General features: G+C 43.2%; 2 protein-coding genes across 3 annotated transcripts; both read right to left on the bottom strand.

Moving 5' to 3' along the window:
* Positions 36,757 to 42,821, bottom strand: LOC8075662 (ATP-dependent Clp protease adapter protein CLPS1, chloroplastic). Of its 2 annotated transcripts, none has more exons than XM_021465111.1 (3): positions 42,606 to 42,821; positions 41,393 to 41,537; positions 36,757 to 37,126 (listed from the first exon to the last, which is right to left on the bottom strand). In XM_021465111.1, the coding sequence occupies exons 1-3, from the start codon at positions 42,676 to 42,678 to the stop codon at positions 36,934 to 36,936; spliced, it is 411 nt and encodes a 136-aa protein (XP_021320786.1). In that variant the 5' UTR covers positions 42,679 to 42,821; the 3' UTR covers positions 36,757 to 36,933. The 2 variants fall into 2 exon arrangements, with proteins under 2 accessions (XP_021320786.1, XP_002445542.1); XM_002445497.2 differs by lacking the exon at positions 36,757 to 37,126 and adding an exon at positions 38,510 to 38,987 and having other exon boundaries at positions 42,606 to 42,805.
* LOC8075663 (transcription factor AIG1) lies at positions 49,836 to 53,237 on the bottom strand. Its single transcript, XM_002445498.2, has 2 exons — positions 52,253 to 53,237; positions 49,836 to 50,879 (listed from the first exon to the last, which is right to left on the bottom strand). The coding sequence occupies exons 1-2, from the start codon at positions 52,835 to 52,837 to the stop codon at positions 50,286 to 50,288; spliced, it is 1,179 nt and encodes a 392-aa protein (XP_002445543.1). The 5' UTR covers positions 52,838 to 53,237; the 3' UTR covers positions 49,836 to 50,285.

Genomic DNA, 72,089 nt, shown 5'->3' on the forward strand with positions numbered 1-72,089 from the left:
AGAGCCGTTGGCTCTTTCACTGGGCGAAATACGGGGTCACCGGACGCTCTTAAAGGGGCACCGGACGCTCAACACCAGCGTCCGGTGCTCCAACGTCAGCCACGTGTCACGCTCGTGTCAGAATCTAACGGTCACCTGCAGTGCACCGGACGCTGAGCAAGTGAGCACCGGACGGTCCGGTGCACACCGGACTCATGCGCAGAGAGCTCCGCAAACTTGCATGTTCACCGGACGCGAGCCACCGGACGCACCCTCAGCGTCCGGTGCTCACCGGACCCATGCGCAGAGAGGGTCGCAAAACGCCCGCACACCGGACGCTAACCACCGGACGCTCAAGTCAGCGTCCGGTGCCTATCGTCCGGTGCCTAACCCTAACCGAGTCAGGCAGCCTGCACACCGGACGCTCAGACACAGCGTCCGGTGCCTCTGAGCCAGCGTCCGGTGAGTGTTTTCTCAGCGAGAAACACTCCCGCGACTTCTCCAAATTTCCCACCGGCGCAATAGAAAATATGCACTTCATTTTCTCGAAAAGCGCCGAATCCCGCCTCGCAAGCTCGGCGGGAGGGAGAGAGGAACCCATCCCCTCTCTACTCTTGAAACTCCACCTCCTTATCACAGTGTGCCAACACCACAACGTGTGTACCAAACGAGCGTGCACGTGTGTTAGCATTTTCACAATCATTTTCTTTGAAGGAGTTAAGTTAGCTCACTAGGTTCTAAATGCATGCACATGAACAATGACACCTAGTGGCACTTGATAACCGCTTAGCCAAAGAATTCCCCTCTTTATAGTACGGCTATCTATCCTAAATGTGATCACACCCTCTATGGTGTCTTGATCACCAAAACCAAAACCCTAAGCAATACCTTTGCCTTGATCTCCAAAGGGTTTTGTTTTTCTCTTTCTTCTTTTCCAAGTTGAGCACTTGATCATCTTGTGGTCATCACCATCATCACCATGATCATTACTTGCTCCATCACTTGGCATGTACCAACCTCATTAAGTCTACACACACTTAGTATAGAGGTTAGTACTAGGGTTTCATCAATTATCCAAAACCAAACTAGGGCTTTCACCAACTAGTACCATACTGCAGAGCACAAGCTCTAAGCATATCCTCCAAGATCTGATTAACTCTTTCTGTCTGCCCATCAGTTTGGGGATGATAAGCAGAACTAAAGTTCAGCTTAGTTCCCAAGGATCTATGTACTTTATGCCAAAAGTGCGATGTAAACTGAGTTCCTCGGTCGGACACGATCTTCTTTGGAACTCCGTGTAAGCACACAATCCTTTCCATGTACAGCTCGGCTAACCTTGCCCCCTTGTAGTTGGTTTTGACTGGTAAGAAATGTGCAACCTTAGTGAGTCGGTCTACTATTACCCAAATCGAGTCATACCCACGTTGAGTACGTGGCAACCCGGTAATAAAGTCCATACCGACTTCTTCCCATTTCCATTCAGGTATCTGCATTGGTTGCAACAACCCTGCAGGTCGTTGGTGCTCAGCTTTCACCCTCTGACAGGTGTCACACAAAGCAACATATTCTGCTACATCCCTTTTCAATCCATACCACCAATATCACTCCTTTAGGTCCAAATACATCTTGGTACTCCCAAGGTGTATTGAATAAGCAGAGTCATGCGCCTCACGCAGAATTGTGTCTCGGATAGCCTTCACTTCAGGCACACATATCCTTTTCCCAAACCATAGGGTACCATTCTCATCTATCCTGAAGCCTGGTGCCTTTCCAAGCACTACATTATCTGCTATCTCTTTTAATTTCTCATCCTCCAACTGACTCTTACGTATCTCTTGTTCCAATGTTGGCTCTATCTCTAGACCCATGGTATGATTCACAAAGCCTATGTTGAGGTGTTCTATTTTGGCTCGTAACTCAACTAGAATCAATGTCAGCTGAAGTCTGTTGACATAGCTTTTCCTACTAAGTGCATCTGCAACTACATTTGCTTTTCTAGGGTGATAATGCACTTCCAGGTCGTAATCCTTGATCAGCTCTAACCAACGACGTTGCCTCAGATTCAGGTCTGACTGGGTGAAGATATACTTTAGGCTCTTATGGTCTGTGTAAATATCACACTTATGACCAATCAAGTAATGCCTCCAGATTTTTAAGGCATGGACCACTGCGGCTAGCTCTAGATCATGAGTAGGGTAATTCAACTCATGTTTCCTCAACTGTCTAGATGCATAGGCCACTACTCTTCCTTCTTGCATGAGCACACAACCTAAACCTAAGCGAGAAGCATCACAATAGATGGAGAAGCTCTTGCTTAAGTCAGGTAAGGTCAACACTGGAGCTGTGGTCAACCTCTTCTTTAACTCCTCAAAGTTAGCCTGGCATTTGTCTGACCAAACAAACTTAGCACTCTTCTCTAATAAGGCCGTCATGGGCTTAGCAAGTTTAGAGAATCCTTCAATGAATCTCCTATAATATCCGGCCAATCCCAGAAAGCTGCGGATTTCACTCACATTGGTCGGGGGTTTCCAATTCAACACATTTTGCACCTTGCTGGGGTCCATGGCTATCCCTCCATTGGAGACCACGTGTCCCAGAAAGGAGACCTCCTTTAGCCAAAACTCACACTTGCTTCTTTTGGCATATAGCTTATGTTCTCTAAGCTTTTGTAAGACTAGCCTCGGATGCTCTGCATGTTCCTCTTTAGTTTTGGAGAAGATGAGTATGTCATCAATGAATACCACCACAAACTTATCCAAGAACTCCATGAACACCTTGTTCATGAGGTACATGAAATATGCGGGCGCATTGGTCAGCCCAAAAGACATAACTGTGTACTCATACAGGCCATACCTAGTAGTGAAGGCTGTCTTAGGTACATCCGAGGCACGGATTTTCAGTTGGTGATAACCAGATCGAAGGTCTATTTTTGAGAACACACAAGCACCTTTTAACTGATCAAACAGGTCATCAATTCTAGGCAAAGGGTACTTATTTTTTATGGTTACTTCATTTAGTGACCGGTAATCCACACACATTCTCCTGGTACCATCTTTCTTATCGACAAAGATAACGGGTGCTCCCCAAGGTGATGAACTAGGATGAATAAAACCCTTCTCTAGCAACTCCTTAATTTGTTTCTTAAGTTCCTCCAGTTCATTCACTCCCATTCTATGAGGTCTTTTAGCTATAGGTGCAGTTCCAGGTAAAAGTTCAATAAGGAATTCGATGTCTCGGTCAGGTGGCATACCTAGCAATTCATCAGGGAACACATCAGGGAAGTCATCCACCACTTGGTTCTCCTCATTGACCTCGTCAGTCAACTGGTTCACGGTAGCAGTTGGAGGTGCTTGCACTACCACTTCTACACAAATTCTATCCCCTTTAGGTGATGTTACTACCACAGACTTCTCCTGGCACTGAATCACTGCCCGATGTTGCTTCATCCAATCCATCCCAAGGATAAGGTCAATACCAGAAGTTCTTAGCACAATGGGGTTTACTTTGAACTCTACCCCCCTTAGAGAAACACTAGTGGAGGGACTCCAATAGTTAGCTGGCATAGTACCTCCCGGTGAATTCACTAGCATTGAGTTTTTCATGGCACATAAAGCTATGCTATGTACTCTAACAAAAGCTTGCGAGATGAAAGAATGCGAAGCTCCGAAATCAAAAAGTACAGTAGCAGGGATGGAGTTGATACGGAACGTACCCAGCATGACCTCGGGTGCCTCCTGAGCTGATTCAGTAGACACATGGTTCACCCTTCCAGTGTGGGGTGGTCGAGCACTGGGCCTCTGATTGTTGTTCTGATTCTGTGGGGCTGAGGGGTTCTGCTTCTTCGGGCACTGATGGGCATAGTGACCCACTTCACCACAACGGTAGCAAGCGTTGGGGTTGTTTGCCACTGTTGTCTTCACCGGAGCATTGTTGGACACACCCGGACGTGGTGCCTAGGGGTTAGCTTGCTGCTGAGGGCGTTGATTACCAAACTGCTGCTGGTACTGGGGACGTTGCTGGTTTTGGTTTTGGTTGCGCGGAGGGTAATGGCCCTGATTCCACTGACTAGGGGGCCTCTGGTTCCTGGGAGGAAAGCCCTGCTGAGGAAACACACGCGGACGAGTGTTGCTGCTAGATGCCTGCCCCTGAATCTTCCTCTTCTTAGCATCCATCTCTTTGCACTTATTGTCAATCACAATAGCGCGGTTCACAAGTTCCTGGAAGCTGGGGTAAACATTGGATATCAACTGCAGTTGCAGGCCATCATACAGTCCTTGCAGGAAGCGATGTTGCTTGTCAGAATCCCTGGCTACTTCACCCGGAGCGTAATGTGACAATTGAGCGAACTTGTCACGGTACTCAGCAACAGTCATGGAGCCTTGCTTGAGAGCACGAAACTCCTCTTGTTTGAGCTCGATGAGCCCCTCTGGAATGTGGTAAGACCGGAAACTCTCGGTGAATTCCCTCCAAGTGACAGGTGGTGCATTGTTTGGGCGTCCATATTGGTAGGACTCCCACCACTCCTGTGCAGCCCCTTGTAGTTGTCCGGAGGCATACAACACCTTCTCCATCTCATTGCACTGAGCAATGTTCAGCTGCTTCTCCACAGCTCTTAACCAATCATCAGCTTCTAAAGGGTCACTAGCATGTGTAAAAATAGGAGGACGTCCATTCATGAACTCTCCCCTCTTATCGCGAACCTGGACTGGTGGTGGTACGACGGCGGGCTGATGATCCAGGCGATCCATCATAGTTTGCATCAATTGAGCTTGCATCAGCATGAGCTGCTCCACTGTCACAGGCTGTGGTGGTGGCGGTGGGTCCACCGGTGCGCCACGGCCACGTCCACGGCCACGGCCTCGATCTCGACCATGGCCTCTTCCTCCTTCATCAGCCATCTGTTTCCAACAAAGGAATAAGCTTTTAGAGGTCTTTCCATAATTATAAACTGATTATAATATCAAATAAGCTTTGCTGATATTTTTCTGGACAAGATGCAAAATCAGCAGTGCAGTATTTAACTCATAACTTCGAGTTTCTGAGATCCAACAGAGGCGTGCCATACATGTTTGGAAAGCTTATGAAATTTGTTACAACTTTTGTTCAGACCACTTTTACAGATTCTGACATTATCTTGATCAAAAACAGGGGTAAAGCGAATCTGTTCTGTGTTCTAGTCTGCGCAATAGTCCCAGATTGTAACAAGGATATCTCCCAGATCCGAGCAGGTTTTGACGTGGTTCCAGTTGCAAATGATAGATATATCAGTCTAGTTTCCTGCACAAAAATTTCAGAGTTTTTGGACGTACCAATTCAGAGATAAAAGTTAAACATCACAGGCTGCTCCAGAAAAACAGCACAGCAACAGCAGAATATAAAAACTCAACTAAGCATTCGATAATTAAACTTAAGATAACAGAAGTTTGTAGATAAATCCACAACCTTCCAGCAGTCATTACAAAGATTCGAATCATGCAAATACATAAACAAATTCGACGGACACATCAATTGTTCACAAACACTCCAAACTCAACTGACACAACGGGACTGCGAAATAAAACAACTATGGCATCCTAGGCCTATGGTGCATCGCCGGAGATGCTAGGAGGTGCGGTCTTCTTCTTGTAGAGCGGTGGCAACTCAAGCTGCTCTCTTAGGCTGTCAACCATCTCCTGGAAGCGATCTAGGGAATCCTGCTGGTCACGTAGCTCCTCCTGCAGATCATCATTGGCCATCTGTAGGACATGCATATGCCTAACAGTTGCATCCAATGGCGTGTCAACCTCCTGCGGGTTCTCGATGGACCAAGTACCAATAGTAGAGTCATGGCGAGGGAGGAACTTGTACTGGTCTGCTCTCATGGCCTCATAGCGAAGGCCATGGTAGTGAGTGTAAGCCATCTGGGCGGCGTCCTCCATGCTGTCCTGTGCCTCAGCTCGTCTAGCAATGTGACCATGAATGCTCTCTACCATATAGCTGTCATGTGTCTCATTCCCCACTGTGATGGTAAGATCCGACCTCCAGTATGTGGCCTCATAGGGATATGTGTACTCTGCACAGCAGTACCTGATGCCAATCTCCTTATCAGCATAGTAAGTATCCAACATCTCCCTAAGCAAGTTGTGGAAGTAGGATGTCAGTGAAGGATACTTGTAGTGGATGGTGGTAGTCCATCCTGGGTCTTCTTCCTCAGGACCATCTGGAGACACCACCTCTGGTACAGCAGGGGCAGCAGGTGCAACTGGTGGAGCTGGTGGTGTAGGTGCAATAGGTGCCACTGGAACAGCTGGTGGAGTGGGTGCAGTGGGTGGAACAGGTGCAGCTGCTACAGGAGAGTCCATCCAGTTTTCATCATCATCATCCACCTCTGTCATCATCACTGGGTCCTCTTCCTCCATAGGGACGGTCTCGTCATCGGAGATGTCCACCACTGGCTAGGACGACTAGGGCATGAACCGAGAGATGTAGCTCCTGGTGCTGGCACGGCGAGACCTCGTGACTGGCGGCATGTATAAATTTTATTTTAAGATTAGATCAACATTTTGCAAATAGAATAAGTGATATAAGCATAATAAATTTTATAAAATAACAAAAAGTAAGGTAGAAAACATTAAATAAATAAAACAAAGATACTATATCGACCATTGCTACCTAGGCTTGCGTCCTACAGTCAACACGGCTTTGATACCAATTTGTCACACCCAATTTCAAGGAAGAAATTGAATGCATAAACTTATGTGCGCCAGAGATCAATCACACACATAAGTCACAAATTAAATACCATCATCGCAGTGTTTACAACAAATGTAGTTATTACATCACAAAATCTGGTACAACAGCGGAAATATAAATATGATAGTCTAAGATAACTATCTCATGGCCCTCACACAGGGAATGTCGACTGGTGAAGCACAAGCCTAATAGTCCTCCGGGTAGTCCTCATAGCTACCACCATCTGTTACCCATCCGGGATTTTTATCCAAAGAAAAGAAATATACAAGCGTGAGTACGTCTCGTACTCCACAAGCATAGCATGAGGATTTATGAGGCTCAAACAGGCTAATCTAGGTTTATAGCGTCAGCTTTTTAGTAGGTCAGCATTTTATCATTAATTATCATTAGGTTATGCTTAAGCTCCCAAGTATCCCATATGATCAGTTATCAGAACCATAGTAAGTCATTAAGTCACATTAAAGCATAATTATACATCATCATGTACCATATAGCCATCAGTAACCAGTTATTCTGTGAGTTTTCCGGGCCGCTCGTGACCGTGAGCACGGCTGTTATAACAGTTATACACTCTGCAGAGGTTGTGCACTTTCACTGTGAGTGGTGTTGCCCATATGCCCGGGGTCCGTCGACCCCCAAACACTACCAAGGTGAGCGGGCAGGGTACACTATGAAGCCTTCCATATGCCTATTCTAACCAGTTAGGGCCGCGAGGTTTCCTCGGCAGGCAGATGTAGAAAACCCCCCTTTTCTATGGCACATTTCCATCGCGGCTATACTCATTGAAACAGGGGCAGCACTACACCCAAAGTGGCAAGCCCCTCTTGCGCCCTTTCGGGTAACCTCTAACGAGTTAGAAAAGATCCTATTACTGAGCTAAAGTCAGAGCCATGTGACTCTCCCGGTTGCACTGTAAGTCCCAGATTTGGCCGACAGATAAGTCCTTACGGAGGGTCTAGGACAACATGACCAACGGTCATTTGTACCATAGCCCTATGTTCCATTTATCATAATCATGTTTAATCAATTAACCATGGTTCCATCACTGATTTCAGATCATATATAATTGGAGTTAGAGCACTAGCAATTCTGCCCATATGCAATAAAAACCCTCGGAAATAAGGTAATTGTCATCAACAGCTAGGATGTCCTTATAGTTTGCAATATTATACACATGCAGGGTGAACTGCTTAAAAATGAGTAGGATAACAAGGTAGGCCCATGCTATACTTGCCTTGGTTCACGTACTTCTGCTGGTCTTGCTGGTCCTGCTGGTCCCCAAAGAGCTCCGGACTCCCGAAATACTCCTCACCGTCTGGGCTCGATCAATACATCACAATCATCACGCATACCAAGACAAACATGCAAGAGAACAATTCCTAAAGTTAGAACAGTACACCAGCAGTAAATAAATTAAATAAAAGTTTTCCAAAATCGTCTACGTGCTGCTACGATCACGTCAACGCGAAATTCACGAAAAAGGGACTTACGACGCGAAAGTTACGCTTTTAACGGGATTTCAACAGCAATCTACGGACTTGTAAATAATTAGGAAATCTAACAGTGGTAAATTTAAACAACAGTGGTACCAACATGAAGCTTACAAAATTACGAAACTAACGCAACTTGAACGGATCGATTCGGAGTTCAAACGACGATTTTATAGCTAAAACAATGCGGTGGCAATTCTGTAAATAAAGCAGAGTTTAAACGAATTTAAATAAATTCAGAAATTCTGTAATTTCCCTGGCCGAGGACTGCGCGCGCGAAAATGGGATTCCTAGGGGGCTCTTCAACAAAATCGCCCCCGAAGGGGTATGGGCCCTTCCCGGCCGTCGGATTAGAGATCCACGGCTCGGATTTAATCTGGGGGGAGAGAGAGAAGATGGGCGGCGCTCCTGGCCGGAGCTGCAGCAGGAGGCGGCGGGCGCCATTGCTCGCCGGCGCACCTCCAACGGAGGCTACGGCGGGTGGTTTTCCAAACCGAGACCACCGTGAGAGAGAGGAGGGCAAGGGGATCACGCTCCCGGCCTCGGAGCGACCCGGGAAACGTCCGAGCTGCCGCGCCATGGCCGGCGGCGGAAAGCTTCTCCGGCGAGCGCGGCCGGAGTGATAGGAGACCCCGTTTTGCTCGGGAATTGGATGGGGAGAGAGCGGGAAGGGAGAGGAAGCTCACCACGGTGCTAAATCGGAGCGAAAACGGCTCAGGACGGAGGCTTCGCGCAGCGGTCGCGGCGTCCCGGCGGCGGTTCTTCTGCAACTTCACAGAACTCACGCGAGATGAGAGAGAGCGAGGAGGAGAAAATGAGAGGGGGGGAGCGGCTTCGGCGCGGGCGCTCTCCACTACATAGCCAAGACGCGAGGAGAGGAGAACGTGGGCGCGGGGGGCGGCTTCGGCAGTTTAGCAGAGAGAGGGAGATTCGGGGCGACGGTTTGGGGGAGGGGATGAACCTGACGGGTGGGCCCCACCCGTCAGCCGCCAGAGGGGGAGAGGGGGAAGGGGGAAAATCGGCTGGGCCAGGCCCAAGGAGGAGAAGGGGGCGCGCGGGGTGGTTGCTGGGCCACAAGGCCGCAAGGAGGAAGGGGGAAAAGAAATTCCATTTCCTTTTATGTTTTTTTATACCAAATTTCCAATTGAAATTTTGAGCAGAAAAAGAAAATAAATAAAACATTTTGTTTTCCAACCAATCATCACAAAAAAAATGCTCCAGCATGAATGCAACAAAAATTATTATTCTAATCTTATATTAAATTTTGGTTTCCAAATTTATTTATTTTCCTATATTGAAAATGCTCACAAAATAAATTCATTTAAATTCAATTCATCTATTTTAAATAAATAAAATTTTTGGGTGTTACAACAATCTATAATGGCATTGATTCAAAGGTGTTTGAACAAGTCAAAGATCTTGAGAAGGCTAGTGAAGTATGGACAAGGCTACAAGAAACATATGAGGGCACTACAATGGTAAAAAGTGCCAAGTTGTACATGCTCAAGGACAAGCTATCCAACTTCAAGAGGAAGGATGATGAGTCCATACCGAAGATGTTCTATAGGCTCCAAGTCATCATCAATGATCTCAAGGGCCTTAGTGAGAAAGTGAAAGATGAGGACTTCATTCACAAGTTCTTGATGTGCTTGCCCAAGAGGTTCAAGACATTGAGAACAATCATCTTTAGAGGTGGATTGACGGGTGTATCTCCCAATGAGGTACTTGGAGATGTCATGACCGAAAATCAATACAATGACAATGATGATGATGAGGTCATGAAGAAGGATGATGATGATAAGAAGAAGAAGAGTGTAGCATTCAAATCTAGCTCTTCATCTAAGAGCAAGAACAAGGGCAAGGCCAAGAAGGAAGAATCGAGTGATGAGGAGATAGTGATGATGAAGCACTAGCACTCTTTGTCCGCAAGTTTGGCAAGATGATGAAGAAGAAGGGCTACCATACAAGAAAGAGAAGGGACAACTCCAAGAACAAAGAATATGTGAGGCTATGCTACAAGTGCAAGAGCCCCGATCATATTGTGGCGGATTGTCCATACAATAGTGATCATGATGAGCATGACAAGAAGAACAAGAAGGAGAAGAAAGAAAAGAAGGACAAGAAGATGATCTTCAAGAAGAAGAAGAAGGGTGGATCCTATGTTGTGACATGGGATAGTGATGCTTCTTCGGATGATGATTCTAGTGATGATGACAAGGCATCCAAGAAGAAGGCACTTGCAAGCATTGCTATCAACAAGTCATCACTCTTTGACACTCCTTCATGCTTCATGGCCAAGGGCCACAAGGTACAATATGATGAGAGTGAAAGTGAAAATGAACATGATAGTGATAGTGATGATGAAAATGAATTCACTAATGAACAACTCATGGACATGCTAGAACAAGCTGATTCACTTATTCAATCTAAAAACAAGAAGTGCAAAGAATTGGCCAAGAAGTTAAAAGCTCTTGAGCAATCCTTTGATGAGCTCAATGCTACTCATGAGAGGCTAGTGGATGCCCATGAGAAGCTTGGCAAACCTCACACCATGCTTGAGAAAGCTCACTCCTTGTTGTTGGAAGAGAACAAGGAAAAGGTTGTTGTATCATGTGATGTGGGCACAACATGTGACTTAATCAAAGAATCACCAAACCAACCTATTGTTGTTGCCACTAACTCTTCTTGTAGGTCTTCATCCACCACCACCAACTCTACCTCTACTTCTAGTGTTAGTGTCACTTGTGATGCTTCACTAAAGGTTGAGAATGAGACTATCAAAAGAGAGGTGGATGTGCTCACTCACGCCCTAGGCAAGGCCTATGGTGGTGAGGCCCGCTTGCTAAAGTGCTTGGGTAGCCAAAGGTTTTCTCTCAACAAAGAGGGATTAGGCTATACCCCCAAGAAAGGCAAGGCGGCCTTTGCAACTCACAAGCCTAGCTTTGTGAAGAGCAATGGTCGATTTTGCAACAAATGCAAGCAAGTTGGGCACCTAGAGCTTAATTGCAATAAAATGAACAAGAACAAGAAAAATGCTAATGTATCTTACATTCCTTTTGATTCTTGTTATGTGCTTACCAAGGGTGAGAAGGGTGTGCATGCTAAGTTTGTTGGTACACCAATTGTGGGTCCAAAGAAGAAGGCCATTTGGGTACCAAAAAGCTTAGTCACTAACCTCCAAGGACCCAAACATGTATGGGTACCTAAGAAACATTGAATTGTTTTGTAGGTAAACTATAAAGCCGGAGGAAGGCATTAGGTGCTTGATAGTGGGTGCACACAACACATAACCGGTGATTCAAGAATGTTCAACTCAATCAATCCAAATGATGACAATGGTGTTGATAGTATCACATTTGGTGACAATGGCAAAGGCAAGGTCAAAGGGCTTGGTAAAATTGCTATATCGAGCATTTCTAATGTGCTACTAGTAGAGAGCTTGAACTTCAACTTGCTATCCGTAGCTCAACTTTGTGATCTTGGTTTTAAATGCATATTTAGAGTTGATGATGTAGAGATCATAAGTGTAGATGGCTCTAACTTGATATTCAAAGGTTTTAGATATGAGAATCTATACTTGGTTGATTTCAATGCTAGTGAAGCTCAATTATCAACATGCTTGCTCACTAAATCTAGCATGAGTTGGTTATGGCACAAAAGGCTTGGAAGATCTTGTCAAGCATGATCTTGTGAGAGGCTTGAAAGATGTCACATTTGAGAAAGACAAGCTTTGTAGTGCATGTCAAGCCGGAAAACAAATTGGCAACACTCATCCAAAGAAAAGCATCATGAGTACATGCAAGGCATTTGAGTTGTTGCACATGGATCTATTTGGACCAACCACATAAACAAGTATTGGTGGAAATAAATATGGATTTGTGATAGTGGATGATTTCACAAGATACACATGGGTATTCTTTCTTAGTGACAAGAGTGATGCTTTTGCAACCTTCAAATCATTTGTCATGAGAATACACAATGAGTTTGAAACAACCATCAAGAAAGTGAGAAGTGACAATGGAAGTGAATTCAAGAATACTAGAGTTGATGAGCTTTGTGATGAATTTGGCATTAGGCATCAATTCTCGGCCAAGTACACTCCACAATCAAATGGTCTTGTTGAGAGGAAGAATAGAACCTTGATTGTCATGGCAAGATCAATGTTGAGTGAATACAATGTGAGTCATTCCTTTTAGGCCGAAGCAATCAACACGGCTTGCTACTATAGCAACCGACTCTATTGTCACCCAATGATGTAGAAGACTCCATATGAGCTCTTGAATGGAAGAAAGCCCAACATTGCATATTTTTGGGTTTTTGGTTGCAAATGCTACATATTGAAGAAAGGCACTAGATTGAGTAAATTTAAAAAGAAATGTGATGAAGGTTTCTTGCTAGGTTACTCCACTACTAGCAAGGTTTATATAGTTTGGAATTTGGCTAGTGGTACTCTTGAGGAAGTGCATGATGTTGAGTTTAATGAAACCAATGGCTCTCAAGAGGAAATGTGAGAGGCACTCAATTGGCCGATGCAATGAAGAATATGGATATTGGTGATTTAAGGCCTAGAGAGGTGATTGATGTTGAAGATGACAAAGATCAAGTGCTTCCTACCTCTAATGTGCAAGCTAGTAGTTCTCATGATCATTATCAAGCTAGTACAAGTGGTACTCAAGTACAAGATCAACAAGCTAATACATCATCTCATGATCAACCAAGTGCAAGCAATCAAGTGCAAATACTCTAAACAAAAAATATTGCAAGGGATCATCCATTGGATTATATCATAGGTGATATTCAAAGAGGAGTGCAAACTAGATCAAGATTAGCATCATTTTGTGAGCATTTCTCCTTTGTGTCTCACATTGAGCCAAAGAAGATTGATGAAGCATTTAGAGATGTTGATTGGGTTAATGCTATGCATGAAGAGCTTAACAATTTCAAGAGAAATCAAGTATGGGAATTAGTTGAGAGGCCTAGTGATCATAATGTCATTGGTACTAGATGGGTCTTTTGCAACAAGCAAGATCAAGATGGGATAGTTGTAAGAAACAAAGCAAGATTGGTAGCACAAGGCTATACTCAAGTTGAAGGTCTTGACTTTGGTGAAACATATGCCCCGGTTGCAAGATTGGAAGCAATTGCTCATAATATCAAGCTATATCAAATGGATGTGAAAAGTGCATTTCTCAATGGCTACATCAATGAAGAAGTATATGTTGAGCAACCACCTGGTTTTGAAGATGACAAGAAACCTAACCATGTTTACAAGCTAAGAAAGGCATTGTATGGTTTGAAGCAAGCACCAAGAGCATGGTATGAGAGATTGAAAGATTTCTTACTCTCTAAAGGTTTAAAGATGGGCAAGGTTGACACCACTCTCTTCACCAAGAAGATTGGCAAGGACTTATTTGTGTTGCAAATCTATGTTGATGATATCATATTTGGATCAACCAATCAAGAATTTTGTGAGGAGGTTGGCAACATGATGGCTAATGAGTTTGAGATGTCAATGATTGGAGAGCTTAGTTACTTCCTTGGTCTTCAAATCAAGCAATTGAAGAATGACACTTTTGTGAGTCAAGGCAAGTACATCAAAGACATGCTCAAGAAATTTGGTATGGATAATGCAAAATCAATTAGCACTCCAATGGGAACAAATGGAAGCTTAGATAATGACACAAGTGGAAATATGGTGGATCCAAAGTTGTATCGGTCTATGATTGGAAGCCTACTCTATGTGACCACATCGAGACCGGATGTCATGTTTATTGTATGCATGTGTGCAAGATTCCAAGCCTCACCAAGAGAAAGTCATTTGAAGGCAACAAAGAGAATATTGAGGTACTTGAAGCATACACAAAATGTTGGTTTGTGCTATCCCAAAGGTGCAAAGTTTGAACTTATTGGATATTCCGATTCGGACTATGCGGGATGCAAAGTTGAGAGAAGAAGCACATCGGGCACATGTCAATTATTGGGTAGATCACTCGTCTCATGGTCATCCAAGAAGCAAAATAGTGTTGCACTATCAACCGCTGAAGCGGAGTACATTGCGGCCGATAGTTGTTGTGCACAAATCCTATGGATGAAGGCAACATTGAAGGATTTTGGAATCAATTTCAAAGAAGTGTCATTGCTATGTGACAATGAAAGTGCCGTGAAGCTCACCAACAATCTGGTTCAACACTCAAGAACAAAGCATGTAGATGTCCGCCGTCATTTCATAAGAGATCATCAACAAAAAGGGGACATTTGCATTGAGAGTATAGGCACCGATGATCAACTTGCCGATATATTCACCAAGCCACTTGATGAGAGGAGGTTTTGCAAGCTAAAGAATGAATTGAACATACTTGACTTCTCAAATATGTGTTGATGCACCCCCACTTTATGACATGCCTCTCCTTCGAGCAAAGCAAGGTAAAATTGTGTGACATGTCATTCATCCTATGCTAAGGACTTGTTTAGTGCATCTAGTCATTCCTTACATGTATTAGGATCATTCATGAAGATCAAATGAATTTGATGTTTGTATGGTACCACTATTGCTTCTATGTTTGACTTGATCTAGTGGTAGCATATGACATGTTTGTGGGCTTGCAATCCTAGTGTTTGATCTAGAATATGAGCTATAAGTGTTTAACTCAACATGGTACAAGATAACCCTTATTTGGAGGTGTGAAGAAGCTTGTCCTTGGTTCAAACCGAGTTAAATATCTTAGGCAAATAATCTAGAATGGACCAATTTGGGAAAATGATCTCACTTCACATGGTTTCACACTAACCTATCTAAAATTCGAGCTCACCTTTTGTGGTCTTTGATGACAAAGGGGAGAAAATTTCCCAAAGATTTGCTTAAGGGGGAGAGAAATTACAAAAGAAGTACAAAGATAGGGGAGTAACATGACAAGGGGATCAATTAAAATTTTGAAGCACACAAGTAGGGAGAGCAAGCTCATAAACTTGTACGTTACATTTGAATGTGCATCACATATGTTTGCTTGCATTGGCATTAGCTTTAAAAGTTTTCTCTCCAATACCTTGCTTGTGTGGTGTATGCTAGTTATAGGTTTGATTGATGAAATGAAGAACTAGCATGCATAGGTAGTATAACTAGACTTTTAGTTATTTCACAAGTGGTACTAGAACCATGTCTATATTGTTGATCTCACGGGGTGTTCTAGTTTTGTGAATGTCTAGTTACTAATGGTGCTAAGGATGGTATACATTGGCAACTCCGATTGGTATCACGCTTCAAAGGTCCATCCTTTACACCTTAGCATCATATGGTAGAAATTGTCTCCTATATTTCCTATTCAAGCATATGTGCAAGCTTTGAAATCCAAACTCTTAGCACATATGTAGGGGGAGCAATAGCTACCAATTTAGGTTAATGAAACTTGTCCATAACCTTTGCACATGGTAAAATGCTTGGGAAAGCAACATGAATCCAAGAAAATTTTATTGAAAATCTTTGTAAAAAGGGTTGTCATCAATTACCAAAAAGGGGGAGATGGAAAGCCCTAGTTTGGTTTTGGATAATTGATGAAACCCTAGTACTAACCTCTATACCAAGTGTGTGTAGACATAATGAGGTTGGTACATGCCAAGTGATGGAGCAAGTGATGATCATGGTGATGATTATGATGACCATAGGTTAATATTTTCCATAGATGTTAGAGTCCGTTTTGTATACAAATTCTGTTCAATTTGGAATTAGAGTCCTAGTCGTGTCTGGTTGTAATTCTTTTGGACAGGGTATAAATGTAGACCCCGTGGCTATGTAAGGATTATTACACAATCAATCAAATACAAGTCTTTACATCTATTCCAGCATCTACTTTTCGACGACTTCGTCAACTCGCATATTTTTCTTTTTACTTACGAGTTCTTAGGGATTCATAGAGTCAATCTCGACGAATTCTCATGTTCTGCGTGAATACCTCTTGGCCGTGGCATCTGGGCGCATCGCTGTTGTCGGGACCAAAGTATTCGAGTTATTACCTTTGTCGATTGTAAGGTCAAATCGGCTGGCACGCCTTAATATCAAATCGGGTATTAGCCCTTTGTGTTTGTAGATCTACTTTTGCATCAACACATCTTTTGGCACGCCCGGTGAGACAGATTTAGATTCAATGTCAAGATCAACATGTCAAATACTGATTTCGATATGGATAACATTATCCCCGTGGCAGAAGCCAATCTCAGAGATGAGTAGAAGCAAGCTATGGCAAAAGCTATGGAGGAGTACAAGTAGTTATGTTTAAGTCCCTCAGTCTCAACAGGAGTGGTGAGGTGATCCAAAAAGAAGCATTGCTGATGCCTCGGCAAATCACTTTTGAGGCCAATCCTGGTAAAGTACAAGAGATGGTTGACAATGCTATTAATCGCGCTCTAATCAATCAATCTAGTGTGCTGTCCAATACAGTTTTCAATGCTATGGCTAGAACTTTTAAAGAAGGATATATACCACCATCTTATGTGGGCCCGGCCTATCATCAGCCAGGATCATCATCGGTTACGGCTCCATCGGCAATCTATACTGATGACGACTAATCCAGCAACATCAGAGGGACAAATCCAACTTGCTACAGATCAATTGGCATCGGCAATGTCAGGGTCTGTGTTTAAAAATTGTCAAGTTCCTCCCAACTGGTGGGGATATGGTATGCCCCTGGACTTTAGTGCAAATAGTTCTGGGACATCTCAAGTGGCTGACACGACAGGCAAGGCTCCTATGACATCGGCACCCCCAGTGTCGCCGATGACTCAGAATCCTCAGTATTCTACAACTACCACTGCAAGACCCTTTACTTGGAATTCTCAGATGCCAACGTTCCAAATGCCTAACACATCGGAAGATCCACTGCCAATACATCAAAGGTTTATGACACAGCCAGAGTATGTCAATTCAATGATGGTACCTAATTATCAGCCATCGGCAGGACCTACGCCGATGAATATTAACAATGGATGGACAGGGCAGTTTGTCTTTCCACAAATGCCTCAGCAGAATCATCAGGCTATGGGATTTTAGCAGGGACCAATGCAACCTGGGTTTCAGAATCAAGGACTGGTCAATCAGCCGATGAATCTTGCTCAGCAAGTTGGTGGCCAATAGGCGGTAGCTAATGCTATGTTCCCTGGAGATCGTGCACCGCAGAGACACGTGGAAGCTTATCAGCAGGTGCCAGATCCACAACCCGCTCATCGGCAAGATGCCGATGCCTATTGGGCCGATAAGATAGCTGAGGTGATGAGAGATCAGTTTGGGATAAAACCCAAAGTCAACACTTATTCTTTTCGGACACCGTATCCTCCTGTATATGACTTAATTCTGCTTCCAAATCGGTACAAGGTGCTGGATTTCACCAAATTCTTTGGACAGGATGACACATCAACTATGGAACATGTTAACAGGTTCATCATCGAGTGTGGGGAGGCGGCTAACAGAGATGAGTTAAGAGTTCATTTGTTCTCATCATCTTTATCCCGATCAGCTTTCACGTGGTTTATTTTATTGCCTCCAAACTCAGTGATTACTTGGGCCGATCTAGAAAAACAGTTCCACAAATACTTGTTTTCTGGTGTTCATGAGAAGAAGATTACCGATTTAGTCAGGTTGAGGCAACGCAATGATGAATCGGTTGAAAGTTTTGTGCAAAGGTTGCGAGATGTCAAGAATAAATGTTATAGTCTGGTTCTAGATGATCGGCAGCTAGCCGATTTGGCTTTCTAGGGATTATTGCCACATATCAAAGACAAGTACGTTTCTCAAGAGTTTGAAAGTCTGAGTCATTTAGTGTAGAGGATTTCTGACCAAGATATCAAAGCTTTTGAACCTAAGAGAGCATGGAACAAAAAAGTATCATTTGTCGACGAGGTGACAAGCTCAGATTCTGATGAAGAACCAGTCATCGGCTTGGCAGAGTGGGTGAAAAACAAAAAGCTGATGTCTTATCCTTTTGGCCATAAACAGCCAGAGAAGTTTGCTTTTGACATTACTAAAGCCGATAGGATATTTGACTTTCTACTTCAAGAGGGGCAAATTAAGTTGTCACCCAACCATGTGATTCCATCGGCGGAAGAATTGAAGAAGATCAAGTATTGCAAGTGGCATAATGCAACGTCTCATAGTACAAATGAGTGCAAAGTGTTCAGACAATAGTTGCAATCGGCTATAGAGTCTGGGAGGATTAAATTTGATAGTTCCAAAGCCCAGAAGCCGGTGCAGATTGATCAACATCCTTTCCCCACAAACATGCTGGATGCCAAGGGAAAGACCAAAGTTTTGACATTGGAAGCAGCTGAGAGAAGCGCATCGGTAGACCCCCAGCATCAAATCACTGTCAATGACGCTAAAGGTAAAGGGTTAATCCAGGAAGGCACCAGTTCTGGAAGACCTCCTCGGTCCGGCATTGTGATCACTCATAGGCGGCATCGAGAAACGTGACAGCAACGTGAAGATCGGTATCGTCGCCAACAGGAAGATCATCGCCGAGAAGAAGAAAGACGCCGACAGAAGTGGAATCGGCATAAAGATTATTGGAATTGCCTGTTCTTCATCCACTGTTGGGAACAAAATATCAAGTTGCCAACTGTTAGAGACTGCCCTGAGTGCAATGGTTATAATCAGTATGATAGACCAAATCGGCAGTATCAGGACAATAATCGGCGTTTTGGTGGGCCGATTAGAGGAAGGACATCAGTTCACGATCGGTTGGGGGGCAGACTCAGTGTACATGATAGGCTTGGTGATCGTGTCAGTTATTTTTCTAGAGACCAAGAGGAACTTGAGGAGATGGCGGATGCACGAGTTCCCGATGAGTTCATATTTTGCAGGGATGCTAATACTTATCGGGTGGAATCAAGGAAAAACATCACCAATCGGCGATGCAACCACAACTTCCCCCGTGGTGTCTAGAAGGGTTGACAAGGACGCAGAAAAGGAGGCTGCAGCGAGAACGACAAGAAGAGCTGAGTAGGGGAGAGAATTCTGCTAAGTCTAGAGATCTGTAGCAGTCACCCAAGGGAAAAGGCCCATCGGCAGATATCAATATGGTGTTTATGTTGCCGATGCAATTCCTTGCACCTTTCGGTGATAATGAGAAGATGGATTTCCCTGATCAGATAGCTCAGTTAGCTCCTGACCCTATGATAGCTATATTTGAAAAGCCTGCTGATGATGAGAGACAACACCTTAAGGCTTTATTTGTCAAAGGTAGGGTTGATGGGCAACCGATGACCAAGATAATCGTTGATGGAGGAGCTGCTATTAATATCATGCTGTATACAGTCTATCGGAAACTTGGCAAAGGGGATCAAGATTTGACCAAGACCGATATGATGTTAAAAGATTTTGAAGGAAATGTGTCTCCAGTCAAGGGAGACATATGCGTTGAATTGACCATCGGCAGCAAAACTTTGCCGACAACTTTCTTTGTCATCAGTGGAAAGGGTGCTTACAATTTGCTGTTGGGGAGAGATTGGATTCATGCCAATTGTTGTATTCCTTCTACAATGCACCAATGCTTGGTTCAGTGGGTAGGTGACAAGATTAAAATTGTCCCGGGAGATTCATCATATGTCATCGCATCGGCAGAGGCAGATACTTATGAAAGGACCAGATGCATTTCAGGAAAAGTTTGGGAGAAAGATTTTCTCAAAGTTGCTGATTATGAAATTCCACCGATCCAAGCAGTCGGTTCTGATGAAGGGTTCTAATGTCGATGATGGAAAACTAGGCCAGGGGTTTACATCGGCTGATGATTTAGTAGAGGTAGATAGAGGTAATGGTGATAAGCCAAGACCTACTTTTATTAGTGCTAAGTTAAATTCTGAGTGTAAGCAGCAGTTAATTGATTTGATAAAGGAATATAAAGATTGCTTTGCTTGGGATTATACCGAGATGCCTGGTTTAGACTGATCGATTGTTGAACATCGGTTACCTATCAAGTCTGGATTTCAGCCATATCAGCAGCCAGCACGCCGATGCAATTCTAATTTTCTTCCTGATATCAAGGCCAAAATAACTAAACTTATTGAAGCCAAATTTATTTGGCAATGTCGGTATGCCGAGTGGATTTCCAATGTTGTTCCTGTTTACAAGAAGAATGAGAAACTTCGTGTCTGCATTGATTTTAGGAATCTTAACAAGGTTACGCCGATGGATGGTTATCCAATGTCGGTTGCCGATTTGCTGGTTGACGCTGCAGCTGGACATAGGATCATTAGCTTTATGGATGGCAATGCAGGATATAATCAAATATTCATGGCTGAAGAAGATGTTCCCAAGACTGCATTTAGATGTCCTGGTCATGTCGGATTGTTCGAATGGATAGTCATGACTTTTGGCTTGAAGAATGCTGGTGCTACTTATCAGAGGGCTATGAATTTTATCGTTCATGAGTTCATCGGCAAGTTGGTGGAAATCTATTTTGATGATGTGGTGGTTAAGTCTGGAGATTTCACAAAACATCTTGCCGATCTGCGAAAAGTGCTGGAGTGCACAAGGAAGCATGGTTTGAAGATGAACCCTAATAAGTGTGCATTTGGTGTATCGGCGGGACAATTTCTTGGTTTTATGGTGCATCAGAGTGTAACACCCAAAAATTTGCTTTCGAATTAATAGGATTCAATTTGAAATATTTAAGTATTTTTGTGAGCATTTAAATTAGTAAATAAGTAAATTTTGTTGAAATTAAAATTTATCATAAATTTAGTAAACTTGATTGTGCATTCATGCCGAAACATATTTTATTTTGTGTTGATTGCTTTTGGTTTGCATTTAATTGTCCTCAAAATCCTTTGTGAAAAAGGCTTTGGAAAAAAACAAAACAGAAAAGAAATTAGAAAAAAAGGGAGAAAGCCCCGTGGAAACCAGTCCATCCCCATTTCCCCGCGGCCCAGCTCGCCCCCGCGTGCGCCTCTCCCTCTCTCTGGCTGGCGGGCGGGCCCCACGCGTCAGCTCTCCCTCATCTCCTTTCCTTCTTCTCTGCGCGCCGTGGCCGAGCCGGACTCCGGTTTGTTTCTCCCTGCGCCGAAGGCAACAAAATCCGTTCCTTAAGGGATTTCGCGGATTGAGAGCCCCTATAAAGCCCTAATCTCGCCCCGCGGTCACGTTTCCTCATCCGAGCACTTTTTCTAAGCCCTAGCCATCGAGTTCATCAAACTTTGGATCTTGCCGAAGCAAGCTCTACTTCCCCGGCGCGAAACTAAGATCTGCTTGCTTCTCGGCCCAAGCAAAAGTCACTAGGTGAGCCGCGACGTCTTTCTCCTCCGTCCCGTGTGCTTGGTCTCAAATTTGGCAATCAGAATCGGGGAATCAAGGGCGCCGGCGAGCTTCGCGGCGGTGCCAATGGCGCACCACCGCGCCGGAGCTGGGAGCCGGCCGATCCGCCGCCCGCTGCCCCCTGGAAGAGACCTGGATCGTTGGATGATGGATCGATGGCCCAGAACAGAAGATACCCCTTCGGGGGGGTATTTTGTTAAAGAGTCCTCGAAGTTTTCTAAAATAGATCCCGCGGTCCTTGGCGTCATCCGGGAAAGACGTATCACTGTTTTCAAAGCGTATTTTCGTTCAGGTTAACACTAAATACGTTTTCTGATATTTACAGTTTTGCCACTGATTTTAAAATGCTTGTCAAATGCTCGTTTTAATTCCGTTTTTATCCATTCAAATTTCGTTAGATTCGTATTTATGAGCTCTACATGATATAAGTATTATTCCACTGTTTTGAAACTTTTTATTTTCGCAGTAGCATTTAATTATTTATTTATCTATAGGAAATCTTAGAAAATTCATAACTTCACCATTTCAACTCTGATTTTCGTGATCTTTACGTCTATGAAATCGTAGCGACGCGTAGAATATTTTTATAAACTTTTCATACTGTTTTTGCATGTTTAGTGTACTGTTCTAATTGTAGCCTTGTTTGCTTCGTGTATGTTGTCTCCGATTGTTTGTGTGTTGTTGATTGATGTTTGGGAATAGACGGTGAGCCGTACGTTGGTGAGCAAGATCAAGCCTTTGAAGACAAGCAGGCTCAGGAGAGCTTTCATCAAGGTAAGTATAACTTGGGACTATCCTTGTTACCTATACACAATTAATACAATATTTATCATATGCATGTGTCCACCTTGATGACCTTAGCAAAATCATAGATGATTGTTATCCTGAATTCCTTGTTACCTATTTGGATATGCATTTGGGTAGTTCTTGCTAGTGCTTGATTATAATCCATGATCTTGTAACATGAATGTTTGGATATACAATAAACAATAAAATAAGCTTTCTGGCAACTTGAACATAAAGGGTGGAAAGAACTCTGGCTTTTGACAGATTGATCTTGACCCTCCATAAGGACTTATCCCTTGGCAAAAGCTGGGACAACTCGTACAACCATGAGGGCTATATGGCTCTGGCTTTAGCTCAGTATGAAGACCTTTTCAAGCTTGTTAGAGGTTACCCGAAAGGGCGGAGGGGCTGAACCGTTTTGGGTATAGTGCGAGCCCCTGTCCTTATGTGTATAGGCTGCGCGTCATTGTGCCATTTGGAAGGGGAGTATCTATATCTACGCGCAAAGGAAACCTTGCGGCCCTAACATGTTTGATGACCTTTTGAAAGGCTTCATAGTGATCCCTGCCGACCTCCCTAGGAAGGGGGTTAAGAGACTAGCTACCTCGGGCGAAAGGGTAAATCATGACTCATGGGTAAAGATGTACAACCTCTGCAGAGTGTTAAATCTGGTATACTAGCCGTGCCCACGGATACGGGCGGCCCGGAAAACTGACAGAATAGATGGACACTGATGAACATGATTAATGATGATAAATGATGGTTTATTATGTTGTTTATATGTGATATTCTTAATTCTTGTATACATTGATCATGTGATTATGGGATTTTATATGCTACCTTGATATTTGCTATCCAATAATTAAATATGTTATCTACATATAAAAGCTAAATGCAGTCAAACCAGTGTCAGCTAATTGAGCCTCATGAACCTCTGGTTATACTTGTTGAGTACGATATGTGCTCACTCTTGCAATTTCCCCCACACCTCGGGAGAAGTTTTGGGCTTGTGATCAACCAGTCAGTTGGATCCTGTAGAGAAGTTAATACCCGAAGTTGGAGTTATCTATCCGCTGTTTGTTACTTAAGGTTATCTCTTTTATACTAAGTACGTTATATATTTATGCATTGTCTTTTGATATTACCCCTTATTTGTAGCTATATGTGAGATTTGACTTCTAAGACTCACATATGGTGCATATCTGGTTTGTCCTTAAAATCGGGTATTACATAGAGAGGGATTGAAATTAGTAGGAGATCTATTGATGCTATTAACAAGATAGTTGCCCCTACCAATAAGACTGAACTTCAGTATCTGATCGGCAAGATAAATTTCATCAGACAATTTATATCTAATTTGTTTGGTAAGATTTGTGCTTTTAGTCCTTTGCTTAAGTTAAAAGCCAATCAAGAATTTGTATGGGGGGAAGAACAACAGTTAGCATTGGATGAAATCAAGAATTATTTGATAAATCCTCCAGTTCTGATTCCACCTCATGGGATGGTCATCGGTTCGGCTCTAATTCAAGAATTTGAAGTGAAGGAGCGTGTGATTTATTATCTAAGTAGAAGACTAGTGGATGCTGAGACAAGGTATTCGGCAATTGAAAAACTATGCTTATGCTTATACTTTTCGTGTATCAAGTTGAGACATTATTTGTTATCGGCCGAATGCACTGTTATATGCAAAGATGATGTAGTCTGATACATGTTGTCAATGCCGATTATGAGTGGTAGAATCGGCAAATGGATTTTGGCATTATCTGAGTTTGATCTACGTTATGAATCGGCTAAAGTAGTTAAAGGGCAGATTATGGCCGATTTTGTAACCCAGCATTGCGGTATGGTGGACACTTTGGAAATCGTTCCTTGGACGCTCTTCTTTGATGGATCCACGTGTGACCGGGGTACAGGAATCGGCATAGTGCTAATTTCTCCTCGAGGAAAGAAATATAAATTTTCTTTGCCGATTGTTGCCACGTCGATGAATAATCAAGCTAAGTATCAAGCTCTGGTCAAAGGGTTGGAATTATTAAAGGAGGTTCAAGCCGATGCTGTTGAGATCTTCGGTGATTCTATGCTTGTTATAAATCAATTGGCTGGAATTTATGAATGCCAAAGTGAAATTTTGATAACCTAATATGAAAGGTGTGTACAACTGTTAAAGGAATTCAAGGATTTCCGGTTAGAGCATATTCCTCGGTTGCATAATGAAGAAGCTAACCGATTGGCTCAGCATGCTTGGGATATCAACGCATCCTGGGTGTATTATCGGCAACCAGTGCCGATGATTGGAGAAAGAAAATTATTGATTATTTAAAAGATCCATCCAAGAAGGTTGAGAGACGTGTTAGGTTTCAAGCTGCCAAATATGTACTCCTTGAAGAAAAGTTATATTATCGAATGATAGATGGAGTTTTGCTCAAGTGTTTGGGTGATGATGAAGCTAAAAGCTTGATGGGTGAGATCCATGAAGGAGTGTGTGGAGCACATCAATCGGCTTTTAAGATGAAATAGATGATTAGAAGGAATGGATATTATTGGCCAACTATACTTGAAGATTGCTTCAAATACTTCAAAGGGTGTCAAGGATGTCAGAAGTTTGACAATGTTCAAAGGGCACCCGCATCGGTCATGAATCATATTATTAAGCCTTGGCCGTTCCGGGGATGGGCTATTGATCTCATCGGCTAGATTTATCCGCCATCAAGCAAGGGGCATAAGTTCATTTTAGTTGCCACTGATTATTTTACTAAATGGGTTGAAGCTATTCCTTTGAAGAAAGTAACATCGGCTAACATGATTGATTTTGTGAAAGAGCACATTATTTACCGATTTGGTATTCCTCAAACAATTACTACCGATCAGGGTACTATGTTCACATCGGGAGAGTTTGATGAACTTGCAATCGGTATGGGGATCAAAGTGTTGAATTCTTCCCCTTATTATGCTCAAGCTAATGGGCAAGCCGAAGCTTCTAACAAAGGGATCATTAAGCTCATCAAGCGAAAAATTGAAGAAAATCTTAGAAGATGGCATATATTGTTAAATGAAGCTTTGTGGTCATATCGGATGGCGTGCCATAGATCAACCAAAGTTTCGCCTTATCAGTTGGTGTATGGGCATGACGCGGTGTTACCGTGGGAAATTAAAAACTGGATCTAGGCGGGTATCTTTTCAAGATCAGCTGGCTGCCGATGACTATGTTGTTTTGATGAAAGATGAGTTGGATGATTTGGCAAAGCATCGGTTGAGGGCTTTGATGAGTATAGAAGAAAATAAAAAGAGAGTTGCTAAATGGTATGATAAAAAGGTAAAAGCTAAGGAGTTTGCCGATGGAGATTTGGTATGGAAATTAATTCTACCGATTGGGACTAAAAGTTCAAAATTTGGAAAATGGACCCCTAATTGGGAAGGTCCTTATCGGATAAATTGGTCTGCTCCTGGTAATGCTTATATTTTAGAAACTCTCGAAGGAGTTGAATTTCCCAGAGCGTTGAATGGAAAATATTTAAAGAAGTATTACCTGAGTATCTGGGTTGATGCATAGAAATTTAAATGTCGATAACACTCCTATCGGCTGGATGAAATGTATCTAGGATCATGCACGATGTTTTAAAGTGCCGATAACAGTCCTAGCGACTAGACTAGAATGATCAGAAGTTTCTAAGGGCAGAATGGAGCGAATTGCCGATGAAGAGTTCACGGGCTCAGTAAACCTTGGATAGTCGATATGGCACGTAGTCGGATCTAGTTGGCCTCTTCTATCTCCCGGATATCCTCATCGGCAGAACCCTCTACTGGCTTCAGCTTCTTCTTCATCTGTAATGCTTTGCGGGCTTGGAGGTTTCGTTCTTGTTGGAGAATCTTGAGCATCTCAGGCAGCTGGTTTTCTTCTTGCTGAGCTTGGGTCACGGCCTCTTCTACTTGTTTAAGCTTAGCCAATAGGGCTTCCCTTCTTGCCAATAGGTCGGAAATTTTCTGCTTCAGTTGATCCCCTGATGACTGCAGGATGCCGATGCTCTTATTTTTTTCATCGGCAATGCGCTTTATTTGCATTATTTCCTCTGTGAGTTGGGCGTGAGCGGCTCTATCGGCAAGGCGTTGAGTAGCTTTCTGGTATTGGAGCTGGCGGCTCTCTAAATGTGCAGCCTGGAAAAGGGCTTCTTCTGCATCGATTGGGATCTGACCGTGAAGAGCCTTGAATAAAGCTTTGGATGGGTCAGAATCGTCTACCAGCTGGGCTGTATCTTGATGGAGCAGAACCAACAAATCTTCCAGCTTAGCCTTGATCTCTGCCGATGAGATTCCTACTGCCTGAGAAGAGCTAGCTTCTTCACCTTCGTCATCGGAAATGTCGATGGCAAAAGAGAATAGGCTGTCTGGAGAATCTTGTTCCTAAAAGGGGAATGAAGATAAGTTATCCGATGGTCAAATATTAATAATATAAAGAGTAAGATCAGATAACTTACTTGTTTCAGGGCAATTTCGCGCCTCTGACGTGGGGACGCAGCTGGTACTATAGGTTGATCGGCTGAAGTTGCCGATGGAATTATGTCAACTAAAAAATTACAAGGATGATTATAATTTGCAAAAATAAAATTCATCGGTGACAATGCTATGATCAATACTTTACCTTGAGGGGGTGTAGTACTTGTTTGTCCTAGAGGAACAACCGATGACATGCTCAGATCAGGTGAATCGGTAATCTGCTCAGGCACATCAGCTGGTGCTTCTTGTGGCTGGGGCGCTGGTTGAGGAGGAGACGATACTTGCTGTGTCTGGATTTTTGGTGAAGAAGGGGATGATTCCACATGGATCAGCAACACTGGACGAGGAGGAGAAGATGGTGCTATCTTCTGGCGCTTTGGTTGCGACTTGGTGGTCTTGGAGCCTTTTCTCTTGATTTGGCTAGGCTAGGGGGCATCGGCACTTGTTTGGGCACTTCTGGTCTTCGCCGATTTGCCAGTTTGCTGTTGCAATAACCAAGATTTCATGAGTAAAAGCATAAAAGAGTATTGATGAAATTTTGTTGAAAATGAGAATTACCGATGAAGTTCCCGTGGTAGCCAATGTGCCCTGAAAAGGTTATATGAGTATGAGACAAAATCGGTATAAGCAAAGGGAATTGAGAGTTTACCTTGAAAGCTTGCGCCAGAGTGGCAGCGACAACCGATGGGGACGTCTTCGACCGCTTGGTGGTCGTCTTCTTGAAACGCACATTGCGGGCCAGAGCCGCCACACTTGGTGCGTGATGGCCGATCAAAGAAATCGGGCCCGATTGAAGAAGATTAATCGGCTTCCCACTCTTGCTGACTGTTGGTGCTGGATTATCGACCTGTTGAAAATAAACAGAAAGCAAATAAGTTACCGATAGGATCAGAAATAATGGAAGGGTTAAAGTATCGGTAGAAGACTTACGATATCGTCGGAACTTTGTAGTTGGGGTCGATCATGCCGCGGTATGTCAGAGCCGATGTGCCGAACAAGTGTTCCTTCCATTCTTCCCACCATTGTTTGTATATATGAGTAATGAAGAGGGCTGGGATCCAAGCCGATAAATCGATGTCTGTCGTATCGGCATTTGGTTGAAACTGGACTATCCTTATCCACTCAAGTCCACTAGTTATAGTCTCCCTTGGCTTCACCACATCGGCGTAACAAAGTCTGATCGGCAGTTGGCCAAAAGCCAGTTGACAGGCTAGTGCTGATGGATTATAAAATTCATAAGTGGGGTTGGAGTTATTCCCACTGCCGAAAGTATTTACTAGGATGGCCCTTGGAGTTATGATTGCCATCATCAAATCATTATCTTTGTGGAGAGCATCGTCAAAAGGGTGGAAGGTCAGCGGGAATCTGGTTTCTGGATCTTCATAAGGCATCCATGCCTGCTATCTTTGGGAAGACCATCATACAGAGTCTGGAAGAATTGGCTGACCTGGTCTTCATTACCACCAGTGCCGGGTAGGACTGCAGCAGCCTCACCATAATTCAGGGGTGGGCGAGTTTCCGATTCTCTAATTCATAATCTTCGGTGATGTCTCTAGGAAACCGCTGTGCAAAGAGATCGAACCGAAGGCGTTTGTGCATCTGAACATTAAGCCACATGTTGATAAACCACCAAGGGCCTCCCAGGTTGCCGATGGGTTCACCTAACAGGAGCTTCTCAGCCACTTGATGGAGGAGGTGATAAGCAGAACCTTGCAGGTATCGACCAAGAGGAAATCGGCCGCCATCGGCTAGCCTTTCTGCTGCCGATAAGTAAACAGAGGTTGGTCCTACCGATCGGCCACAGAAGACGAACTTATCCAGCCACATGTTCAGGAAAATGGCATGTTCCCTCTGCCCAACTGGTCCTATCTTCTGATACTTCTAAATGTATCCCGACCAACCGCCGATGTTGCGAGTTTCTACTTTGCATTCGGGTTTACGATCGTAGAGATGGCTATCATCGGCAGATGCAATATCCAAACCAGTAAGCATGAGCACATCGGCAAGGGTGGGGGAAGCAGGACCGTGACCAACCAAAAAAGCATTGAGAGTATCCGACCAGAAGTATGAAGCAGCTATCAATAGTGATTCATTCCTATTCATATCGGCAATGGATAGCCTGATGCATTGATCTAGTTTGTGTTCACCCCATTGGACTTTGTTTGAGTTACTAACTCTCAAGAACCAGTCCTTCCATCCCTTTGTGGAACTGGGCCAAGATCGGAAGGTGTCTTTCCACAGATTTAGGGAGAAGTTCTCAGCTCTAAAGGGGATCCTATTTGTTTCCGCATTGATCAGATCGGTAGGATCCGGATTGCCCAACGGCCCGAGACATTGAAAGTGGGGTTGTTCGGTGGGAATCACGATTTTCTCAGTCAGTTCCTAAAGGTTTGAAGGTTGGAAGAACGGAAAAGGAAAAGAAGGAAATAAAGTGCTAAGTAAATAGATTTGCAAAAGATAAAAATATGGCAAGGAAAAGAGAAGATGAGGGTAGAATAACCTCGGGGACGATGAAGTTGACGGCCATGTCCTCCTGAAGAAGGAGAAGATCGAAGATTTGAAGAACTGTTGGGGAAGATCCTTGCTGGAGTTCTTGAGTTCTCCAACGATGCCGCCGTCGGAAAGATGGGTTTGGAGGATGTGGAATGACAAGGTGGAGGAAGAGTACCAAGGAAGGAAGTATTTATAGGGCAAAGTGAGCAGGGGCAATTCTGACTTATCTCTTTGCTGTATTCGAGGGTGTTCAGGTGGATATGGTAACTGTTCGTACGGTAATCAAGGGATTGTACAGGCGATTTGACAGCAAGCGGTCATGATTTTGAAGATATTTTACTGTGCAAGATCTCCTGGTCGGTTCATCGGCAGTCTATTCTAATGGAAAAGTTGCCGACGAATGGGTGTTTAGGTGGTTCAGTTTGGTGTGTGCTACAGATCCGGGCTGAGGTTGTTTGGATTTGGTAATTAATGACCGTCAGGAGGAAATAATTGTGAAAAGGGCGTTATTATTGGAGAGAATTTCGGAGCATTAATGATTTTATACTCTGAAATTGGGAGCATGTGTTGACACCGTTTTTGGACACGTATCTGGGAGTTAATGAAATATAGATCGGCAGGTGAAAGAGTGATGACTGGTTATCAAAGGAGTTGCCGATGGGATTGATGCCGATGGCGAAACAGCAGGATGTAGCCAAGTCCAATGGTGGTGGTCGATCTATGCCGATGACTGATGCTGGTGGTTGCCGTTGCCGATGGAAGGTGATTTGCCGATGATAAGCAAGGGAAGGCGTAGGGATTGTTGACGAAGATGATGACGATGTGCCGATCACCCAGGGTGGATAGGTTAATATTTTCCATAGATGTTAGAGTCTGTTTTGTATACGAATTCCGTTCAATCTGGAATTAGAGTCCTAGTCGTGTCTGGTTGTAATTCTTTTGGACAGGGTATAAATTTAGAGCCCGTGGCTATGTAAGGATTATTACACAATCAATCAAATACAAGTCTTTACATCTATTCCAGCATCTACTTTTCGATGACTTCGTCAACTCGCATATTTTTCTTTTTACTTACGAGTTCTTAGGGATTCATCGAGTCAATCTCGACGAATTTTCAAGTTCCGCGTGAATACCTCTTGGCCATGGCATCCGGGCGCACCGCTGTTGTTGGGACCAAAGTATTCGAGTTATTACCTTTGTCGATTGTAAGGTCAAATCGACTGGCACGCCATAATAGCCCTTTGTGTTTGCAGATCTACTTTTGCATCAACACCTAGTGAGCTAACTTAACTCCTTCGAAGAAAATGATTGTGAAAATGCTAACATACGTGCACTTGTTGGTTCACACTTTGTGGTGTTGGCACACTTTGAGAAGGAGGTGGAGTTTGAAAGGTAGAGAGAGGATGGCTTCCTCTCTCCCTCTCGCCGAGCTTGCGAAAATGATGTGCATATTTTCTATTGCACCGGTGGGACGTTTGGAGAAGTCGCGGGACACCGGACGCTGGCCACTGAGGCACCGGACGCTGAGTCTGTGCGTCCGGTGTAGTCAGTGCCTGGCCCAGCTAGGGTAAGGCACCGGACGACAGGCACTGAACGCAGGCTTGTGCGTCCGGTGGTACGTGTCCGGTGTGAGGTCCGTTTGTTTTGCTCCCTGGGTTTAAGTCCGGTGAGCACCGGTCCGTCCGGTGCTTAGCGTCCGGTGACCCTGTGTTTTTGCAGACCTCCGTGAGTTTAGGACCGGTGTGCACCGGACGCGTCCGATGCCAACTTAGGAGCGTCTAGTGCTCTGCAGGTTACCGTTAGACTCTAACGCGAGAGTTTCAAAAGGCGACACGTGGCCATTTCTGGAACACCGGACGCAAGGGTTGAGCGTCCGGTGCCTCCTGTGTAGCGTCCGGTGACCCCGTAGTTTGCCCAGTGAAAGAGCCCACAGCTCTATTTGTTTGAGGGGTCTATAAATACGTGTTGGCCGGCTTGGGGCTCTCTCTCTCTTGGCATTCTAACATACTTGACATTCTTGTGAGCCTAAGCAAACACCTCCCACTCATCTCCTTCATAGATTATTCATCTTTGTGAGATTGGGAGTGATTCCAAGTGCATTTGCTTGAGTGATTGCATCTAGTGGCACTTGGTGATCGTTCTAGCTGCGGTTTTCTTGTTACTCTTGGTGGTTGCCGCCACCTAGACGGCTTGGAGCAGCGGAGCAGCATTGGCACGAGTTGGTGATTGTTCGTAGTTGTGAGGGGTTTGTGCCTACCTCGGCGGAGAGTCAAAGGCAACTTTAGTGGATTGCTCATGTCATTGAGCTATCTCACTTGTGGGTAGGTTCTTGTGGTGTCCTAGTGAGGACGAGGTTCGTGCTACACCTCTTAGCCACCGAACCACCAAGTGTTGGTCGACACAACGGGGACGTAGCGTGCCGGCAAGCACGTGAACCTCGGGAGAAAAATTGGTGTCTCAATTGTGTTTGATTGGCATTCTCCCAGTGCTTGATTGTTTATATTTGTGATTGGTTCATCCCCTACACGGCGGTATAAATATCTCATCCTATCTTTACTTACCGCAAACTAGTGTAATTAGTTTAGTTGCTTACTTTGCCTTGTGAAGCTTGGTTCACTAGTGTTTCTTGTAGAGACTTAGTTCTTGTGTGCATAGTGATTGTAGCAACTACAATTGTTGTGTAGGTGGCTTGAAAACACCCCTTTAGAGCTAGAGCAAAAGGCTTCACTTTGTTATTTACTAACCACTTGCTCTAGTGAGTTGGTAGATTTTTTAAATAGGCTATTCACCCCCCCCCCCCCCCCTCTAGCCATATTAGGACCTTCCATGAGGTGCTCTATGGTTGATTGTGAGATATTACTTGGTTCATCCGCACCAAGGAGAAGAACCACTCTAGTGGAATTGAGTCTTGGATAAGCACCTTGGGATTGAGTTGACCTAGAGATCAAGCCATTAAGTGGAGGAAAAAAACCTACGAGGTTGGGTCTTGAGAGAGAGATAGGAAGTGTCAAGTATATAAAACTTAGGTTACTTAAACCCCTCACTAAGTGCCACAATTATAGATAAACCCCTTGACTAATCCTCTTAATCAACTAGGGTCTTGGGGATACACCCAAGGGTGCGCTCGTGTGCCTAAGCTAGATACTAGACTAAGTGTATTGAGTATGAGCAGGTCCTGAACAAGGGGTCATGCGAACCAGTTCCTCTGTAGGAAGACATGAAAAAATTAAACAAAGTAAAAAAGCTAACTTAATGGCACTAGAAATATCCATGGGTGTATTATGGTAGCCTAAGAGAAAAGGACATCAAGCGCAAGCCTACATATGGTTCTAAAAACCTAGCAGAAATCACCAATGCCTGCAACCAAGGAGCACTAGAAGATAAGGTGTAGTCAGGAAGTTTTGTAGAGAAGAAAACTACTCACCAGAAATGTCTAGTAACTATGTGAACAAAGAACTAGATAAAAGGTGCTTCAATAGATAGTCTATAGAGAGTATCAACAGGCACCAAAAAAGTCCAATGATATGCATCAAAGAAAATCTCCAATGGCCGACTAATCCAATGGTTGAATTGAACATCTAGTCCACATGGTAGCACCAGATTTATCCAATGGTACCACTAGAGTTTTCAAGTGAGTACATGGCAAGTTGCTGCCTTTGCCTAATGGCTAGATTCTTTGGGGAGGCTATACATACTCCCATGGCTGGCTCATTTGTGGTGGTTTGAGTGCACTAAAGTTGTAGCAATGTAGAGACACTCTCCTCAATGCTCTAGCCACCATATGCACTTAGGAGAAGATTAGGTGATTAGTGATAATGCTTTACGAGGATCTTGGGGCTAGTTAGACCATGCTTATGCACTTGCTCTAGCCTTAGGACTAGTGTTTAGTGACGTTTGGTACCTCTTACCACTCGAATACCTTGGAATACTCCTTGGTAAAGTGCTACAATGGTATATTTTGTGTGCTTGTAGAATTCTCTACTTGAGCATAAAAAATACCAACAACATGCTACTGTGGGCTTGGATTTAGGAACAAGATTGGGAGAGGTGAGATGATGAAGTTACCCATTAGGGACCTTGATTTTGATATCACTAGGCTCAAGCTTGTCTCTATTACTCCCTCACGCCATAAGAGATGAGAGACCTTCAACATTATAGAGGATGGGGATAACCATTTGAGGGAAAAGATTTTGCTTCATTCAAGAACACATAGTTTAGGGATTTAGGGAATGAACACAAGAGACAGATTGAGGGGGACAATGAGCTTGTACTTGAAATTAGTTAGCCTAGTTTGAGATCTTAAGCTCCAAACTTCTCCATCCATTTCTTGCTCTTGCTTTCATACTTGTTCTTGTTCTTTTCTAGAGAGAAGGAAGGAGAGGAGAGAGGTGGAGAGTTGGGCTAGATCTGGTGGCTTGAAGCTTTCCATGACCTACGAGTGGGGCCAAGGAGGGTGAGAGAAGGACAACACAATACTTGCACGCTACCGAGTCACTAGTGTCCTAACGGACATCCCATTAGGACCTCATGGACTCCGATAGGCTAACCAGTCAACTTAGTTGACCACTGAACGATAGATAGTCCATAGGGAGATCATGGGTAGTCTACCGAAACACTTAAAGTCTTAATTTGTTGCCAAGTTCCTTAGAGAGATTAACTTAGTGGCACTTCACCTTCCATGATGGGTCACTAATTCTTAGAGGAACCTCTCATATGATTTCTTTGTCCTGCTTCTGCCATATTGTTGGTCTATCTTCCTTTAGTTTAATGGACAATTGGTGGTGGAGCTCTAGATCTGGAGGACTTGGAGTTGCAGGTGATTGATCACATATACAGGGACAATTAGGGTTCCAACATTTGGAGCTTAAGCATTGATCCAAAAAGATTGAACACAAACACTTAGGGTAACAGTTTGGGATAGGGGTAGGTTGATCAGGAGAAGTCCACAAGAGAACTAGAGAGCATATCCAGCCAAGGCATGGGATAAAGAAGGTTATCCGTGTGTTGCACTCGGGTTTAAGACTAACGCTGGCAAGGTAAGACTCAACTTTGGCTTCACAAGTAGGTAATTTGGGTGGTTTTGGGGCCATCACACCTTGTTGGCGCATCAATGATGTAGTTGTTGTTTGCCACCCTCATGGCAAGCACTGTTGTAATAGTAACGCCATCGTCAATGCGGTGATGTTGCACATCGATGATGCTTGGAGCAGAGTTGATGTAGTGCTTATCGTGTTGGTGGCACTAACGCTCATGCTTGTGGCGATGGTAATCTCGTGGGGTGTGTCAAAGGTGTAGCATGTGGTGGTAGCCACCAAAGGGAGCTCCGCACACATGGAAGATTCCTGTGGTAGGCTGCTCAGAGGGGCAGACACTGACACCGAGAGTAGCGTCTACACACGCACACCACTTTGCATCCCACTGGTCAATGCATGCCTTCCACTTCATGTCCTACTTGTCAAAGAGTTTATTGAGTTCGTACAAGAAGAGCTTAGTAGCGGGATTCCTGGCGTCAAGGTGATGTTGAAGTCTAGGATCACCGTCTTTGGTACAATTGTTAGCAACCCTCCTCACAAATCTACTAGCAACCGAACAATCCGGTATAATGTGGAATGAATTAGAATTCAGAATGGGGAAGCAAACAAGGATCGATTACTAGAGATACATGAGGTAGTCAGCAGTATCTAGAGAAATGCACGGAGCAATACAGAGGAGAGTTCAAAGGAGGAAGAACACAAATAGAGGTAGGAGAAGGTTGTTTTGCTATTCTCTTCACCTTGTAGTGCTCCTGCTATCTTTCTCCCTTTGTAGTGCTCCTGCTCAGTGGCGGACCTAGAAACGGACCAACAGGCGGGGAGCTAAATAACATAGCTAATTTTTTTTGCTCGCTCAATCTAGTACACTAATAGATATAGCTAAGATTAATAATTCAATATTGATTCAAAGTGCTCAAAAACAAAGATTCATAAAATAAACATAGAAAAATACTAAATACATAGTCTTTTGCTAAAAAGAAAATTTGTTAATTTTTTTAGCCCAAGAGGCCACCCCCCCCCCCCCCCCCCGCGCACGTGCGTCCGCCAATGCTCCTGCTGTCTTCCTCCCTTTGTAGTGCTGGTCTGTTGTCACCTTAGGCCTGTATGTGTTGTATACGTTAGCCCACCACTGGACAATCCCTAACACGGTACTATAAAAAACTGATGTAGCAACAACAGGTGTGTGCGTGTCGAGTGCATTAGGCCTCACTGATATAGCACAAAAGCTTGTGAACTAGGGTCTGTTTGTGGGCCTTTTCCCTGTGTGCCATTATAAAAGATGCTCGATTCTCCTGTGCCATTAAAAAGTTCGCTCGTCCCTGTGTGACCAGACACTAATTTCTTTTGCCCTGTGTGCCATTCCGTTGCCTTTCTGTTTGTTTTTGGCCGTTTGGGTGCTCTGACGTGTGGGACCGGGCTGAGAAAAAGACCACACTGCCCTTTCGTATGTGGGCGCCCTAAGTGTGTCTGGTTGACCGATGCTGACCGCCGCCGCCCCCAGTCTCTCTCCACTCTCTCCTCCCCAGTCTCTCGGCGATACCCTAGCGGTGGTGGCGCAACCCTAGCGGCGGCGGATCCGGCGGCGGAGCGAGGTGCGGCGGTGGAGAACGAAGCGGTGCTGGAGGATGCGTGCTTGGATTTGACCCCGGTGGATCAAGAAGGACGGCACAAAGCCGCCATGGCGTGGAACGGCGGCGAGCCACCGGCGTGGTTTCAAGACGGGTGAGTTCATTCCCCTCATCTGATACGGGGCGCCCTTTGATTGGGTATTAGTGTATCGATTTGGCGACGTTACGTGTTATTGCCGATCCGTGTTAGGGTTACTAATTAGAGTGCTATATTGATTCCGTGCTCCTTGTTCATCTGTAGGATGGACCCCGACAGTAGCTACAATTTAGAAATACGGATTGTTGCTCCGAATTCGCGTGCGAGGTGGTTTTCATTGAATCTAGTGGTGGATGCTGACCGCACTTGTTTCACTGGGCTGCGCGATGAGGTGGTGGACAAGTATCCTCACGACTACGGTCACGTTGCTAGTTTGTTCTACTTGTGCACAGAGAAGTTGACACCGAGGAGGCCCCAAGTTGCAGCAGCCAGCCCCAGCCCTTGCCCTGTCAGCCCAGCTGGGAACACCAGAAGCAAGAAGAAATTGCAGCTGCAGTGAAAGGTGACAGGTGTTTGGTCTTTTGGTCATGTGGACATGATTTTCTTTTGGTGTTGTTATATTGATCCAAAAACACTGCCTTTTGTGATGTATTGTTGCTGGTATGTGATGGACATCATGGATGCCATGAAAACAATTAAGTTAGCTTCTATGTCATGGACAACATGTTATGTGATGCTATATCATGATGATATAACATGTTATGTGATGCTATATCATGTATGTGATGAATGAGGTGCTGTTATGATGTTGCAGTATTTATTTTCACATGTTAATGCATTTTATACTAGTGAAGAACCACAAGTACTACTAGCTGCTTCATTCATTCTTTGATTCAATGAGACAATCTTACAGAGGGACCACTCATACTCCCACTCACACACACATACACAAACTACTTCTTGAAAATAGCATACAGAGCAAGGAAAATGCACATAAAGATCATCTTTTCCATCCACTTAAGCTGCTGCATCACCCTACTGTAGTCTTGTGCATTGCCTCCATGACCAGCAGCCTGGGAACCATCCTGGATGAGGGCAACTGGAGCTGCAGTGCTGATTGCAGCAGGTGGTGGCACTGCCTGCAGTGGAACTGCATGCAATGGAGCAGGTGCTGCAACTTGATCCATCTCATCCTCCCATTGATAATATTGGCAGCCTGCAACCTAAAAACAAAAGAGAAGACCAGTGAGGAGAAAAGAAAAATAAAGGCAAAGGAAAAAGTAGTGAGTGAGTAGTGGAGAAGAAGCACAAACAGCAAAATAGGGGCACTTGTGAAACACCCTGTTGTTGTTGTTCAAGGTGCTGGAGATGAACCTATTGGCAAGAACATGGCAGTTGGGGCACATCACCCTCCTAACCCTAGCCCTACCACCATAGCTGCTAGATGCTTGAGACATTGTTATGTGGCTTGTGGTGGACTTGAGTGAGGGCTCAGGTCATTTATATAGCAGAGGAGGGCAGGGTTGGCGCCAACACCACTGTCTGTTCCCGCCAAAACGCTTGGCCAGCTGCTGTCCGTGAAATGGCACAGAGGAAGTCAAGCAATTTCATTTCCTATGGGCATTAGTGTCAAATGGTTCAGCCGTTATCCACCGTTAGAGGCAAAAGGCAACGGAATGGCACACAGGGCAAAAGAAATTAGTGTCTGGTCACACAGGGACGAGCGAACTTTTTAATGCCACAGGGAAATCGAGCATCTTTTATAATGGCACACAGGGAAAAGGCCCTCTGTTTGTCTCAAGTCTCAACTGTGAGTTGCGAAAAAGTTGTTGTGAGCTATGAAAATACTATAAAAAAAGTTGTAAGCTATTTGGTTGAAACAACTATAAAACCAATCTATCTCTTTTATCCCCCTGGAAACAACTTTAAAATGTCTCTATCCCCACTTATTTGGAAATGCCAAAACTGAAAGCCAAAAGTAAAGTCTAAGGTGCTAAGAAAATTATACTACGTGAAAGCAAAAGTGACTACTTCTGAAAATCCGTTTTAGGCCTTGTTTGGTTCCAATTTTTTTGGCAAAAGGAGCACTATAGCAATTTCGTTTGTATTTGACAAATATTATACAATCATGGACTAACTAGACTCAAAAGATTCGTCTCGCAAATTACAGAAAAACTACGTAATTAGTTATTATTTTTATCTATATTTAATGCTCCACGATGTGACGGGAAATCTGAAAAATTTTACAAAATTTTCTGGAAACTAAACAAGGCCCTACCTGTTTTTGTTGGCCTTTTGCTTTTTCCAGCAGAAGCAGCCTAACATAAATAACGTGAACATGGAGCAATGCCCAAAAAAGAAGAGAGTGCAAGCCAAGCGGAACTAAATGTTCCATACTCCCTCCGTTAAAGAGTGCTATTCTTACTTCTCAAGAAATCAAACAGTTTTAAATTTAACCAAATATATATAATATTTATGGTATATACTTAGTATGGATCGCTAAAAATATTTTCATAACAAACTTATTTAAAGATATAATGCTAATATTTTTCTACAAATATAGTCAAACTCAGAAAGTTTGACTAACTTGACTCCCATAGTGACTCTTTCTTGAACGGTTGGAGTAAATCGTAATCTAACCGAAAATACTATGTTTCTTCTTCTACAGGTTGGTACGCTTGCATGATTTACACCTACCCAAGAGATACTCAGCTTCGTTGTATCGATAACTGCATGTAACCAACCTGTTTCAGTTTATCTTTGATATGCTGGGTATTTACAAACTATACGCGGCAAAACAAGGTACACCCATTTCTCGAACCTCAGCAGCCACCACTCGCAGGCTCGATTGAGCTTCGGAGGCCGTTGCCCCTGAGCGACGTGCAGTGCTCCTCAGCCTCGGACTGGGAACAGACAATCACAACTGACAGCCCATTCACATGCGCCTCCTGCATTATGTTTACAGCGTTGTCGACGGTCATCCCAGGGATCACTTTCATCAGGACCTGGACAACGTACTCGCGCCTGTTGTAGTTGTCATTGTGCAGAATGACACGGTATGGAGGCGACATTTTGCGGGATTTCCTGCAGAGCAGAAGGACTTGGTCATAACATGGTTTCCATGTCTACAATCAGGTATAGGCCAAATACTATTACAACCATTTTAGAATGGTAACAGCACAATAGCATCTATTTAGATAGCCTGAAACTGGACATGAGATAAGCTGTTCACAAGATAGCCTGGTGTGTTGGATCACTTTTCTTACTAAGCATCAATGTGCCAACAGGCCATAGACAATAATGGTAACTGCAATGTTGTTGAAAGTCTGAAATAAGTGCACAAACAAAATGATCGAACCAGCTACATCCGATAGGTATAGGCACTTGCGGTGCGAGATAGAGGCCTAAAACTAAAAGGTCCAACTCCAACAATTATATGACGCCATTGCCATGTTCAAGACATGTTTTAATAATTTCAAAGTAATTAAAGCCCTGCCAAAAAAACTACTATAGTTCTATGAGCTGGTATTTCTGGTAAACTACAATGAACTACAGAGTTTAGGAGAAAAAGAAATTGACGATAGCAGCAAACCTCCTAGATGAAAAACCTGGTTCAGCTGTGGCTCAAAAAGACAGATCCCAACAGAGCTTGGGCCGGCCTAGACATACAGGTGCACCCAAATGGCACGGCTATGTTCAATACTGCAATGGAGACTTGGGTCGGAAACGGGAGTAGCACACTTTTCTGGTCAGATCAATGGCTTATGGGGTGTTCACTATGAGATATCACACCGAGTGTGGTGGCCGCGGTACCACAGAATGCTCGTGCTCGTCGCACAGTAGCGGATGCGTCACAAGATCATGACTGGCCGACAGACATCAGAGGAGGACTCACTTTCATCGGTTTGTTTGAGTATTTTCAGTTATGGGATTTACTTCATGAGACTGTGCTAACCCAGGATGCAGATGTTCACCTATGGAGGCTAGAAACATCTTGCCATTTTTCCTCCAAGTCTGCATATCGAGCCTTCTTTAATGGATCAATTACTTTTCGAGCCTTGGTGGCGAGTTTGGAAATCATGGGCTCCAGCGAAGTGTAAACTCTTCATTTGGTTGGCCATAAGGAATAGGTGCTGGACGGCTGACAGACTTGCTAGGAGAGGTCTTCCACATCCCAGTCACTGTCCTTTCTGTGATCAGGAGGAGGAGAATATCCAACATATCCTGACCACTTGTGTTTTGGCACGAGAATTCTGGTGCCAAATATTTTTAGTGTTGGGTCTGCAAGATCGAATACCTAGCCCTCATGAAATTTCCTTCGGTGATTGGTGGTGCAAAGCAATCAAGAAATTACAGAAGGATAAGAAGAAGGGGCTGAATACAGTCATTATTCTAGGGGCTTGGATCCTTTGGAAACATCGCAATGCGTGTCTTTGATGGTGCTCAACCAAGGATTTCTGGCCTCATGGAAGCTTTCAAGGAAGAGGATTTGTGGTGTCTCGCAGGCGGACAAGGCCTACGGACTCTCGATCTAGGTCACGATCTGGGCTAGTTATTCTAGCTTTTGTGGTTTGGTCAAGTCTCATCCATCTTGGTTGTTTATTTAGTGCAACCTATTTTGTTTCATTCAACCCCTCATGGCTCGGCCCGGAGTAGGGTGGTGGCGTTCATGTAAGGGGATGATCCTTTTCTCTCTATAATACAAAGATGCACAGCTCTCCTGCGCATTCGAGAAAAAGAAAATCCTGGTTCAAAAGGAAACTGAATATCCAACCCACATCACTGGGAACAGGTTGGAATGCTGTACCATTCACTAATCCTAGCATTGGAGTGAACTAGATATACTCCAAACACTAGCAAATTTACACTAATGGTTATACATGAAGGTATACAATAAGAATATGTAATCAATGTAACCCTGGAGATGAAGCATGAAGCCTCTTCTAAAGTAAAATCAAATAAGAAGGTCACCTGCTCACACCCAACATTAACATTACATGGCTAAGCATAAGAAGACCCCAAACTAGAAGCAGCCATATATCTACCAATTGTAGAAATAGGTACTAGCTGGCCCAGATATTTGTCCCTCCATACCAAAGCACACTAAAAAAGCATTGCATTTGATTCCATGATGAGCCCCAATTGGTGATGGTAATATCAAAAACAAGTTTCTAGAAACGTGAAGGAACATGCACATGGCAGTAAGAAAAATAGATATGCAGCCATCAAGTTCGGTTGGAAGTACTCCTGACCCTTAAGTGTTTATACAAAATTTTCAGTTATTGATTTTGTGCAGAAATAAATGGTTAAGCCTTGTTCCAGTAACAATGAAACAAATACATAGTAGTTGACAACTTCTTTATCTGTTTGAAACCACTTATTGATTTATTTTTGCTTGATCAGCTGTTTCGACAGAACTCATATCCCTACAGTTCTGGAAGTTACACTTACTAGGAATAGAAGCACAGGTGATAGTGGCTAACACTTACTTCACATCAAATTCAGACTGACGACCAGGAGTAGTTTTCTCTACTGGCCGATCAAGCACACCCCCTTTGCCTGGTGCAGCTGCTGACAGCGCCATAGGAATTGCAAGACTCTGGCATCTTCCCTTGTAAACAAAAGATCTATCTCCTGCACAATATCAAGAATATCGACACAAAAGATTATACCACCAAGTCTGCAACAGTAATCATGGACCTATGACATGATAAACAATATTTCCATGTAAATTGGAAGTCATCATATAGCTAGCACAGTTCTTGATCGTACATTTGTGCCTCCAGGCTGAAAACAAAATGAACGAAAATGGAATAATAACCTCACGATCATACAACAACAAACAGGACTACAAGGTTGAGGATTAGTTGGTGATAGAGCAAGGTTTCCTACACATTTCAAGTGAGGGTATGATATGGTGGATTCAATCATCATCTTAGTCATTTGGGGTTTTCAAGAACACCATCAAGAACTATCAGCAACTAGTAACATCCAGCATGGAATAATTCATCTGTGGAGAATGGCAGGCAGGTGCAACTGATTGTTTACATCGATAGTAGTATAAAGTGTGTCTTAAATTTCAGCTTCTACTGCAAACTGAACTGTGCACTATAACAACTGCTAGTCTCCTAACACTGCTATCTGTTCAGAAAGGTGACTTAGCAGTTCGGATAGGTGACTTAGCAGTTGGAACCAGTTGTTAATATGTATGTAATCTGGACTGAAAAATGGGCAACAACTGTAGTGCAAAGCACAGTCCATGAATAAAGCATACTGAAGCAATCAAACAGGGAACTAACAGCTAGCTAATGGAAAATGCCAATGAAATTAACCACTTAACCTTCACCTTGCACGCTTGTTCCTGCCACTAACTAGAACAGACGCAACAATTTCACCACACGTCGAGTCCACATCCTCTAGCCAACACAAGGTGGCCATTCCATGGCAGGAAACAGAAGGATTCTCTCTTCACAATATTGGCAAACTCCTTGCCAAAGCGGAACAGCACTTGGGGCTCTCATACTCCGTGAAATCCCCCCACAGTTCTAGCTCCATAGGAACCGCGTGGACAGCACGAACCCTACTTGCCGTATCGACCTTATCCACTGCACGGTACTAATAAGGAGTACTAACTACTTACTCCCAAAATCGCATCCAAATTCCAACAAACTGACAAACGGGAGCCAGAAACGGGGGGAGCACCTGCCACGGCGTGGCGATTCGGGAGGCGGCTCGCCGCGGAGAGCGCAACACGGCTGGGCACCGCGGCCTCCATGTCGCCGACCGCCCGTCGCCGCGCCTCGGAGATTCTGAATCCTGGGGGCCGAGCTCAGCTGCCGCGGTGCGGTGGTGATGCTCCGTGGGCCGGTCGACGTGCGGCTTGGAGGCGCCGGATTATTTGTGGCCCAGTAAATTTGGTAGGCGTCGTGGGGAGCGCCACCTGTTAGGCCAGCGCCGGTCCGCGGTCCGGGCCTCTGGGCCACTGGTCTTTACAGATTTTTTTTTCTCAGTTCCGACGGTGAAACTTGATGAGGCCCTCGGTTGAATTACCGTTGTGCCCTTTCGTGGTTGGTGGAGACTACAAAAGGCAGCCCTAGGTCCCAATGGGCTAATGGGTCACCCTTTGGTTGCTGCTTCAAGTAGAAGATTTTTTGCCTTAAAAAAAGTAGAAGAATTTTGTTAAATGCAAATTATTTTTAAACTCGTAAGGTTATTTGTGGAAATTTTATGGGAAGCAACTCGTTAGGGTCATATTTTTTATGGAAATTTCCATGTTTTTTTGTTTCTCATTAATAAGTAGCCTTCCCTTTTAAGCCATTTCTATGTCAAACAATGTCTCGTTTGAGCTTCTTGCACTCAATTAATTTGATTGCATTGGTCACTCTCAAATATAATAATCATTAAAGGACATAGACCATCTATGGATTGTCCGGGAGACTAAGGTAGGGACATAACTTAATAAAGCAGGTTTTAACCAAGATGGAATAAAAAAACCCAAACTACTCAGTGGTTTTTTTCTAGACAATCCTTCGATTGAATCGGAACTTTTTCTTGCCTCTGCCAAGCTAGAGTTTAGATCCTTCTTTTGTTCTTTATATGACAGGTGGGAATACATTTGGGATCCCACTCCTTTGGTTCCCAAAAGTCATATTCACAGTTGTTGGGAGCCATGCCAGTTTCACCACTCTTCAAATGGATTTGGAGTTTTCAAATCTCCTTGGCAAACATAATTTTTTTGGATTCATCTAATTAAGGGACAAACTGGATACTACAAACTTTCTCAGGAGAAAGAATAAGCATCTCGAGGACAACAATTGTGCTCTATGCAATTCGTGAGTTGAGAAAACACATATGCATCTTTTGTGTGCCTTTTCAGTCAGTCCCTTGTTGGACCTCTCTACTCATTGTCTCGAATATATCACTCCAACAGTTGGATATGATAGTTTGTGCATTTTCAAGGAACTAGTTATGTTTCTTGTTGCACCAGTTGGAAGCATTGCAATAGTGCCATATTTGATAATGGTCATCGCTCCCTTTCTCATTGGAAGTCACAAAATAGAGTCTAGCTTACCTCGTTTGAATCAAGGATAAGTCAAAATTTAATGGACTTTTGCTATTTTGGCTAGAGACATTCTCTTAAATTAGTTGTTTCTTGTTGTTCCCATCCAAAAAATACTCAAGAATGCCATTTATGGATAAATTTTAAACACAGATAGATGAGTAATTTTCAAATAAATGAGGATGTGAACCATGTCCTATTCCAAAACAATATGCATAGTGTGATTTGTTTTGTTTCAAATTTAGTTATCGTTGTATGATATATTTTCTAATATGCACTATTGGTGACATTTCTTTTGTTTAACAACATGATATCAAGCCTATAACTTTCTTGATTTTTCTATGTTAATATGCTACACACATAAAAGTATTGACAATATCGTTTTGATAAACATAATGTAATTAAAAACCTCTATATGTTACATCTTCTTCTCTAAGGTTCATAATAACAACATGAGGCGCGAGTGAAAGAGGAAAAGACATATGGAGGTAGAGGCAAGTAGGAATATACCTGGGCAACGGGCCGGCCCGGCACGTTGCCTAACGGGCCGAGGGGGCCCGTCGTGCCCTGCGGGCCGTGCCTTACCGGCCTGCGGGCCTGACCTCCGGCCCAGGCACGGGCCCGTGGGCCTTTTTGCGTACCGGGCGGGCCCGTCAGGCCGGGCCAGCCCATAGCCCGTTGAACAATAACATATCAATAAACACAGATTTAAAAGCATATTTCAAACACATTCATCAATTCATCACTCCATCAGTATAAAGAACACATTCAAATACATATGACAGATGTAGAGAATAGATTTAGATATCAAAATGAGTTATTTTATACAATGTTGTTATTTGGCGGGCCGGGCCGTGCCGGCCCGCGGGCCTGAAGTGCGGCCCAAGCACGGCCTGCAGCCCCGTGTCGTGCCAGCCCGGGCCCAATGACCTTTGGGCCGGGCCGGGCTAGGGCCCGGCCAAAATGACGGGCTTCGGGCCGTGCTCACGGGCTCGGGCTGCATGCCCAGGTATAAGTAGGAATGGCAATTGGGACTTGATCCATGATTTCCTGCAAAGAATTAACTTGATATGGGGTAGTGGATGGTAAAATTTTTGTCTCAACAGAGCAATAGACAAGGAAAAATCATCCCTGTTGAGTCTATCAAGGGCGAGGATGGTTCTCTATCCCCCATCCCTATGTCCCCACTTTGTAGCCTACTTGCCATTGGCCCATTATAGCCCACCAATCCAAAACACACCCATGGCCCTAATCCTCAAGGGTCAAGGACCCAATGTCCCAACACAACCGCAATCGCCCCTCACTCCTACACTCGTGTGGTCATGCTTACTCTGTCCCAAGTAGCCAAGCCACCATCGACGAACAATAATAGGAATAATCTATCTATGTGTCATGCTTGAGGAAAAAGAGGATAGATGCATCGTCACCATAGTAGGAGAGAAGGAGATGATGGTGCCACGGAGGAAAGGGACGACAATGTCTCCACCTCCACTACTTCAGAGGAGGATGATGCAACCACCATAGATGAGGAAGAGGAGGAAGATTCAACCACCATGAATGAGAAAGATAAGGGTGCCTCCATCGCTAGCTAAGGCAAGGAGGTGGATGCTCCTCCGTGGTTGAGAAATTAGGAAAAAAAAGGTGAGAACTAACCAATCTCCTCTTTCCTAGTCCTCCTCCTTTATTTGAGTTTGTCATATTTACTCTTTGTCATTGAAGCGAGGATGATGATCCTCGCTTTGATAGATTTATTTTATGAGAGCAAGGGTGGGGGAAAATTCTCGTCCCTAATGGAAATTCTCATTGCCATTGCTAGAGGAAAGGGTAGTGAGCTTTAACTTGGAAATGATATAATGACTAGAAATTTAGAGTGGGAGAAGGTATTTTTGTTTCATGATAAATAAATAGTATATTGAGTGGACAGACATGTGGAATGAAATATTAGGGCTTGTTTTGGCATGGCTCTAGCTCTAAGCCATTATTGGACCTCTCATCCCTAAGACTCTACCACCAGAAATCCTTGGAGATCGTGGGTATACTAAATGTATTTGTGTGAGCAATTGTGCTATTGAGTTTAAATAAATAAATTTGTCGGATACTTTATTTTATCATACAAATTAAATTAACTCCATATCGTGCATGGAATTTAGAGGTTTGAGCTATATGTCATACAAGCCTAATAACCAATAAAGATTTTTTATAAAATAATATACTTCCTTTATCCTGAAATAAATCAACTTCTTGAGTTTTTCTAACTCAAGTTATTTTAGGTTTGACCAAACATATAGAAATCTTTTTTTAAAACGAGCATCAATATTTATGACATAGTATCTAGGTACCATTAGATACACCCTGAAATGTATTTTCATAATCTACTTATTTGGTGTCATATAAATATTGTTATTCTTCACTAACAAGTTAGCTAAACTCAATCAGATAGTTTGACTTAGAGTGATTCTAGGAGTGGATTTATTATGGAACGGATGCAGTACTATATAGATGTACATATAGGATGATATGAACAACATGCATGTACTTTCTAAGACTTTTGAACCTTTTAGCGAGACTTTCTCAACTTTTCAAACAAAGGGAGAACCATTACTTAACTCTTTGCTTTATGATTCACTAACTTAGTTAACTCTTCTCATCCTAAAAGGATCGATCCTTACTGCTTCACGTCAATAATGATTGCTTGTCAACCCTAGCCTTCATTCACATGTCTCAATTAACCATGTTCCCGCACAGGTGGGTTCAGTTCAGACAAAGCTCCACTGTGATAATCATGAGGGAGGACGGTAATCATATTGGGATGGGGTCTTTTGCGTGCTGCGTGCAGATATACAAGTGGAGGCATGGTCCACCTCGCTTCATGCGCGCGCCCGGCCGGCCCCCGCGCTGCATGCTCTGTCGTTGGGGTTGGGGCGCCTTGCCCTACTCCAGCATAGCACAACACAGCACACGCACCAGCTTTTTGCTTTTAGGCCAGTCTCAATGCATGTTTCATGAGAGTGTCATGCACATTAAATAGGTTGCCACATAAGCAAAATTGCTGACTTGGCAGGGTCATTAAATGAAGGAGTTTCATCAGATGAGAGAGGAGTTTCATCCCCATGAAACTCCTGTGGCTCGGTTACCTAGTTTATAGTCTTGGTAACTGTGTCATGAAACTATGCATTGAGACTGGCCTTAGAGCGCTGCCGGCTTCTAGTTTTGTCCCATGCATGTTTCTCGTTGTATATATAGAAATGCACTACTACCCTGCTAGCTTTGATCGGAAGAAAGTCCAAAAAGAAACGAGAACACAAATTGATGTTGAAGTCATCCAGGAAATCTTTATCGTGGTTCTTTATGTCCGTTCATGCATGCATCAAGAATAGCCAAATGCATGGAGTAATCCTGTGTTCGGAATCCCAAGGACCTCTATATACTCGATGTACACTAAACTCCTTTTTACGTGAATATATATATATATATATATATATATATATATATAGAATAATTCCTTTTTACTTCCGGTAGTAGTTACTCCCATGTGTATATCTCTAGATTTTGGGCGTATATGGCCCGATGAAGTGTATGTAGACGAAGTATACGATCATACTAAACCATCTAAGGTAGTATGTTTGTTAAGTATGCATGCATACATAGAGTATGTGGTTATACTTATTATATATACTACAGTAGTGGCAATTCGTAATATATTAAAAAATATGAATTCCTTTGAAAAATTTTCGCATGGTAAGATCTAGAGTATCTTAATATAAGTATACGAACACACTCAAAGGTTAGCTCAAAGTATATATATATAGGCATATTGCTGCAATGCAAATGTTAGCTCACAGGACATATGGTTACTCAAGGGAGAATTAGATCTTTAGTTGATTCACTTCGTTTGTCTAAAAATCTAAGGTTAGCTATCTTCCCAAAAGGATGGAGTATATTTGTATTGCAATATTTTAGACAACTGATTTTTTTTCTTTCCATAAATCTACGTGTCATATTTTTCCTGCAAAAAATAAAACTACAAATTATATATATAAATCTAAGGCCTTGTTTAGATGCGAAAAGATTTTGGATTTAGCTACTGTAGCACTTTCGTTTGTTTGTGACAATTATTGTCTAATCATGGACTAACTAGGATCAAAAGATTCGTCTCGCGATTTACAGGTAAATTGTGCAATTAGTTTTTATTTTCGTCTATATTTAATGTTTCATGCATGTGCCGAAAGATTCGATGTGACCGAGAATCTTGAAAACTTTTTGGTTTTTGGGGTGAACTAAACAAGGCCTAAGTGAATTTTAATTTGAGTTTACAATGTCATCCATCAATATAATCTAATTCGTTCAAAATAAATTCCATTCTTTCTTTTTTTACAACACACTGTACATAATCCATATATTCAACTCCGGCTCTTTTGGTAGTGCTTTGGCTCCTTCTAAAAGGGCTCTAGCTTGCTTCTCATGTGGAGCAACTTCTATGGGAGAGCTAGAGCCATTTTGAAAAATATGGGCAAAAACAATTTCAATGGCAGTTTTGTAATAATTTGTATTATGTTTGTGAGGAGAAGTCAAAAAAAGACACTTTTTATTGACTTTGGCTCCTCTACGAAAAGAAAACGACTCTGGCTCCTTTGGAGTCCATGCAAGGAGCCATTTTTTAGATGCCCATTTGGTAGGGCTCATTGCGAGAAGCTGCAAGAAGCAGCCGTAGCCTAGGCAAACTTGTAAGTAGCATCAACAATTCTGACTTCCTTGAAGCAAAACCTTTTACAATCACATGATGACTACCGCATGTACTTGAAACCATGCAGTTTTCTAACCCTTTCATCTGAACACATAGTAGGCTACATTGTACTTTAGATTATTAGAGAACTAGAATAGTTTTGGTGCACAAATAAACTGCGAGACATTTGTATTATATGATGTATATTGTCATGTAAGTAAATTTACAAAACGACAAAGAAACTGGAATGTTTCATGAGAGATTTGAATTATAGATATATAAAAATATTTGGAGCCCACCCAGTGACCCAGAGGAAAATAAAAGACTAGCTACCCTTGATCGATCTGGCCTTTACAGGAATTATATTGCATAGACATGGGATAGGAGTGAGTAAAAGGGAAAAAAATAGCTTTAAGGCAAGGTATTGGTCAAAAAATATTGCCTATATCGTTTGACGCCATTTTAAATAATGCCCTTTCTCTTTTATATCAAGGTCCTCTTTGGAAATCATCAAATTTGCTGCAAGAAGCAAGGTGATCCCCACTCCAAAACACTTAGTATGACAACTTGATAGGGCTCGAATTCAGTGATGAGTGACTACTGAAAGAGAGAAATTGGGATAGTTCACCAGCATGGTAATATTTGTACATATATACTTAACAACAGCATGCATATATATCTACCACTAGCTCTGTGGTGTTGGATCATATATGTGTGTAGAATAAAGCAGTCACTGTTTCGTCTGTCCTTAAGGGCATATGCTCTCACTCTTCCATCCATTGGATCTGTATTGAGAAGTCTGCAAACACATATCTCAATGCAGTTTCGCATTGAGTTGTGTGTTTACACATTTCTCGATGCGAATCCAATGAATAAGAAAGTGAGAGCATACGTGCTCAAGGACAAAACAAAACTTTACCGCTATATATCACCAACAATAGTACAATCAAACTTATACTTAAGAAGATTTGTATAGAACGAACCCGGCAGAAAACTAATCATTAGATCAGGACATGTGAGGCCGGCAAAAAGATCAACAAAATGGATAACATTAGCATGCACAAATGCATTGGCAATGGGATGCAAACGACAATATGATGAAATTAGAGGTGAAAACAAGTGAAGCTCCATGCATGTCACACTGAAGAAATGAGCAACTAACCCCACCAATTCCATTTCCATTATATTAACCCAGAATAGATTATACATGTGTACACCCTTATCATCACCTCCATTTTACGAGCGGTTTAATAACCTCTCAAATTGCCCCCTCAGTCCCCCATACATATGCGAACTAAGTAAAAACTAAAGCACCACAAAGATAGTAGTATAAGGGGGATACACATAAAACTCTCCCTAGCTCTGCTCACTTGCACGTCCATGTTTCCATTTTCTTTCCCTCATGCACACACACCATTACCATAGCAACAAAAAAAAAAGAGCCAGCTCGTTCCAAGTTTTTGAAGTGACTATAGGTTTAACTATACTAATTAACTTGAGTTTCAGAAGCTAGCTAGCCATGCAAGAATGCTTGCATATTTCATGCTAGCATTGAGGGAGGCATGGAGCTAGCTACTAGCTACTAGCTAGTTTTAGCACGCTAAAGCGAACCTTGCTCATGCGCACCGTTCATGCGCTGCCTCTTGATGCTCCCGCCGCCGCCGCTAGATGAGGACGTGTCGCTGCTCGCCGTCTTGCGGTCCATGACGCCTCGCAGCGCCTCCTGGATCGACGCGACGAGCTCGTGCCTCCGGTGGTTGGACAACGAGGCGCCGGCGCAGTCTTCGCGGTCGTTGTCGCCTTGGCGCTCTCCTCCTTCCTCCTCCTCCTCCTCCTCCTCCTGGTCGTCGTCGGCGGCGGTGGTGATGAGGAGCACGTTGCGGACGCGGCCGCCGAGCGTGGCGATCTCGGCGCGGTGCGCGCGCAGGCGGAGCGCGGCGAGCGCGCGGGCGATGTCGGGGATGAGCCCCACGCGGTCCTCGCAGCACAGCGACGCGCGCACGACGAGCCTGCCGTCGCCGTCCTCCGCGGCGTCCACCGCCAGGTCGTCCGCCTCCGTGGGCAGGAGCAGGTGCTGCCGCGCCGCCGCCGGCTCCTCCTCCTCCTCCCCCTCCCCGTCGAGCACCGCCGACGTCTGCCGCTTCAGCTCCTTGACGTGCTCGATCACCTCCGCCAGCAGCGACGCCTTGTCCGTCTGCAGTCAGGCAGCAGCGAGCGAGAGCGCGAGACCGAAACGACGTACCCACACCATCAACAACAGAAACAGATGAGAGCCATCGTATCATTAGGCGCTTGAAAAATCAACAAATGGAACTAGCGTCGCATGCATGCAAATATGATTGCGAAAATGGCAAGAGGAGTACACACAGCTACAGTAGTAGTGGCTCTAGCTAGCTAGTGGCCAGCGGCGACGGGGTGCGGTGGATGCAGGTGTAGTGGCGGTTGGAGAGGAGAGGAGAGGAGAGAGGGGGCGTGCAGGTGCAGCAGCCAGCAGACGCAGCAGCAGCGGCGATTGAGTGGTGCGAGTGCATGCGAGCATGGAGGAAAAGCTACAAAAATGGCGCGCGTGGGTGCAGCCTTTGCATGCGCGTCCTCCAGCGCCTGCCGCTTTTGAGCGTGAGGGGCCGATGAGCTCTGACACGAGCGTGCGCGCTTGTCTTGCACGGGCCGCTCGATGGATCATCTCCTCTCCCCGCAGGAGAGCACGCAGCAGCAGGGGAAGCGCGCGCGGTCTCCCACGAGCGCAAAGCCTTCGGCCGGCGTCATCGATCTTTGCTGCCTCTGCATGCCATGTCAGCTGCTGCTACCTATGACCATTTTTTTTTCACTTGATGGTCTAACCTATGACCATCTCATGCATCTTGCATGTCTTTGTTTGTCCCCTTTGTAGTTTGTCCTAACTTGAAAGCAGGCACTACCCCATCCTTTGGTTGGAACATGCATGCTAGAGGAACAAAAATTGCTGGACTTTTGTTTATTTGTATAGGAATCCTAATATATATCTGTTTCTGTAAATGGAAGATTAAGAACATATCTGATCATTGTAAATATGGCATTATAGCCAGCAGGGAGCTAGGAAATTAAAGCAGATTAAAAAATGGGGACTTGGAGATTTCAAGCATGTAATTATGCTATGGCTGCTGAGGGTTTGTAGCTAGAGTCGGCACGCCGGCCTGTGTCACTAGCGGGTGTCGACAGAAACTGGCTAAGCTATCGGTAAGTCTAGGTAGGTAGCTCGCCGGCTACATCCCCTGAGCTGTTAGCTGTGTGCTTAACTACTTCTGTAATAATCAAGGGCGATTTTCTTGTCGTCTGCTGGATCTGAATTGAACAGTGGGGTGAACAACTGATGATCAACCCAAAGCCGGATTGATCTCGCGATTCCGCATCTCTGCAGGGCCAAGCTGCTGGCGCAGGTTCGTTCTAGGGTTTAGTAGCCATGGATCATGGATCTGCACGCAGTTAGCATGTGGGGGCCGGGGATGATGTGTACATACACATATGCAGATGCAGAAGGTAGGTAGTGAGTGATCGATGCATCCATGGCATGGGTAACCTCATGATCACCTTGGTGGTGTTGGGGAGCAGGCTGCGGAGCCTGGCGAGGTGGCTGTTGATCCGCTGGCGGCGGCGGCGCTCGGCCTCGCTGTGGCTGCGCGAGGCCGCCAGCGCCTTGGCGTCCATGATCTCCTTGGCCGTCATCCGCCCCAGCTCCGCCTGCAGGGTCCCCAGAAGGCCGGACACCATCCTCGGCCCGTGCGGCATCAGCGCCGTCGCCGTCCCACCGCTACTGCCTCCGGCAGCCAGAGCCTGCAGACCGTGCGGCGGAAGAAGAGGCAGCGGCGTCTCCGGGCCGAACACCCCGAATTGCCCCACCCCGCCTTCTTCGCTGTACCCGCCGCCGCCGTCGCCGAAGCCAAAAGAGCTCTCGGCGGCGCCGCCCAAGGGCCCCGGCTGCAGATGATGCGCGTGGTGTGGAGCCATGGCGTAGGAGGAGAACCCGCCCGGCGCGGCGGCCGGGCCGAGCCACGGCGGCAGGAGCGAAGCCGGGACGCCGCCGCCGCCGTGCCCGTAGTCGGCCGCTCCTGATCCGGCGGCCTGCAGCAGGAGCGCCTCGTGGTGGCTGCCGTGGATGCCGCCGCCTTCCCACATCCGGCCGATCGGTGGATGGATGGATGGGTGGATCGATCGGCGCCGCCCCTTCTCGCAGGAGCCTGCAGGAGGTAGAGTAACGGTAGCTTTGCTGTTGCTGGCTGGTGGATTCTTCTTCTTCTTGGGGACGGCGCGGCGCGGCGCAAGAGGCTTCTCCTCGTGTGGGTGCTCTTGCTTGCTTGCTTGCTTCTTGGCTTTGTTTTGCCGGTCAAAGGAAAGCGTGGGACGGCCGGGTGGTGGCTTTTAAACTCTTGGCTGTGTCGACCTGCCCACTGCGTCGGGCGACATCCGTGTGTGGCTTTAGGCAGTCCGCCATAGCTTTTCGATCGAGATGTGTCGTGTGGCCTTTTCGCACCGGGGAGGGGTGAGGTGAGGTGAGCTGGTCGGCTAGTGGTCGATCGACACGGCTAGGGCTCACTCCTCGTCGACGGCACTAGCTAGGCTACTTGAGGAGCTAAGTGATCGGAGAGAGGCGCACATACTTGGGCCTTGTTTTCACCCAAAAACCAATAACTTTTCAAGATTTTCCGTCGCATCGAATGTTGTGGCACAATCATGAAACATTAAATATAGATAAAAATAATATTTAATTGCTCAGTTCACCTGTAATTTGCGAGACGAATCTTTTAAGTCTAGTTAGTCCATGATAGGACAATAATTACCAAATACAAACGAAAGTACTACAGTGGACCAAAAAATTTTCATGTAGGAACTAAACAAGGCCTTGGTGATCATTTTTATTTTTACTAGCTAACATGTTCATAAGTTGCAATAATGGAACATTCAGTTTATTGCGCGTGGTTAATAGAACGATTTGATTTATTTAGTGATCATGTTATATGTGCTTCGATTCGTCTGTAGATCAAAACTCTGTATTATGTCTGAACGCGTGCTACTCTAATTTGTCACTATATGTCTAAACACTTAACTCATGTGGGTATGGGTCGTGAGAGAGTGATGGACCATAGAAACACTTTGTATTTCAATTTTTCATTTTGTGATTAAACTCCGTACTGTGTTTGAACACACTATTCTAACTTGTACAAGCATAGGAGATATTAAGCCCATGGGACAATCCCCATCAAACGGCTATGAATGATGAAGGATGAAGAAACATTTTTTTTCTTTTGATATTATTAGAGATAGGAAGGATGACAAGAAATTTTCAAAAAAAAATATTATATAAGAAAAAGAAAAATGAGCAATAATGCAAAAAATTTGAAACAACATAATCCAGCTCAAAAGGTGAGGGCCTTCAACTCACACGCCTATTCTAGAGCCAAGAAAAAAATTGTATGATAGAGAAAACAGGTAGATGAGAACAAGAGAGTGCAACACTATATTGTTCTCATCTACCTGTTAACTCTAGAAATATTTTGTATTCCAATTCATTATGCACTATGTTTGGATATGCTACACTAACTTGTACAGGCACGAGAGGCATTGAGCCCATAGGATCCCCATCAAACAACATGAATGATGAAGTGCAAAGAAGTATTTTGCTCTTTAATATTAGATATAGTAAAAGGACAAGGGATTAAAAAAATAATAGACAAGAAAAAGGAAAAATAGCAATAATAAAAAATCAGAACAACCATAGTCCAGCTCGAAAGGTGAGGGCCCACAACTATTATTTAGAGCCGAGCAAATATCACGTGATAAAGGAAGCAACTCGACAAAACAGGGAGATAAGAACAACACGACAGAACTCCATAGCCAGCTTTCTTTGCCACTTCTCCATTACAATTTTCGATTTCTTTCCTTCCAAATATGCTACCAAAAAGTAAATTACCATCCCACCAAAAGCTTTCTCTTGAGCCTTGTCAAAATTAGTTCAACATTTTCTCCACCATCTTAATTAAATGTCTAGAGCTACACTACTCTAAGTGAGCAACTTGTTCCATACTTCTTTGGTGTATGAACAATCTTGGCATAAGTAGTGGGTTGTAGTGTCAGGTTCTAAGCAACATAACTTGCACATTAGGTAATAATGATACAGGTTATTTTTTACTAGCAAACATCCCATAACTTGAAAGGGTATATTTAGCCTGTTGCCTGGTTAACTGACAACCTGTAGATTGGATATTGCGATGATGTCATATGCACGAATCAGTTCAAACTTCTCAAGTCACTTATGTTTTGATAAGGTATCTTCCTGATTCTATTGTGTTATCAGTTCGGGCAATTGTGCTTTTGGATATATACTATTTTTACATAATAGAATAGAATAATACACTAGCCACAAAAACAAATAGATATATGGTCTGATCATTCCTTTTTTTTGTTTTATTTAAAATATGTGTTTGCTACATGTGAGTGCAGAGAGAGCAAAAACATGTTTTAAATAGAACAAAAAAAATACTAAATAAAAAGAGAAAAAGGCTTCAACATAATATATTGGTAAAGCATCATATATGTTTGGCAGAGACATCCATTATTGTGATCTCCAAGATGTGGCATATACACTGCATACAAGTTCTCGATCATTCGATCTCCTTTTTGCATATATATCTTCCAAGCAATATGTGGTCATTGAAACAACATCCACTCAAAGAAATGTGATTTTTATATAAATGGGGAATTTATCTATCATTTAAGATATATGCAATATTTATACTTTGTGCGCACGTGGTTAAGGCACACAAAGCACGTGAATTTTGCAGAAACTTTTACAATAATAAAAAGAGCGCAACACGCCACCAAAGAAAAACTTATTTCAAACAAGCCTTGATTCCGGAGATTGAAATTCTTCCTACTAAGACCTTGTTTAGTTTCTAAAAGAATTTGCAAAAATTTTCAGATTCTCTATCACATCGAATCTTTGGACGCATGCATTGAGTACTAAATATAGACAAAAATAAAAACTAATTACACAGTTTACCTGTAATTTGTGAGACGAATCTTCTGAGTCTAGTTAGTCCATGATTGAATAATATTTATCAAATATAAATAAAAGTGCTACAACGTCTATTTTGCATAAAAATTAGAACTAAACAAGGTGTAAAAAAATCTAAAAACTCAAACAATAACTAGCAAATGCTTGTGATCTTCAAATGCTAGTGTACAAGTCATTTTCTGCCTTGCATCGTGACCGGAAACACGGTTCAGCGATCCATGCATGAATTGAACGATCCACGTTGAGCAGGATTTTTGGTAAGGCAGTTACACCTAAAATTCAAAACTTTTTATGATTTTTAATCACATCAAATCTTATAGAATATGCGTGAAGCGTTAAATATAAAGTAAAAAATAACTAATTATATAATTTACTTATAATTTGTAAGATGAATTTTTTAAATCAAATTAATCTATAATTAAATTTAATTTATAAAATACAAAAAAAATACTACTATATTCAAAATTTTTCACGTAAAAGACTAAACAAGGCCTAAATTACGTAAAGTCTGATGTGACCGATCCGTAGCTTGGATTCCACGTGATCTCTCGTCCATGGACCCACCACGCCACTACCTCTACACCTGGAGAGCAGAATGTAGAGCCGACCAAAGCTGGCCTACTCTCGAAAAGAACAGGGATTCAGAGTTCATACAGGAAACAGACAGAGTAACAGTGGGCAGGGTTTGTGTAGCACTGTATCATCTCAGTTTGGGCGATCATTGACCACGGCAGATGGTCGTTGTGAGAATCATTTTGTTTTTTCTTCTTTTCTCTTGCCTGTGGCCTGTGGGGAATAAGCACTTTGAATTAATCAACTACCTTTATCGTTCATCATAAATTGGTTCAAAATCAGTTTGGATTAAAAAAAAATACATATAGAATGTGAAACTATTGATATAAGTTCACGTATTAAGCATGTGTACAATTTAAGCAATTATTGGCCAAATATACAAAGTATGACCTTTTGAAACCTAATATAATATGGCCTACATTTTGAAGTGGAAGGGGTAACTTGGCTATCCCAGTGTCATGTATTAAATGATATGAACTAATTTAGGTATATGTATATATAAAACGATATGCACTAATTTTGATATTCTAGCATCATGTATGTGTGTATAAAATATAGACTCCATTCTAAATCATAGGTTGTTTAAGTTTTATCCTAAATCAACCGGTCTAACTTTAACCAAATTTATAGGAGCTAGCATGCATCAAAATATATATATAGCACGTGCCAAAAGTACTTTTATTAATTAAAACCCTTAAATCAAACTTGGAAATTGATAGTCCATTTATTTGTTTTTTAATATTAACATATTTGTCTATAATAAACCCGGTCAAAAATTAAGAAGTAAGTATATTTGTTGTTTTTTTAGTCGAAGTAAGGCCTCGTTTAGATCCGAGAAGTTTTTGGATTTTGACACTGTAGCACTTTTGTTTGTATTTGACAATTATTGTCCAACTATGAACTAACTAGGCTCAAAAGATTCTTCTCGCGATTTCCATGTGCTACAAGATTCGATGTAACGGGGAATCTTGAAAAGTTTTTAAATTATGAAGGGAACTAAACAAGGCCTAAGTATATTTGTTTAGAACTCATAGAGTGGGTTTCCAAGTAAGTATAGTTGTTTGCAGGGACGAAGCTAGAAAAAATTTAGGGGGGCTGAACAAAAGTTCTACATCAACTTAGCTGTACTATTACCCCTCGTAAATATAGATTAATGATGAAATTCACAAAATATATCTAAAAATAAAGTTCTCAGTCCACCCTACTTTATAAATTTGTGTCTAAAATTAGAAGGAGAACACTAGAAATTCCACTGGGCCAGTAGCGGTAGGGAGGGCTGGAGCCCCCCTAGCCCCACTGCTGGCTTCGTCTTGTTTTGTTGATAACCATATAACCTTACATTTTGCAGCCAAATCAGCCATAACCTTGCATTATGTTGACCTTAATATAAACTGCAAAGGGTCGATCGCGCAATAATGAATCTTCTTGGAGAACTTAAATTCGAATTGCAGGGTTCAGGAGGTAGCGGCATGCATGCATGCAGAGACGTGAAACCCATACTGCGGGCATGCACAGGGGTCGGAGTCCGCCGGCGGCGTTGACGACGATCGATCGATCGCGGCCGACGCAAGCGCGGCAAGCACGCAGGGCAGGGCAGGGCAGGGGATTGGAAGAGCCCGCGCACCGAGCCGACCGTCGCTGCCGAAAGGGTCGAGGGAGAAACGCCTAGAGAGAGATGGGGCCATGGAGGCATTATATTCATGGAGGAGGAGATGTTGATTTTTAGTTCGTGAAATTTTTTATATGTAGCTAGATAATATTTTTATTTTTATTTAATAATTATTATTTATAATTATAAATTAAGTAGATTTAAAAGATTATTTGTCTCGTAAATTGTAGAAAAATTATATAATTATTTATGTTTTTATCTATAAATAATATTTTATGTATGTATTTATATTTAAAGATTTAATGTGATAGAAAGTATTAAAAAGTTTTAGAACGAGGCCTAAAATCCAGCTATCGCAGCAGGCAGTGGAGCCTAGAGCCTAGCTAGCCGAGGGCCAGCGGATAGATGAAGAGGGCAGCCAGCCCAGCATCTGATCAAGAACACGATTACTTCTTCCTTTATGTGATTTGCCGGCTCAGTTCTTTAAAGGTGTTCATAAGAGTAGGATTTGCGTACATATGTTTATAGAGGTGAGTGTGCGTGTGTATGTTGAGCATCTGTATTATACTGTGTAATCTATTATAAGAGAAAAATACTATTTAATAGTCGCTAGATTAACTTCACGCGAATAGTCTTCCGTTCCACGTACCCTACTCCGACGTTCATACGCCTGCATCCAGCGTCCTCTTGTTTCGCGCGCGCGATCGATCGAGGAGGATGGTGCAGCGGGACACTAGCTAGTTTTTGTCGGAGCCTTTCTCCGATCTCCCTCCGGTCGGCTCTTCCTAGCTTGCTCCGCTCCGATCCGTTCCGTTCCGTTCAAGAACGACGACCGAATGATTGTGCCGCTTCGATTCTGCAGCCCCGCATGCACCCTCCTCGATGTCCGTCTGCCGTCTTCGTCGTCGTCGGTCGGCGCGCGCGCGCGTCCATAATCGATTCTGGAGAGGAACGATGCACGCTTGTACGCCTGGACCAGCAGCAGCAGCAGACCGATCACGGTCCACATCCAAGACGTGTGACCACCCCTGACCGTACACCGGCCGGCTGCCGCGCTAGCTTTCGATCTCGCCTTGTTTATTAGGCTGATACTAAGATAAAATAGAAAGTAATATTCGCTGATTTATTATTAAAAAAACACCAATAAATAATTGGTAGAATTTCGCTGATGAGCTCAAATGCTCAATTGTGGACGCGCGGTAGGCACGAGCACGTACAACCCCGGCGGCCCGAAGGCTGAAGCGCGATTAGTTTAATTTACACCGAATAATTTGTAGATTTGGCTTGATAAATTTAAGCAATATATTTATTACTGTTAATCCATAAAGCTAGCTGTATAAACATCACGAGTAGGGCTAGTGGTAGGGAGAGATGAGTGCGGCAATGGCCAATGGCTGTGACCGCGAGAGCGCGCGGGCGGGCCGGCCGGCCGGTGATGCGCACCGCGGTGATCCGGAAGCCGGATGCATGTACGTACGTGATGATGACGACGACGCCACCACCAGGGAGGCACCCATGATATGCTAGAGGTGCTTGGCCGGGACGACGACGGCGGCGGCGGGGCCCGCGCGCTCTTGAGTCTTGATATCATCGCCACGCCATTATGACGTTGGCGGGCATAGCGGCGCACTCGATCGATGATGGCTCGTTTCTCCGTGGGGCCTACTACGGACGGCCGGGGCCTTGCTCTTGCTTCACTCCACCGGAACAAATTAAGTGTGAGCTTTTTGCATGGGAATTCCTTTTGCATGCCTTTTCATCTACTTCCCCTGTTTTAGTTTCCCCCCCACGTATACTTACGCCCTATTTAGATGTACTACCAACTGGATTTTAGCTGGCTAATTTTAGCTATGCTGCATTTTAGACCATCTCCAAGAGCCTTTTTAAATTTCACTCTCTAAATCATCGTTTGGAGAGTCATTTGCATAAAAATCGCTTTCTATATTTTTTTTACTTTCCAACAGTTTTGCTAAATCTCATCTGCACTATAGAGAGTCATTCTCGTCTTCTATATTTGGCTAGCGAAAAACCCGGAATAGACAATGGCTATATTTGGATGACCATTTAGAGAAGCTGTTGGAGGGTAGTTTTTCACTAAAATTACTATTCCTAGCATTTAGGAAAAATATACAAAGTCTCTTGGAGATGCTCTTAGGCCATCCCCAATGATTAGTTACTTGGCTAGTTAGATCTACAATAATCTTGCTATTTTACAAAATCATATAGTGAGCGTCCATGGTTGGTTATATGTGGCCATCAAAAATCAAAGGATAGCCAACTTTCTAATTTATAAAATTAGATAGCACATCTATTGGACTATACTCTTTGCTATATAGTAAATTCTAAAATAGCCTCCACAACATGAATAGCCAAGTTGTTAGCTAATTTTAGCTTTAGCAATTAGCTAGCAAAATTTTAGTTAAGGTACATCTAAACAGACCCTTAGTACTTTCCTGTGAGAATAGTTTTATCCCACGTACTTAGTAGACAACTCTAGTAATAATACTAATTGATGGAATCTAATAATACTAATTTAATGTTATAAATCTTTTTTCTCTTCTAAATTGGAGTATCTAATAATACTGATTTCATATTATAAATCTTTTTGCTCTTCTAAAAATTCAGTCTGACTTGAAATAAATTTAACTTAGGACAACTCTAGCAGTTTCTTATTATCCAAAGACAATGAAACAATATATTATATCTATATATTGAAAAATTAGAAACCAAGACAAATGAGCGGAGTACATACAACTTTTTGTCCCCTCTTAGTGTGGCCTTGTTTAGTTCATCCTAAAAACCAAAAAGTTTTCAAGATTTCCTGTCACATCAAATCTTTCGGCACATGTATGAAGCATTAAATATAGACAAAAATAAAAACATATTGCACAGTTTAACTGTAAATCGCGAGACGAATCTTGTCACACCCAATTTCAAGGAAGAAATTGAATGCATAAACTTATGTGCGCCCAGAAATCAATCACACACATAAGTCACAAATTAAATACCATCATCGCAGTGTTTACAACAAACGTAGTTATTATATCATAAAGTCTGGTACAACAGCAGAAATATAAATAAGATAATCTAAGACAACTATCTCATAGCCCTCACACAGGGAAGGTCGACTGGTGAAGCACAAGTCTAATAGTCCTCCGGGTAGTCCTTATAGCTACCACCATCTGTTACCCATCCGGGATTTTTATCCAAAGAAAAGAAATATACAAGCGTGAGTACATCTCGTACTCCACAAGCATAGCATGAGGATTTATGAGGCTCAAACAGGCTAGGCTAGGTTTACTGCATCAGCTTTTTAGTAGGTTAGTATTTTATCATTAATTATTATTAGTTTATGCTTAAGCTCCCAAATATCCCATATGATTAGTTATTAGAACCATACTGAAGCGCTCCTGGTAAACCAGGAACTCAAATGTGATACAATACTAGTCCCAGGAGGCTAGTAACACATTTATTACATCAGATAAGTTTCAGCGCAGTAGTCTTGGAAAGCGTGGACAAGGAAGGCACGCTATAATAATAAGACACCAAAATACAACACAGGTCCAAAGGACCCAGAAACAAACGATATCGCCATCGAACATCTGACAAGTCCCAATGCCACAGGCTTAGTTGGGTGCAGACACGACCTTACTCGAACGCCACTTCGGGATCGAAGTCCGGATCTTCCTCTGTTTAATAAAACAAGGGTGAGTACAAAGTACTCAGCAAATCCAACTTTACCCTACGGAAGGGGATAACAGTATATATGCATATGGTTAAATCAAGGATCAGGCTTAGTTTTATTTGCATAAAGCTATCTTTTTACACATGCAAGGTTTCATTTCACAAATACTGTTGTAAAAGAGCTCCTTTTCCACATATGATAGTATTTCTAAAAATGGGGGTTTAATCACAATTTTAAGTGTTGTTGAACCCTTGTTCCCACAACACAATGGCAGTCAACCATTTATTTCCAAAATCACACTCACTTTCATGTTTTCACTCATCCCAACCATCTAGTTGTTGAAACCAAACCATAACCCGTCCGAGACCGCGAACACGGCTATCCAGATAGATTTACACTCTGCAGAGGTTGTACACTTTTCCCACAAGTAGGATACCATAACTTACACCGTCGTGCAAGCACAGATCCATCAAAGTCATTACCCTCCATAGCCAAGTAATGGCGCTCACCACGGGAACACTAAGGCCACATCTCATGATACCACAATAATTCACAAAGCTCTTTTCATACATTTCCACAATTTCACATATATCACTTAGTGTCCCGTTGCACACCTGCCTCCAGGTGATTGCCATACTAACTAGAGGGATTTAGACTAAGCCTTTCCCACGCAAGCGAGTGGTTGTACGATAAATGAGTTAGGCAAGATGAATCATCAACTCAGTCCTTAATCGAGACAAGGCGGATATCTTCACGCTTAACCCCGCAAGGTATAAGCCACAACACCAGGGCATCCCCAAATAAGAGATCCCATCCGCCCCATCTCCATAGTAATCACATCTATAACTTGTTCATTAACCCTTTCACAATACCCACAATTTATTTTCACCACTCACACCTTTTACTTTTAAAATCATTATATTTGGGAAAATATAGCGATGAGTATCCAGGATGAGTAACAAGTCCTAAGCATACTAAATAATAATATTTCTGTCATAGCATATTATTTGTTCCTAGGTTCGAACAAGACAATTACCGGGTAATATCAATTCAAGGATGGCTATTCAACAGGTTTTAACTAAGCAGCGAAAATACTTCGTACATATATCGTACATGCAATATTTAAAACGGCTTCTACGGGTTGTGTTTAAAAATAGGATCAATATGCATCAAAGGGGATCGGTTGGACTTGCCTCCGTCGGCGTCCTCGGCAAACTCCTGCTGACAGTCCGGGTCCTCGGCGTCAAACTCGCGGTACTCGTCTCCAACGTTCTCGTTTTCCGGCTCGTTCACTCCGTCAACTAAAATACGCGACGAACGACACAGACAACAGGCACAGATAAATAATCATATAAATTCAAATGAGCTCCAAAAATCATGAAATTAATATGGGAGGTAGATCATGATTTTAGATGAATTTAGGAAAAAGAATTATTAAAATCAGAGTTAGCATGTGGCATTTGTGAAATGGCCGGAATTTAATCATGCGAAAAAGGCTAACGATGATTAAGGAATGGATGCTTCACGTGGGCATTTGTTTGGCTGGTAGTGCATGTTGCATGCATGCATGTACTATTTGGAGTTAATGCTTGGCCCACACATGCATGGTTAGAGAGAAATTAGCAGGGGTCATTAGAACTCTTCTGTATGTCATGGTTCTATTCGTGGAGTTCTTGGCAGTGAACCGGTACAGACAAATACATGGAAAAAAATACAGAAAAATACTACAGAAAGACAGAGAAGAGCAAGGAGATGCTCATGAGCTGCTCACATCGTCTTGCGACGACAGTCGAGCTCGGCTTGTGCGTATGGCCGTATACGGTATACGCGAAGTGAGAGCGAGTGAGCAAGTGAGTGAACGTGTTTCTCGGGTGGTGAGAGTGAGGACCCGAGAGTGCCTTTTTATAGGCCAGAGTGCTCAGCTCGTGGCCATTAGAATTGCTACTGTAGTGCATGGCTACACAGGACGACAGAACGGTGGACGGTGCCTAATTTTCATGCAAAGAACGATGTCCCATTTGCATGCACGTTGCATGCAAATGGACGGTGCCTAATCACCGTGTCCTTGCATGCAGGTGCATGCAAATGGTCGGTGGCATGTCCTGCATGCATGCATGAGATATATATTAGTGTAGGTGCACTGCTATGTTTTCTCGCATGTAAGCTTGCTGGTACTTGCTATTATTTGTGCGTGAAAAATAAATATGGATGGATTAGATGGAGATACTATAGAGCTCAAATTATTTTATAGTTTCTGAAATATATTTTGAAAATAATTTTTAATGCGAGTGATTTTTGAATGCGAATTTTTGGGATGTTACACATACTAAGCCCACTTAAAAGAAATCTCGTCCTCGAGATTCGGCTGGGTCCTAAATAGATGGGGAAACTCTTTTCTCAGGGCATCTTCTCTTTCCCATGTTGCTTCCGCTTCAGTGTGTCTACTCCATTGAACACGACAAATTCGGACTGTTGTCGTTCGAGTTTGCTTGGTGACTGTATCTAGGATTTTTATTGGCACTTCTTGATATCTTAGGTCATCTTGTAAATCAACTGTATCTGGCGATATTTGTTCCTCTGGTACTCTGAGACATTTCTTCAATTGGGAGACATGAAACACATTGTGTATATCTGACATTTCTTCAGGTAGCCGAATACGATAGGCTACAGCTCCAATCCTCTGTAATACTTGATATGGTCCAATATACCGAGGTGCTAGCTTGCCTCTAACTTGGAACCTTCGAGTTCCTCGAATAGGAGAGACTTTGACATACACAAAATCTCCAACTGCAAAACATAACTCTCGCCTTCTTTTATCAGAATAGCTCTTTTGACGTGATTGTGCCTCTTTCAATTTTTCTCTGATTTCAGCTACACGATCTTCTGCTTCTTTTATAAGGGCTGGTCCAAGCAAGGTTCGTTCTCCAACTTCTGACCACATTAATGGGGTTCTACATTTTCTTCCATACAGGGCCTCAAAAGGTGACATGCCCAAACTAGCTTGGTAACTGTTATTATAGGAGAACTCTGCATAAGTTAGGCTTTTCTCCCAATCTTTACCATATGTGAGCACACATGCTCTTAGCATATCTTCCATAATCTGATTTGTTCTTTCAGTCTGACCATCTGTTTGAGGATGATAAGCTGAGCTAAAATCTAGCTTGGTTCCCATAGCTTCATGCAAACTTTTCCAGAACTTAGAGGTAAATTGGGTACCTCGGTCAGATACAATCCTACTTGGTACACCATGCAATTTGACTATGTTATCCACATATAGCTGGGCTAACTTGTCTCCACTATATTTGGTGCGTACAGGTATGAAGTGAGCAACCTTGGTAAGGCGGTCCACTATTACCCATATTGAATCATTTCCTTTCAGAGTTTTGGGTAATCCATTCACAAAATCCATGCCTATCTCATCCCATTTCCAAACAGGAATAGGCAATGGCTGGAGCAAGCCTGCTGGTTTCTGATGCTCTGCTTTAACCCTTTGGCATACATCACATTGTGCAACAAATCGTGCCACATCAGCTTTCATGCCATTCCACCAATATCTTTCTTTTAAGTCCATATACATCTTGGTGGCACCAGGGTGGATAGAATAAGCTGAGTTATGGGCTTCATCAAGGATTAATTCTTGAAACTTTTCCTCCTTGGGCACACAAATCCTATTTTTATACCACAATACTCCTTTGTTATCCACTCTAAAGTATGGAGCTTTATTTTCTCCAGTTTGCTCACGAATCTTCATTAGATCCTTATCCTTATGTTGTGTCTGCTTGATTTCTTCCACAAGAGTTGGCTGCACCATCAGACTGCCATTTTGAGGTTGGCGTACTATATGCATGTTCAACTGTGCTATCTCTTCTTGTAGGTGAGTGTTCTTAGGCACCAACTGCTGACCATATGACCTTCTGCTTAGGGCATCTGCTACCACATTGGCCTTTTCTGGGTGGTAATGAATCTTAAGGTTTTAGTCCTTGATTAACTCCAACCATCTTTTTCGCCTTAGGTTCAAGTCTGACTGTGTGAAGATGTACTTCAAACTCTTGTGATCAGTGTAGATTTCACACTTGTTTCCAATGAGATAGTGTCTCCAAATCTTGAGGGCATGCACTATAGCTGCTAACTCCAAATCATGGGTAGGGTAATTTTGCTCATGAGGTCTAAGCTGACGAGATGCATAAGCAACCACTTTTCCTCCTTGCATGAGAACACATCCTAAACCTTGTCTTGAGGCATCACAGTATATGATGAAATCTTGGTGAATGTCTGGTAAAGTTAACACTGGTGCTGTTGTCAGTCTCTTCTTCAACTCTTGGAAACTCTTCTCACATGATTCTGTCCAAGTGAATTTCTTATCCTTTCTAAGAAGTTCTGTCATGGGTCTAGCTATCTTGGAAAATCCTTCTATAAACCTTCGATAATATCCAGCTAATCTAAGAAAACTTCTAACCTCAATCACATTGGTGGGTTGCTGCCAATGGGAGACAGCTTCTACTTTCTCAGGATCAACTGCAACTCCTTCAGCTGTCAAGATGTGGCCTAGAAATGCAACCTTCTCAAGCCAAAATTCACATTTGCTGAATTTAGCATACAACTTGTGTCTTCTTAGCTTTTCCAACACTACTCTCAAGTGTTGCCCATGTTCCTCCGCACTCTTAGAGTAGATAAGTATGTCATCAATGAAGACTACAACAAACTTATCTAACTCTTCTATGAATACCTTATTCATGAGGTTCATGAAATAGGCAGGGGCATTGGTTAATCCAAAAGACATCACTGTAAACTCGTATTGTCCATATCTGGTTACAAAGGCTGTCTTGGGGACATCACTATTCTTGATCTTGAGCTGGTGATAACCTGATCTCAAATCAATCTTAGAGAAATACTTGGCTCCTTTAAGCTGATCAAAAAGGTCATCTATCCTTGGCAGGGGATACTTATTCTTGATGGTGACTTCATTTAGGGACCTATAATCTACACACATCCTCATACTTCCATCTTTCTTCTTCACAAACAAGACTGGGGCTCCCCATGGTGAAGAACTAGGTCTAATATAGCCTTTCTGCTGCAATTCTCTTAGCTGCTCTTTCAGTTCAGCTAACTCTGCTGGAGCCATCCTGTAAGGTCTCTTGGCTATGGGGGCAGTCCCGGGGATAAGATCAATGATGAACTCTATATCCCTGTCTGGTGGCATCCCAGGTAGTTCCTCAGGGAATACATCAGGGTATTCTTGCACTATTGGTACTTCCTCTATGGTCCTTGCATCCAAGTTGAAGACCATTGGATTAACTTTAGACCCTCGGGTTTGGCATTTCACTTTAATCCCTTCATGGTTAACTAATGATACTTCCTTGGTTGCACAACTAATAATTCCATTGTGTCTGGTTAACCAATCCATTCCAAGGATAACATCTATTCCTTTGGACTTGAGCACTACTAAGTCTGCTAAGAAAACTACCCCACTTAGAATGATCCTTACATTTGAACAACCTATAAGACATTTGATGTCAGACCCAGGCGTTCGGGTTATTAGGGGTAACTTTAGTAGTACTGTGGGTATTTGATGCTTCTCAACAAAACTTGATGATATGAATGAATGTGATGCTCCAGAATCAAATAATACTGTTGCAAGTACTGAATCGACTAAGAACTCACCAAGTACCACTCCTGAAGCAGTCTGAGCATCCTGAGCATGAATATGGTTGACACGGGCTCTACCATAGGATTGTTGAGGTTGCTTCATCATCTGGCTATTATTGTTGGTGTTGCTATTGTTGCGAGGGAAACCACGGTTGACTCCAGACACTGCAGGTCTTGGTCCATTAACAGTGTGGGACTGAGTGGACACTGCTGGTGGGTTGTTCTTGTAGGGACAGTTGGCAATGTAGTGTCCAGTCTCATGGCAATTAAAGCAAGTCCTAACATTGTTTGTGACTTGACCAGTGTTGTTCTGTTGAGTCTTGCCATAAGTTTGATTCTGATAGGTTGTCTTGGGCTGATATGATGACTACATTTGGTTATTGGAGACACTAGCAGGAGAGCGAAACTGCATTGGGGCTTGAGTCCGCTGGCTTGGTTGGCTAAAGGTTTTCAGCCTCTGGGATCTAGCACCATCTTGAACCTTGCGCTCTAGAAACTTGCGCTTGTTCTCTTTCCTTTCTTCAGTCTTGGCCACATTAGTCAGAATGGTCCTGTTCATCAAGGTGTTGAAGTCTGGATAGATTTGTGGGGTCATGAGGGTTCTAAGCTCACAGGTCAATCCTTCTATGAACTTTGTCTGCTTCTTAGCATCAGTGTTGACCAATTCTGGGGCATAGCGAGACAACTCAGTGAATTGGAAGATGTATTCACTCAGGGTTTTATTTCCTTGCTTCAAGTTGCGAAATTCATCAGCCTTTAGCTTCATGATTCCATCTGGAATGTGGTACCGGCGGAATTCATCCACAAATTCTTCCCATGTGATCGTGTTGGCATTGTCCACAGCTCCACTATAGGCTTCCCACCAAGAAAGGGCAATTCCTGTCAGCTGATGAGATGCTAGCAGAACTCTATCCCTTCCATCACAGTGGATTGTGTCCAACTTTCTTTCAATCACCTTAAGCCAATCATCTGCTTCCATGGGGTTGTCAGATCCAGTAAAGGTGGGTGGCTTAAGCCTCATGAACTCAGTCATCTTGTCTTGGACTCCGGCTCCACGGTTGTTCCTAGGGCGGTTCATGCCTTGAGCCAAGGTCTCCAGAAGGCGAGTCTGAGTTGCCATGACTTGTACTAAGTCAATTACTGGAGGAGGGGGCAAGTCATCTCCTTCATTATGGTTCCTAGTCTGACTCACTTCATCTTCATGAATATCATCCACATTTGCATTGGCTTGACTTCCATTTGGATTTTGGCTTTGTCTACTAGCTGCACGACCACTTGGTTGAGAGCGGGTAGCTGGTTTGGGAGGCATCTGTTGGTTAAGATGAGAAAGCATTAGATAAGGGTTAGATCTATTTAGTGATGTTGTTTTTTTTTGTTACGGCGTTATATTTTAAAAGGGTGCAAGTTTTAACACTTGCTATCCCGTAAGGGAACAACATAGAGCACTTAATTATTTAGCACAACCAACAAGCACAAATATATATTTTGAATAAGAGGACGGTTTACAACATAGTAATGGAGGAAATAAGCGTACTACAATACGATTCATCTACTTTGGGGGTTGAACAAAAGTGAAGTAAACTCCACTTTCCCAAGACATAAGGAGGAACTAGGTGCTACTATTCTTCAACTTCTTCAGACAGAACAGCTTCATTCCCATGGTGTTGAGGAGGATCATGCTTCCGGCATTTGTGGTTCTTCTTTTGGACTAAGAGGTGGGTCACTGTCTTCTTTTGGTGCTGGCTGGGTGAGGAGGGGAAGTCCTTCTTCCTTAGTGGACTCCAACTCTAAAGCTTCATGAGAGGCTTCTGTGGGTGGGGGAGCTGATGGCCCTTCTACGTCCATCTTTCTTTTGGTTTTTAGGGACATTAATGGGATTCCTTTTAGGACTATGGGTTATTGGTCTTCCTCTGCTAACATCCTTCTTTTGATCCTGGTGATAAGGTAGGCATCCTTCAACTCCTGAGCATGGCGGTCTTTAGCTGCCTTCAAGACTTCAGCAATGGCGATTTCATGACTCTCGGCTGCAGCTGCTTGGGCCTGAGCTTCCGCACGCTGCACATGGAGCTTTCTAACTATGATCTCGGCTTCCTCCGCACGATGGATGCACTTCCTTAACTCTGAGGCCTGCTCATCGTATTGCTTATCTAGAGCAAGTAGGTATGTGGTCATGAATACTACAGTTGGGTCATCTTCAAGTGAGTAATGTCCTTGCAAGAGCTCTATGCGGGTCCTCCAAACTGGTCGATCTTTTTCATCGGGTGGAAAAAACCTCATGGGTGTATGGGTGATGGGCTTCTCGTAGATCTGGCATAGGTACCTCAAGGCTTTACGGGCGACGGCTTGATATGTATCTGCAAACCGAAATCCGGTCGCAGTCATACTCCAAGCTTCAGCTATGTTAGGGAAGTCCTTACTTTTCCCAATATAGACAGTAACTTCACACCGCTCGGTCTCATGCTCTTCATATTCTCTACCTTCATATTCTGGGCGATCCTTGATTCCAAGTTTCTGCATGGTAGCATACAAGAGCTTGGGAAAACCTTCTACACTTAGACAGTAACTGCTGGTCCAAACTCCTTCTGCCATCTGAGAGACATAGATGAGAGTAAATATTTTATTTAAATAGAGGGAAGAGGGTAAGAACTTTTGTAAAATACGTTTATTTAGTAAAATACTGGTCCAGAAAAGCCTAAGGTCGCGTCCTACAGCCAACTACGGCTCTGATACCACCTGAAGCGCCCCTGGTAAACCAGGAACTCAAATGTGATACAATACTAGTCCCAGGAGGCTAGTAACACATTTATTACATCAGATAAGTTTCAGCGCAGTAGTCTTGGAAAGCGTGGACAAGGAAGGCACGCTATAATAATAAGACACCAAAATACAACACAGGTCCAAAGGACCCAGAAACAAACGATATCGCCATCGAACATCTGACGAGTCCCAATGCCACAGGCTTAGTTGGGTGCAGACACGACCTTACTCGAACGCCACTTTGGGATCGAAGTCCGGATCTTCCTCTGTTTAATAAAGCAAGGGTGAGTACAAAGTACTCAGCAAATCCAACTTTACCCTACGGAAGGGGATAACAGTATATATGCATATGGTTAAATCAAGGATGAGGCTTAGTTTTATTTGCATAAAGCTATCTTTTTACACATGCAAGGTTTCATTTCACAAATACTGTTGTAAAAGAGCTCCTTTTCCACATATGATAGTATTTCTAAAAATGGGGGTTTAATCACAATTTTAAGTGTTGTTGAACCCTTGTTCCCACAACACAATGGCAGTCAACCATTTATTTCCAAAATCACACTCACTTTCATGTTTTCACTCATCCCAACCATCTAGTTGTTGAAACCAAACCATAACCCGTCCGAGACCGCGAACACGGCTATCCAGATAGATTTACACTCTGCAGAGGTTGTACACTTTTCCCACAAGTAGGATACCATAACTTACACCGTCGTGCAAGCACAGATCCATCAAAGTCATTACCCTCCATAGCCAAGTAATGGCGCTCACCACGGGAACACTAAGGCCACATCTCATGATACCACAATAATTCACAAAGCTCTTTTCATACATTTCCACAATTTCACATATATCACTTAGTGTCCCGTTGCACACCTGCCTCCAGGTGATTGCCATACTAACTAGAGGGATTTAGACTAAGCCTTTCCCATGCAAGGCGAGTGGTTGTACGATAAATGAGTTAGGCAAGATGAATCATCAACTCAGTCCTTAATCGAGACAAGGCGGATATCTTCACGCTTAACCCCGCAAGGTATAAGCCACAACACCAGGGCATCCCCAAATAAGAGATCCCATCCGCCCCATCTCCATAGTAATCACATCTATAACTTGTTCATTAACCCTTTCACAATACCCACAATTTATTTTCACCACTCACACCTTTTACTTTTAAAATTATTATATTTGGGAAAATATAGCGATGAGTATCCAGGATGAGTAACAAGTCCTAAGCATACTAAATAATAATATTTCTGTCATAGCATATTATTTGTTCCTAGGTTCGAACAAGACAATTACCGGGTAATATCAATTCAAGGATGGCTATTCAACAGGTTTTAACTAAGCAGCGAAAATACTTCGTACATATATCGTACATGCAATATTTAAAACGGCTTCTACGGGTTGTGTTTAAAAATAGGATCAATATGCATCAAAGGGGATCGGTTGGACTTGCCTCCGTCGGCGTCCTCAGCAAACTCCTGCTGACAGTCCGGGTCCTCGGCGTCAAACTCGCGGTACTCGTCTCCAACGTTCTCGTTTTCCGGCTCGTTCACTCCGTCAACTAAAATACGCGACGAACGACACAGACAACAGGCACAGATAAATAATCATATAAATTCAAATGAGCTCCAAAAATCATGAAATTAATATGGGAGGTAGATCATGATTTTAGATGAATTTAGGAAAAAGAATTATTAAAATCAGAGTTAGCATGTGGCATTTGTGAAATGGCCGGAATTTAATCATGCGAAAAAGGCTAACGATGATTAAGGAATGGATGCTTCACGTGGGCATTTGTTTGGCTGGTAGTGCATGTTGCATGCATGCATGTACTATTTGGAGTTAATGCTTGGCCCACACATGCATGGTTAGAGAGAAATTAGCAGGGGTCATTAGAACTCTTCTGTATGTCATGGTTCTATTCGTGGAGTTCTTGGCAGTGAACCGGTACAGACAAATACATGGAAAAAAATACAGAAAAATACTACAGAAAGACAGAGAAGAGCAAGGAGATGCTCATGAGCTGCTCACATCGTCTTGCAACGACAGTCGAGCTCGGCTTGTGCGTATGGCCGTATACGGT

Source organism: Sorghum bicolor, chromosome 7, assembly GCF_000003195.3.
Source record: "Sorghum bicolor cultivar BTx623 chromosome 7, Sorghum_bicolor_NCBIv3, whole genome shotgun sequence".
Taxonomy (NCBI): Eukaryota; Viridiplantae; Streptophyta; class Magnoliopsida; order Poales; family Poaceae; genus Sorghum; species Sorghum bicolor.

What these genes read in the sequence shown, in the direction of transcription:
- LOC8075662 (XM_002445497.2), bottom strand. Translation starts at nt 42,678, where the DNA reads ATGGAGGCCGCGGTGCCCAGCCGTGTTGCGCTCTCCGCGGCGAGCCGC. An exon ending in GAATCGCCACGCCGTGGCAG is followed by an intron (nt 41,538 to 42,605) that starts GTGCTCCCCCCG and finishes GATATTGTGCAG; the next exon opens with GAGATAGATCTTTTGTTTAC. An exon ending in CAGTCTGAATTTGATGTGAA is followed by an intron (nt 38,988 to 41,392) that starts GTAAGTGTTAGC and finishes TCTGCTCTGCAG; the next exon opens with GAAATCCCGCAAAATGTCGC.
- LOC8075663 (XM_002445498.2), bottom strand. Translation starts at nt 52,837, where the DNA reads ATGTGGGAAGGCGGCGGCATCCACGGCAGCCACCACGAGGCGCTCCTG. An exon ending in TGCTCCCCAACACCACCAAG is followed by an intron (nt 50,880 to 52,252) that starts GTGATCATGAGG and finishes GCCTGACTGCAG; the next exon opens with ACGGACAAGGCGTCGCTGCT.